At 33.8% G+C, this 72,089-nt stretch overlaps 1 protein-coding gene across 2 annotated transcripts; it reads right to left on the bottom strand.

The window, feature by feature from the left end:
- Positions 1–10,197: 10,197 nt before the first annotated feature.
- On the bottom strand, positions 10,198–24,603 carry LOC107946075 (ultraviolet-B receptor UVR8). Of its 2 annotated transcripts, none has more exons than XM_016880266.2 (15): positions 24,177–24,603; positions 24,009–24,085; positions 22,496–22,574; positions 21,995–22,054; positions 21,733–21,834; positions 21,515–21,608; positions 20,543–20,585; positions 20,381–20,426; positions 20,230–20,285; positions 20,037–20,139; positions 18,235–18,289; positions 18,045–18,111; positions 17,744–17,780; positions 17,120–17,199; positions 10,198–10,643 (listed from the first exon to the last, which is right to left on the bottom strand). In XM_016880266.2, exons 1-15 carry the CDS (start codon positions 24,436–24,438, stop codon positions 10,524–10,526), a joined length of 1,281 nt encoding a protein of 426 aa, XP_016735755.1. In that variant the 5' UTR covers positions 24,439–24,603; the 3' UTR covers positions 10,198–10,523. The 2 variants fall into 2 exon arrangements, with proteins under 2 accessions (XP_016735755.1, XP_016735762.1); XM_016880273.2 differs by having other exon boundaries at positions 20,230–20,276; positions 24,177–24,597.
- Between the last annotated feature and the right edge of the window lie 47,486 nt (positions 24,604–72,089).

Consider the following 72,089-nt stretch of genomic DNA (forward strand, 5'->3'; position numbering starts at 1 on the left):
GTGATCACATTAGATACGTAATCTCAGTGCTCACCGATCACAACCACTTTCTTATCATCCTCGGTCCTTAGAACAACCCTCTTAGTTGCGCAGTCTAAACTAACTTGGTGCTCAGCTAACCAGTCTATACCCAAAATTAAGTCGAACTCCCCAAATAGTAGCTCCATCAAATTTCCCTGAAACACAACCCTTGTACCTCTAATAGAACATTCCTATAAAGTCGACTAACCCGAACAGATTGCCCCAACAGACTTAGTACAGTAATCTCAACAAAAGTACACTCAACAGAAATCTCCAAGTTCTCAAAAACAGAACTAGCTACATAGGAGTGTGTAGAACCTATGTCTATCAAAGCAATATATGGAGCATCAAAAATAAAGAATGTACCCGTGATCACATCAGGGGCGTATCTATCCTCTCGGCGTCAAGCAGCATAAACCAATACAAGCTGTCTTACCTCAGTCTGATTAGCACTTCTGTCTGGTGCTCTCTGTCCTCGGCCCATACCATTACCACCTCTAGTCAGTCCACAGCCCCTAGGTGGCTGTTGTACCGCTCTTTAAGCCTGAACAAAACTTGATCTCGTAACTTGCATCTGATCAGCACGATGTGGACACTCTATAATTCGGTGCTCCAAATACCCACACCGCAGACAAGCCCCTAATCTCCTCCAACACTAGCCTAGATGGCGCCTACCACAGTCGCCATAAGGCTGAATCCAAGCAGAAGCAATAGAAACGCCCACTCTAACAGGCCCATACGGTCTAGCCCATTTCTTAGGCCTCTGAACAGAACTAGAGGGCTCTAAATCCCTCTTATTCTTGCCCTTCTCTCGACCTCTGTTCTAACGCTCCACGCGCTTAACCTCTTCGGCGATCTTCGCCTTATCCACAAGAACTGCAAACTCTCACTCCCTCTGTGGAGCAATCAGAACCCTCAAACTGTCCCTCAAAATGGACACATTTCTCATACTCAGATGTCACTATGCCTCGAGCGTAGCAGCTCAATCTCAGAAACTCGACCTCATACTCAGTCACAAACTTATCACATTACGTGAGATTCATGAACACATGCCTACGAGCATCAACATAGCTCGCTCCCACATTTTTCCCTGAAAGGCAGTCTTAAAGTAGTCCCAGTTCAGACGATCCAGCTGAGTACCCTCCTCCACTAACAACCACCACTAATATGTCTCATCGCGAAGCAAAGAAACTGCACCCTTCAATTTCTACTCAGGGGTGCAATTAATATCATTCATAATCCTCTCAGTGGCCTCCAACCAATATTCGGCCACAGTAGAGGTGACTCCAATGACGTTCCTAAACAACTTAGCTCTATTAGACCGGAGTCTTTTAGTTACCGACTCTCAGCCCCCAGATCCTGAATGGGGTTCAACGACCCTCTCCAACACTCTCAACATGGCTTGAGACAGTGCATCATCCCCAGCCGAACGGCTTTGAGACCCAATCTCAGTAGCAGGTAAAACTGATGTCTCACTTGTATCAAAATTTAGCATACTACCCAGAGAAGAAGACTCAGCTCGAGCCCCCTACGGCGCCCATGAATACCACGACTGTGAGTTCTATGAGCGCTAATCATATTTTCAGATTTATCTACATTATAAAATTTTATGTATCAGTTCTAGTGTTTATTAGTAGATATGTAATGCTCAAGTTATCAAAAGTTTAAAAGTATTTCAGAGGTTTTAGTCACTAACTAACTCATTACAGTTTTAGAAAGTACTAACTACAGTGTTTTCTAAATTCAGAGATACTTACAGGACCGGCACCGGAGATTCGGTATACCACATACTCATTCAGGATAAAACAAATTTTACTTGAAACTAGTCTTTTTCAAATGAAATTTTGGAACCCAAAATTCATAGCTCAAGTTTTGAACTAAGCTCTGATACCACTAAATATAACACCCTAAACCTGACCTAGAGGTTATGGTCGAATCTGAAAATGTAACGAAAAAGAGTTTTGAAACCGATGATACTTCGATAAAATGTCCAAGTTTAATAAAACATATTCATTTATATATTTATTACTGACCGTTACATGTTATCATTTATGGTTAACAAAATCATTTCACAACAGAAAGTTGAAAAACCGTTTAAATAAAAACCACACTCGTGTTTTCAAAAAATAACTTTTGTTCGTGTAAAATCGATAATTTCTCGAATCGTTGCAGTTTAGAAATTATAATGCAACCAAACTAAAAATTTAAACTAAACAGTCCAAAAAGTCCAGAGAGTCCAAAAATTACAAAACTCTCACAAAAGCTAGAATTCAATAAAAACCATTAAATTATAATAATAAAAATAGTTTCCCCTCAAGTGGTCACTGTTGAGCCTCCGCCGCATCGACCCATCTATGCATGTAGATTACCTGAACAAAATAGACAATCAGATGTGAGTTTTCGTAAACTCAGTGTGTAACCTAACAGAAATATTCATGCAACATACACAGTATCATATATAATCAAATACTGATTTGGACCTAAATCCAAAATAGATACGGATATCAGAGTCAAATTAACAGAGCAGATATACCCAATCCTACCTCCATCCTCTACACACCATCTCTAACCATCCCATCACATCATGTGGGGTTAAAAACACTCACCCATCTCTACACACCATATAGTGTCGATGCGACACATAACAAATAATATGCAGTCAAGTTGCCATATATACAAATCTCACCCCAAACATAGATACAGAATACAGATGCCAAAATAATAGAATAAACATGCTTAACATGCTCATATATAGATAAATACATACTTAACAGTACAGTTAGGCATACATATCAGTTTCCTACTCAAATCAGTTTATCAGAGTATCAAATCACATGAAATAGGATTTGGTTAGCCCTTACAGACCCTACAGTAGGCCCACAGTTGATCGGAATGACTCGTGCGACCCTAGAGAAAATTTCAAAATTATGGGCTCAGACCCCCAAAATGGCCTTGCCCGTATAACCTAAACGGCCTGAACCAAAACCCACACGCCCGTGTGGCCTATACGCCAACCTGGCCTAGCTTGTGTGGCCTACACGACCACACTCACACAGTCACACGATCGTGTCAAGTGTACAGCCACACCTTTGTCAGTCACACGGCTGTGTCTGGTATACGGCCAGCCACATGGCCGGCCACACGCCCGTGTGGCGTCGACAGACTCAATTTTTAGCTTTTTTCGAGCCTCATTTTCTCGCGTTAGGGGTACACACCTGGTTCAATTTTGATGCGTAAGTAAACCTGAGCCCACCAGAACCTACAAACAACACTACACGCTCCCAAAATCAGTTTTTAATCCACAAATAAATCAAACCAACAAAACCTTCAACAATGAAATTCAAACGCTCGCTACTTACCCAACTTCACGAACAAACCCGACTATGATTTTGCAGGAGAATAATTTTGTTCCACACGATTCGCTGCCAAACAACTCAGAATCACATTACCGAAAGGACCAGAATTGGTATAGAACAGTTAAAACAATTACCCCTAATTTAAACAAAACTCACTACCCTCACTTACCAGACACACGAAAAGTTCAAAAATCGTATCACCGCGATTTTGGAAGAACAATTTTGGTAGAACAAAGAAAAAGAACAGAAATTTTGGATGCAAAAAAATCACATCGAAAAAGAATGTCAGAAACTGGAGGAGGGAGAAATTTTTGAAAAAATAGAATAAAATGAAATAAAATAAAAATATTAAGTCAAATCTCACTACATCCACATCCCTTAACCACCCAACTAACTCAGAATCTCACTACCATCGAAAAATAACAGAATTTGTCAAAAGTAAGACTTGAACCTAAGATCTCACACGCACACCCAAAACACTTAACCATTAAAGTAGATACTTGTTTATGTTAAAATTTACAAAAATAGAAATAAATTATTTAGGGCGTTACAAAGATATTCATAACAATATATATATTTACACAAAATATAATTCAAAAATTAAAAGATAATAACTAAGAAGTAAAATATTAATAAAAACCATTAGTCGATTCTAATAGTTGAAAATTAAACCATTCATAAAGTGAAAAAGAAATTACAGTTTGATATTTTTTTCAATTTTAAATTAAAACTTCAAGTTGAATCTCTAATATTTTAATTATTTATAAGGTGATTTTAAATAATATACTAACTTTCCTATAATTTAAAATATTTAAATATCATAGTAAAACATATTAAAATAATATTATATATTATTTAAAAATTTAATATATAATTATAAAATTATTTAAAGTAATTATTTTCTCCACCAACATCAAAATAATATAACATTTTAAATATTATTAAAATCATTAATCTTAATCACGTGCATCAATTAACATGCATAATATGTATTAACTTTAAATATTTTACTGTGATATTTTTAATACGATTTAAATAATGTATTAAAAACAAGATAAATTGATTTAAATAATTTTAAAATTATTTAATTATATTATTGTGATATTTAATTGTTTAAAATATATCATTCAAAACTATTAAAGTAAATCTTAAAAAAATAATCAAAATTATTATTTTAAAAATATTTAAATAAATTAGATAAATCATAAAAGTTCAAAATATATTTAAAAATTCAAAATTTCTACTGATTTCTCATTGGATTATCATCTATATATATATATTTAAAATAAGTCAGATAAATCATAATCTACTAATTTCTCATTTAGAAGATAAAATCGAAATATATAAATTTTAAAAAAATATATTGATGAAAATGACTTCCAAATTTAATTACATAATTATTCATTATAGGTTTCCCGCCATATATTGCATTTTTCACGTAAAGTTTATATTCGTACAGAATGAAAATACAAATTTTATGATTTAAAGCCAAAATCTCTTCACTTTCTTAGATACAATATTCACCACTTTATTCAATACGCACAAAGTAAGCATTCCTTTAAAGTATTTCCAAAGCGTTTTTACCATTACCTATATAACTCAATTTCTTTCAAATTATTTACATGGATCCTTACTTCATATTTTATTTTAAAAAAATAAAATAAAACCGATTAATGTATTTTAATATTCCATAATTTAATAAAATTGTAACTTTTTTTTCCTCTATATACAATATTATTAACCTAATTTATACATTTTAGATTATAATGCATCAAAATAAAACAACAATATTCATCATTTCTAAACACTAACCAATACTCATCTATCACAATATTTTCAAAATATATTATTCCTATACAATTTGCAATTTTAACAAAATATTAATATTTTCAATCATTATATTTTATATATATGGGTGTGATTTGTATTTATTGGACGTTTTGCAGGCACTTATCGGAGATAGACACACAACGTCACAATGAAGAGATGTGTGGCGTTGTGACGACCAAGGGACGACATCACAATGAGGGACATCGGGACGAGGCGACGATCTCTTGAGGTAGGAGCAAGGGCGACGTCATGACGAAGAGAGTCGCGTCGCGACAATATCTCATCTAATGTAGCTGCATTTTAGACTTCAAGCAGGACTTCTGCTCCTGATTTAACTCTGATACTTTAGTGATACTTTAGTCGTTTTAGCTTTTCTATCTCAACTTATTTAAAGGGGTCATTGTATCCCTATTTTAATATGTCAACCAGCAAGAGCTTTTTTGAGTACGACAAGATGTAGTCGTATATGAGTTTTAGCGAAAGTTTTGATATAACTATGGAGAGAATTTTGTTCCTGAGTTGAGATTTTATTTTCGGGGTTTGGGTTTGTACGTTTAATACATTTAGGTTTATTTTTTTTCCATATTATACTCTCATTTGCTTAATTCATTTAGGGTTTGTTTGTTTCACTGAAAATGGTTTCGGAAAAATGATTTCTAGAAAATGACTTACGTTCTTGGAAAAGTTAATATTTTCTGATATTTGGATGAATCTGTGTAAAATATTTTCCGTTGTTTGACAGATTTCTTAAAAATATTTCATAAAAGTTATTTTCAATTGAACAAACATACATTTGAGATTTTATTATCTTTTCATTGTTTAATTGAGTTTATTTTATATCTACAAATTTACATTTTACATTGTTTTTGCATATATTAAAAATATTTTGCTAAATTAATCAGGTTCATTACAACGTCTTTTTTAGTTACATGACTACCAAGTGAGTATTTTTATTTAAAAATATGACATCAACAAAATTGAAAAAAAAATAACAATCTCAACAATTGGACTTGATTTTCAAATCTGAAAAGTAGAAAGACTAAATTCTTTAAAATAAAAGTATAGAGACTAAATTGCAAATTTATGAAGAGTACATAGGCTTATGGAATATTTTAACCTTTATACTACAAAACATTTATTATTAATATATTTATAATTGTAATAAATGTTTATTGTTAAAATATTAATATTGATTATTTTTAATAATATGTGAAGAATATTATTTAAAACTATTGTCTTTAAAATTTATTGTTGAAATAAAATTAAAATATTAAATAATTTATTAAAATAATAAATTATATTAACTATATTAATAATTTATTATATGATTAAACATAAATAATTAAATATGTATGTTTAATAATATTGAAAAATATAATAATTTATATTAATAATTTTAAATATTTTTAAAAATAAAATTTATTATTAATATAATAATATTAAGTTTGATTTAAATTATTTTTATATAAAAATAAGATTAGCTCTTTTCTGGAAATAACTTATACTTTTCAAAAGAGTAAGTCATTTTACAGGAAAAATAATTTATTTTACGTTAATTTGTAAGTCATTTACTGTTGACCAAACTATTTTCTATAAAACAGACATAGAAAAATATAGAAAATATTTTCCGTAAAATCTTTTACATGTAAATAAACAGACCTTTAGTCAAAAACCAATTTGAAGGTTATATATATTTAGAGTCATTACCGAATTCCAAAAATTTGTAACTTTGAAGGTACTACCTCTTAACTTACTATCTCATTGTTCTTTTGTCGAATAATTAATCTCTTTATAGTTTAGTATATATATTTTTTAATTACTAATTTGTATTATTTTTTTATTTACAATTATTTGTAATTAAATTGCACCAAATAATTGTGATATTTAACCTTTCATTTTTCAAAAAATTGTATATTTTAAAATATAGTAAACACATTAACAAGTCATTTTATAACTTCATTATATTGATTACAACTTCATTGAACATAATATTTTAATTATTTAAATCTCATCGATTAAAAGATACATGTCTTTCAATTAAATATTCATTGAAACATATTAAACATATTTTTTTCTAATCTTAATACTCAATTTTGTAACATTAAATGTTATGTTAATGTTAATAAGCCAACATAATATCAATCTTTACTCAATATATGCTTCAAAAAAGGGTGAAATTGTTAATATGAAATAGAAACATTCACACGTTGTATACAACACTATCTACCAAATATAAAATCGTTTGTTTTCACGTGAAATTCAATTCTACTATAAAAAAAAATTTAAAAAAATTTAAGTTTTGAATTATTCGAATCAAATTAATCGAATCAAATCAAATTTTATTTTTTAGTTTCAAGTTCGAATCAAGTTGAATTTTCATATTTGAATAAACCAACTATGAAACCCTTTCCCTTCCCTTCCCTTCCCCCCCATCCTCCCAAAAGTCAAACCCTTTTACTTTTTTCCCCAATTTTTTTTTCCAAACCCCAAAACATTTTTCCTTTTAACTTTCCCAAAATTTTTACCTTCCCTTCAAAATTTTTACTTCCAATACGAATTGTTTAAACCTTCTTTTAAGCAATCGTTTGGTTTCTTTATAGATGAGGATATCGAAAGCAACGATCCTCAGCGCAATAACTTGAGTAATCGTCGTTGATTTTGTTGGTAAGTCTGGAGTTGTTGAAGGTTTTGAGTCGAAACTTTCGACATAGTTTCTACGCGTAATTGGGTATTGTTGTCAATTAAATTGCTTAATTATGTACTTGGATGGTTGTGTTAGACTTCGGGAGTCTTCTACATTTCTCCTACATCAAAACTACTTCAGGTGCGTACCGGAAACCCAAGTTTTTTGTGAATTTCGGACATTGAAAAATATGACTGTCGACGCCACATGACCGTGTGATTGGCTGTGTGTTAGGTCGTGTAACACATTGCCTACCCAATACGAGCCACATGGGCAAGAGACACAGGCGTGTGTCCAAGCCGTGTGACTCACTGTTTACGATTTAGGACCACACGAGCGGACGACATGGGCGTGTGTCAGGCCGTGTGAGACACACGGGTGGACACACGAGCGTGTGGATAAGGTCTGAAATTTATCTCTAAGGCCGCAAGCGTCATCTAACGCGAATGTAGGAAATCCGCAGTGTAATTATAATCTGAATTAAATCGTATGAGAACTATCTGATGCTCTGAGATTAAGGTATTGATTGTATAACTATGTATTGATTGTGATGACGATGATATTGATTTGTATCACCTAACTATGAATTGAATCTGAATGACTGTGTATATACTCGTGGCATCTGTAATCTACATTTGCATTGGATGAGAATTATGTAAAGGAGGAAGTAATTTATTCTGATTCAGTGGCTAAGCCACGATTTATATGTGAATCTGGCGTTTTATTGTAATTTAATCTGGCAGCTAGTCTGCATCTCATTGAATGTGTTAGACCAACACTATATGGTGTGTAGGGCCGGATAGGTATTAAATGCCCTTAACAGTGTGTTGGGATAGTCGAAGATGATGTATAATGGATGAAGGGTAGGAATAACTACATATGTTTCTAATCTATTCTATATCTGAACTTGAATTGTTTTGCCATATAACTGATACATTAAATCTGTACTCGATATTTTCTGATTCTGATTGGAACTTGAGATTCAAGAATTCATTATTATAATTGTGCTTTTAATTGAATTTGTGTTGGCTATACATTGAGTTCTCTACTCACTGTGCTGTTGACTGAATTTCAGTTAACTCACAGACTTGATCGAGTCGGTGTAATGGAAGCTCAGTCAATCTGCCTTATCACCCTTTATCTATTATATTATGTAGTCTTAGTATTTCATAGTACTACGACTTTTCTAAGATTGTTGAACTATCGGTTGGATTCCATAGTTGTTATAATCTATCAAACGATTTTAATTGTACTTATAAAAGTTAGTTTTCCTAGTAACGTTAGTGTAACTCTTCGGACTTAGTCTAGACGCCTAGGCTAAGTTTGGGGTGTTGCAGATTACAATGTGATATTAAGATGAAATTATAATAAATAATAAATCTTCATAATATTAAGGATTAAATTGTAAAGTTTAAGAAATTTATATTGGAACAAGAATAGTAATATACATAAAATTTGTTATGTGAAAATTATTTGATTACCGTGCTTATATGGTGAAAAATAAATTACATGGTAATAAAGACTAAATTAAAAAATATACACAAATTTAAGTGTGAAACAATTTAATATATAAATAAAAAAATTATGATAAAAGTTTAATGAGAGTATTATGAGATGATGAAATATGTATAAAGTATTGTAAAAATGAAATTGTGAAAAAATATGAAATTTTATGATGACAATGACTAAATTGTTGAACTTGAAAAAATATGTGAATAAAATAATAGGAGTGAAATACATAAAAAATTGATATGCGAAACAATATATTAAGATAAATTATCTTATTAAAATGTAACAAGAAAAAAAATTGATTTAATGTGATTAATTAATGAATATTGTACTTTTTCAACAAAAAGAGACTAAACTGGAAAATTATGAAAGTTTATAAAAGAATATTTGATAAGTGAAGAATGTAATAGAGAATGTGATATCATGATGACCTAATGTTAGGGTTGGATATAAGGGTGTTACAGCAAATAAAACTTTATCAATTTGAAAAATGTCTTATAAAAAAAATTGATAAGACATTCTACAAAAATAAAAGAATAACTTTACATTAACTAGAAAACCTTTTACATTGACCATCCTATTTTACGTGAAACAAACATCGAAAAGAATTGAAAATATTTTGCATAAAAGCTTTTATGTTGAAACAAACAGAGCCTTAATTTAATTGGTTTTACGAAAAGGTTTATGTAGAACTTAAATATTTGCAGTAGGATCCAGTTACAAGACTATTTACCATAAGGACAATATTAACACAAATTGATTATCATAAAGTAAAAATAACATATTATGAGCTAAAACTCAAATGAAACTCGTGATTTATTGCTTTTGAGAGAGAGGAAATGGCATGCATCTTGTATGGTATTCCATACTTTCTATAACTTGACCCTTTGTTGAATATACATTATTTTACATACTCGTTAAATTACAAGAGAATGTTACAACCATCCACAGCTTTGAGACACTCCACAGTTGAAAATTGTGGTAGTATAAGACGTAATAAATGAACACGTTTATTGTTACAATGTCAAAGAATCAGCAGACAACAGAGACAACCAACGAACCTGCCTGCTTGCGCACCAAAAATATTGAAAACGTATCTCACCTGCTAAATTTAAAGACGAAGCTTACATATATCCAAATATGGCACCAGTATGATTGAATCCGCATGATATCTCCAACGCTTTAACATTTTCACCAACATGGACCATTGTAGGTTTTATGTAATCTACATCGCTTCCATGACCCTATTCAAAAAGAGGAAACAGCAGATAATAACATCCATGTACACATGATCCTGACAGCTCGTTATACAACATGACAAGGTAAAGCTTATCAGCACCAAAAAGTGTTGGGATACAGCGACATAAAAAGCATATAAAATGCTGCACAAACTTGTCATCAAGGTCTTCCTAGCTAAGTTCCATACTTTTCTGACAAAGGATATAACATAGCAAGAAATATTAAAGAATTGCAAACCCCAGCCGAGTAAGGTCATGCTTATCTAGAATAACAGATTTGAAGCCAGGTTTGGAGGAAGGAGTTGTTTTAAAGACAATTTGGCAAGGTTGAGAAGATGAAGGATGTAATTAATTGAGGAATTGCTTCAAAAATGAGCTTGCAAATGATTTAAGCATTATTTTAAGTTCTTTGGAACTCAGTTTGAGCTTGAGAGCTCTAGCTTGGAGCTAGCATTTTGATGAGCCTTCCCAAAGTAGGCAAATTGAACTTCTAGCTAGAGTCATACATGTATAAATCAAAATAGTGAACATTAGACTATAAAGTTCAAAGCTCAATAGATTTGTGTAAGGCTCTATTTTACGGTTATGACTGATGGATCTTGTCACTGGACGGTTCACAAGCAATCCATCTGTCTTGTCAAGGCTCTTTCCCTGATTTTTACCTCTTCCTTGCAAATGACCTATGCTGAACAAGTGGAACACAAGTGGAACTCGTCGAAGGGAATTCCATACCTTAAGACTCGTTAGAGAGAATCTTAAATCTCGTAAAAATTGGTTTAATCTGACTTCCCTTTTTATTGCTACCAATTGACCTATTAAATAGAGGTTACATAGGTCTACTGAATAAAAGACTTATAAGCCAAAAGGAAACCAAAATAAGACTCTAAATAAAGATTCCTAATATCTCTCAAAGATACTTTTAATTAAAAAGATCTCTTAAAGATATAAAATACTCATAAATAAAATCTCCTAATAAAATAATAATAAACTAATCTAATAATAATGAATTAACATGTAACATTACTCCTAAGGGTGAGCAAAATCTAATTCGATTCGAAAAATCAGATAAAATTTTCAAATTTTAAATTAAATAATTTGAGTTATTTGAGTTAATCAAGTTATTTGAATCAACTCGAATAAAAAATCAAGTTTTTCGATTTAACTCGGATACGAATTACACAATTTGAGTTATCTGAAAATCCGAATAAGAAAAGGTAAAACTACGCCATTTTGATAAATGTTTACCTTTTCTAAAGTTAAAAGGCAAAACTATATTGTTTTGATAACTGTTTACTCATTAAGTTAAAAGGCAAAACCATTATATTGTTTATGTAGTTAATCGGTTCATGTAAACGCAACATTGAGTATAAATAATAGGATTCGTTAGCTCCACTCGAAATTTTGACTTGATTCGATCCGATTCGAAAAAAATTCAAATAGAGTTCGGTTGCTAAACTAGGATTCGTCAACTCGACTAACTCGAAATTTTTTGACTCAATTCGACTCGATCGAATACTCACCCCTAATTACTCCCCTCCTGGAAAAAGAGATTGTCTGCAAGCTTAAGATTGAAACTCCTTTTGATTTTGTGCATCTTTTAACTCCAACCAAAATAATTTTTTACATTGGTGTTTAAATGAGTATGGTTCGTCACAATTGTAATGAAGATCTTTGTCTTTTCGCTCTACCATCTCTAGACGAGTCAACTTTTAAGTAAAAGGAGGATCTTTCTTGATAGCACCAATCTTTTGTCGATTCCCAATTATGCAGGTCAACAGCTCAAGTTAGTTGATATTTTGACTCAAAAGTTCGTGCCAGATTCATAGCCTGAACCAAGTTTTTAGGTTTCTTCATCTCCACATCTATTCGGATTGAATCTGATAACCCTGCAGTAAATAAATTAATTTGTTGATCCAGTCTCATGGAATCTATACGGGCTAACAGTTCTTGAAATTGGCAAAGATAGTCTTCCACTGATTCTGTTTGATTCAACTTCGCTAATTCCCCCAAAGGATTCATAGTCTTCCACTGATCCTGTTTGATTCAACTTCGCTAATTCCCCCAAAGGATTCTTGCACAACAATGGTCCAAATCGTATAGTATTCTTTGAATGCTTTCCACAAAAGATTAAGCTCTCCCTACTCAATTTGATAAGACCACAACATGCTTTTCCTGTCAACTGAAAAGTGACTAGACTCACTTTGTCTATTTCGACTGTCTTCTGATTCCCAAAGAACTTCTCTCATCATTGCAACCAAATTAGAGGGTCTTCTGTCCCATTAAAAGTCGGAAAACCCAACTTCATGTATCGAGGAACCACACTGAATCTTGTCGCCGTCTCTAATTGATTTTCCTATTTCTCTAGTCGACTCTCATTTTTGTCAACACTGCTGTTACCGCTGTCAACCCCTTTTCCCTTATCAAAGTTTCGATTGGAAATCATCAATTCCCTTATCTGCAGCATGAATTGATCGATTCTCGACTCTATTCCTGCTTTAAACGACTCCAACTCTTCTCTCATAACGGATCGCCCATTGTTTCTAGCTTTGAAGCCAAGTTTTTACGGTTCCGACTGATGAATCTTGTCACTGGACGATTGACAGGCAATCCGTCTGTCTAGTCAGGGCTCTTTCCTTCATTTTAACCTCTTCCTCATGAATCACCTATGTTGAAGAACTGGAACTTGTCGAAGGGAATTCTAGACCTTAAGACTCGTAAGAGATAATCTTAAATATAGTAAAATTTGGTTTAATCTGACTTCCCTTTTTATTGCTACCAAATAGGTTTATTGAATAAAAGACTTATAAGCTAAGGAAACCAAAGTAAAGGACTCTAAATAAAGAAAGATTCCTAATATCTCTCAAAGATACTTTTAATTAAAAAGATCTCTTGAAGATATAAAATACTCATAAATAAAATCTCCTAATAAAATAATAATAAACTAATCTAATAATAATTAATTAACATGTAACACTCTACCTTATGATGAAGATGATTTTCTTATAGAAACAAAGGGATTTGCATGAAGCAACTGTATGCCTGGGCACACAGTTGTGCATGAGCATTTGCAACGATGGGTGACAAGAATTCTACTTTTAGTGAATGGTGATTGAATTTAATATGGAAAAGAGCAAAAAAATCTAGATTCAACTTTGGGATTGTTTTAGATTCAGGTTTCAACTTGTTGATTTCACGCTTGAATAAATTTGGCTTAGGTCACTTCCAATCGAAATCCATCCATTCATTCCATTTGGATCAGTTTCGAAGTCTCTAAGCTCATATAAAGCATAGTTGATCATATACAAATCTGCATAAGAGCTTGCAATGGAATCCTAAACTAACCTGAAATATACTTGAATATTGAATGCATTCAATTGTCAGTAACAGAACAACGAGGTTCTCTTAATAAAATCTAAGTGAGGATGAGGCAAACTGGGTTTTCAAATAAAGGTTTATTTTTAGGGTTAACGAATCGATGTTTTTCTCTAGGAACCCAGAAGGGTCATGCATCGAGGAAAGCAAGCATCTATCTACCTCTGTGCACGTTTTATGCCCACTCATCGTACATGGCTTTTAAGTAGCAAAGGGGTCCTAGGCCTACTGCAAGCATGCTTGAATAGCTTCCATCAAATGTAAGCTTCAAAATTCAATAATAATAAAAAATAAAAAATCTAAATTACTAAGATTTTTCTCGGGCAGAAACCAAGGAAGAGTTGGTTTTGATAACTGGAATCACCAGTTAATACTACCGGTGCAAGACCAATTGATTTGATAAGGGCCTCTTTTGGAGAAAGGAAGGCTTTGCTTTTAGATTGGTACTTCTTGTATTCATCCCTTAAGACTTCCGGGTTTATTGCAAGGGCTTACATGTGGTTGGACTTGAGGTTTCAGATTCTTGGAAATTGAGTCTAATTCCATAAATACAGTTAATATGATCAAGAAAGGAAGAAGTCAACGAAAATTACCCTCGTATTAACCTTGTTTTCCTATCAAAGGTTTTCTACAAAGAGAATCTCACTAGAACCTCTCACATATTCTTAAGAGAAAAAAACGAGGTATGGGAAGATAGAAAATTAAACTATCTCATTGTGACTCGTCTGAACATTGCTTTTGCAGTAATTAGATCCCAAGGTTTATATTAAGGTTTAACATTAAACAACGGTTGGACGTGCTAGAGCTTGAGGAAGAGGCAATCAATGTCAAGAAATAGAAATGGTTGCCCTACGACGTACTTGAAGAATTGTTGTGTGAAATTTATGCTAGGTTGCAATATGAACAAACTAGAATCGAGATGGATATTCAGAAAGGCACCCATAACCAGTTTGACACATGAGAAGGTAGCCTCATCGAGAAATATGATTTTGGTGAGGAAGAAAACCTCATTCATGATGCTGGACGTACAAACCCTATGGTACAAGATGAATTGGAGGTGGTGCATGCCCTCAAATTAAACAAGGGTGGAATTAGTGTTGAAGTTGTTGATTTTCATACTTTCCATGAGAACAAGAATATGATCTGATAAATCCTACTTATAATGAGTATCTTGAGATCAAATTGGATATAGAAATAGATGCTCCTTCGAGAGATGAGTAGGATCCCTACCAACACCTCAAAAATAAGTGTTATTATTGCCATACCCAGCACCAAATTTGAAGAGTGCCCTCAACTAGATGATAAAGCCTTGTGTGATGGCTACAGATAATATTCTTGTGGGGATATCTTGGTGGAATGGTATTCTTGATCACTTGGCTGGTTCTATGGAGTTTTCAACAGGTTGAGAAGTGTTGAATGGAAGACTTTTAAGCCTCTAGAAAAGCTTAATGAGTGGTTAGAAACCCTAAGCACCTTTATCTGGATCATTACTGTGGTGCGTTGTGTCAACTAAGACTTTGCAAAACAGCATGTAGTTGCTGTAACAACTACTTTAAATGCTTGCCTATGCTGAATGGCCAACTATTTCTTTCTCTGGATGTTCACCTTCATGCTTGTGAGCTTTACAAACTTGTCTCTCCAAGAAAGAGACCTACTAATGACAGCTTCTGAATTTAATTCCTCATTGAGTAGAATGATGAGTGTATATAGAGAATATTTGGTCTATAAAGCTATTGTGAAGAGAAATCAAGATTTTGGCCCCTCATAAACTGGCCAATGTCACCCACTAACATACATAAGTTCGTTCCCCTTGTGTTCCAATAGGTCATAATTCAAACAGAAAAGTAACTAGTATAATTCCAGCATTTAGTCAAATATAAACTGCCAATGCCAGTTATGTTTCCCAACAAATGAAGGTAAGATGAAGGTCATTTCTTTGAAACCTGGTCGTCAAAAACTAAAGTTGGCAAATCTACTAGGAGTGAGATCAGGAATACTCCTATTACTCGTATAGCAAACAACACATTGCATGAGGTAGACACAAAAAATTAGATGGTAAATCAGTTGGCAGAGCACCAACTCTTAAAAAAGCTGCCCCAACTGTGATATTCCAAAAGAAGAAAGTAAAAGACTATCTTTCACTGAAGCTGACACAAAGGAACTGGAAAACAAAGGATTTCATGCGGTTAAAGATTCCCAGTAATAGCGTTGAGGTTCACAATATGGAAGTAGGTATCTCAGGGACTGAGGTGCTGTCTCTGAAAGATTTAACTGCTGAATCAGCCAAAGTGGTTCTTGATCTAGGAATTTTTGTCGAAGTGGTGAAAGTTTTATTGTCGGACTTATTTTTCCAAGCTAGGGAGAATGACACATGAGTTTTTGATTATTTTGTATTCTTTATTTTCAGTAATATATATTAGTTTTTACACATTATGTCAACTAAACCACAGATGGAGGGGCAAATGACCTGTGTCCATGTTCTCAGTAGACACTAGTCTCGGGTTCAATCCCAGGACAACCCCTACCCCTTATAAAAACAATTAGATATATCATGGACTCTAGGATTACAAGATATCTTTAGGAATTAAAAATAGGGCTAGGATTTTGGTTATCTTTAGGGTTTAAATCTCAGGCTAGGACTAGAAATTTATTTCCAACCCTAGTACAAAGAAGCTGTAAAATATTTACAACTGCAACATTCTTATCATTTTCTTGAATTAATAGAAAAGACCTAAAGGTTTTCTATAATCCTATGATTTCTAGTGTTCCAAGTTCTCACTCGTTTATTCAGGTCTAATTCTAGAGATTTACTGCTGTTTTCCCCTAAGCCACACCACCCATGCCAGGTCTAGTTGTGCTGACATGGGCATGTATGCAGGAAAGAAAGTTTAACAAAATCAGGAACATCCCTTTTTTTCTTATTCTTTTAGTATATTGTGTTACAAAATCGATGTGATAAAAAAAAGCACTAAAAAAATGAAGTTTTCATTTTCCTAATGCTTCATGGAAAACCACAATAGAAGAATTACATTGATAAATGGTTCAACTATTATTCCTCAGAAAAATACAAAATGAGAAATAATAAGATGTTAATAGGAATAGAAGCAAACCAGTTGTCCACCAGAAGAATGACCATCTACAGAAAATGTTCCATGAGAACCTCCCCAACCCCATGTGAAGACCTTGCCATCTGGACAATAATTGTAAATACACATTTCTCACTCTAGCAATGTCAAAGAATATCTAATCACTTAATCATTCATACTGTACAGAATAATGTCTACACTTAGCTTATGTATCTATTATTAATTGCTTTGGGTCTTAATTTTATGATTGTTTGAGCCGAAGTTGCAGCTTTTATTTGATTTTTGCTTTCTTAAGATTTTATCTCAATAGCATTTAGTAAGTTCTTAGCAGTTAAGAGGGCATGCAGATGCTGAGTCCTGGAGTAATATATTTGTAGTAAGTCTACCTATCATGGTTTAGGAGCTTTCTTTTTCTTCAACTTGTTATTTTTCCATTCAAGGCCAAGACTTTGTTAAAGTCTTTATGTGATTAAAAACTAATAGTGAGCATCTTCTCATAATCCTTCATCTTTAAGTGTCCAGTAAATACCAAATATATAATGAATAAAAATTGAAAAGTAGGAGTTACAGTTTCTATTTAATAATTCTTACGAGTGATAGAAAGGAAAGTATCATTTATGAAGTTTTTGATCCCACGTAAGTTCTTACCTGAAATTGCTGCTGTATGCTTCCAACCACAAGAAACCTGTCAATGCACATGTTTCAGAAAAAAAGGTAGAAATTTGAAGTATATGCAAGAAGTTAACAAAAGATCCAGGCATCAACATAGGCAGCTTTGAGGGTGCTTGCTTTTTAGACTCTTTAATCTGCTGTTGTCACTTTGAGGGTGAAGAGCAACAGCATCAACCAATGCAAACAACATTGCTCCCGGTTCTATTACAATTGACTAAAAATCTAACTGATATAGTAATAAGATGTGTTCAACTTTCAACCAAACAGAACCACAAACCTTGCTAACAGGAGATTTCAGAAAAGGATCTTGAATTCTTTCCGGAGCATGAAAAACATCAGTAGAACTGCAAAACCAAAGATGACCAATTTTAAAGATATCAGAATTCTATGATTCAAAATGTAAATAAAAAACAGTAACAAATGAATTTATCAAGCTGGGGTTTCAAAATGAAGACCCAATTGAATACCCGATACCAAGGCAACCATTCTCATTTGAACCCCAAGTATAAAGCTCCCCACCTCCTATGAAAAAATAGATGAAAAAGAAACAAAAGTAGGATTACATTCAGATGCACGCATCAAAGAACCTTTAGCTCACTAAACAATGGAGAGAAAGGGATGATGAAGGAACAAACTAAAATAGAGCATTAGGATTTAGGCTCATTTCACTTCCCAAAAAGGAAATATTAGATATATCAACTTTAAGGATGCAAATGCAGGGCATTTATCAATCATTCATAATAAAATAAGGACATGGCACACTGATGTCAAATAATGAAAAAATTGAAACCCTTTCTTTTTGTACATGACACTTGAACAAGCTACTAACAATAGACATGGCTAGCATAACATACAATTCTAATTCTTGTCATTGTAAGGGAAGGCAGCACCAGTTTTGTCATCAACAATTTAATGATTTCAAGAACCCCTCCTAGTTATGCCAATGCTCCCATAAAAAGGATAAAAAAAAGAAAAAGAGAAAAAAAACAATCTAAGGCAACTTGCTCTCAAATCCATAGCTGATCGATTGAGGTCCATGATTGCAGTTTGTTGGTTTTACCTTCAGTGCAGCACAAGAGTGAGAAACAGAGTAGAGATAGAGGGAAAAGAGTATAGAGGGTAGAAAGGAAAGAGATAATAGGGTCTAGGAAGAACCAACAGGAAAGAAAAATAAAGAAAACAAAAAAAAAAGAGAAAGAAATGAGAGGGGGGAGGGGGGACACGTTCTAATTTACAATCTGAAAGTTAACTAAATAGTACTTAAGAACTCCTTCTTAGCCTCATATTAAGTAATTGAGTAAAACAAAATGACATCAGAAATTATAAATCATCTAAAAAATAACCAGATATGAAATGGTAATTGAGACTTGAAAATATACAAAAACTGATAAAATAGATCCCTAATTAGTGTATATCCCCTGCATATATTTCTACCCTTGATGGAGAAAATCAACCTCAAATTAAGTGTTTGAAACTATTTTATTTGCTGATCATTAAGTACTTTAAACCTTGATGCATCTTCTCCTCGAAACCGCAAGGTTGAGAATAAGTAAAATCGTTCTCATCTTCCACGTCATCAAAAAAATTATGAATAATTAAATCAATAATTGGGACATCTAACAATGTAGAAAGTTAATTACAACCATCCAAGATATCCTACTTCAATTAATTCTGATAAGAACAACTTAATCCACCTTTAAACTACCCGAGTGAGTTTCAAACCATCACTAGATTTGACACATTTTTACCCTTAAAATCCAACTCTTCCTTCTCCTTATCATCCTTTAAACTTCCATGTTTTAATTATTATCTTCCCATATGATCTCCAGGACATTGTCATTCACATCAACTTGCACTTAATTTTCAAGCACTGGAACACAATTCAGACATAAGGCCATAAATGAAACCATATTTTCCTGCAATTCCTGTCATTGATTATAGACATATCATTTTCTATTCTTCTAGGCCTTCACTCATTCTAACCTATATAATCATTGAGAATATTCATAATTTATTGAAGCATGAAATTTTTAAAAGATACATTGATTTAAGATTTTCAAACAACAAAAATGTTTGCTTTGTATTTCTAGTCTGGCTTCCTTTTGGTTCTGTAGAGGATTTATCCTGAGAAGGAAATAATAAGAGCATGGTAAGGTAGTCTAGGTTCTATCTATCTAACATGACAATTGCAACAAATGATGGCTCCAAATCGTGACTCGTATAAATAAAAACATGCAAAAACATTTAATAATGAAGATAAGAGAATTACTTGTTACAACACAAGTGTGGTAGCCACCACATGCAACTTCTTCTGAATATGGCAATGTGTTGATCATGGATGGCATGGTTGCTTTCTTGGCCTCCCCAAATCCCTAAATATTTTCATTAAGATAACATTACTCAAAAATGCCATATGATTAGAAACATTAGGTGATGCTAAAACTGACAGGTTTAGACCTTACAAGATTAGCTACCACTTTATCCCCAAACACAAACAAAGACCCAGTTTCTGCAATACCTAGACAAATTAAGATCTGAAAACAAAAGTTTGGAATATGTCTAGTAATAAGGTCATAAAAATTGATTGACCATAAGAGAAACATTTCAAATTACCATCAATGCATGCTGAATGCAACAACCCAGCTGCAACTCTTTTGACCTAATGCAGGGATAAATAATGAAGCCAAAGGTCCATAGTTAGCAGAAAGAAATTTACACATCCACCTCAATTTTAGTTACACCAGTAAAAAGTTCCAAGTTACAGGTAGAGATTACCCTGATACCCTCTAATTTCTTTATAAGCCTTGGTGTATATTCACTGCAAAAATTATAAATATATAAACTTAAAAATCTTTACTGTGAGAAAGCAGAAAGCTCAAGATGAAATGAAAATAGAAACTTATAATAAAAAATAAACAAAGAACAGAAAAAATAATCTGATTTCTAAAAGAAAGAGTAAAATGAACAAATATGAAAGTGAAAGAAGGGAAACGCTACACCATCTGTAGGCAGAAGGAAAAAAAAATATAGCTTTGTCCATGTCAAACACTAATAAAAGCTGGCATTCCTAGGAGACATCTCATTTTCAGTTTCCACACATTGGTTAGAGAGGGAACACCTTAAAATGTTGCAAATGCCAATGTATTTTCATTATTATATTTCACTATATAATCTCAAATTTTACGTCTAGACCCACAAACATATTCTTCCTTTATCTATATAAAAGAAAAGAGCAGCAGTACTCAAATATTCAATTAATCAAATAGGTGATTACCTATCTAAAATGTCTAAGTAGGCCTTGGCAATAACAACCATTTCCAGTCTATTTTTATGCTTTTGTCTTTGACATGCCTACTTAATCAGATCCTTTCCTTCCCGTTCTAAAATAGCTGACTGGTCAACAATGACTCATCAGGCCACAGGATTAATGGATGGAAGTTCTAGGAACAACCAAAGAAGAATGCACCTGGACCACTCAGGAGTATCCAGCCTGGGAAGAAATACTAGATGTATTTTGCTCTAATTCTCCCCCTCCCCCCTGCTGAGCTATGACACACCGATGTACTTTCACACTGGATTTTGGGGCACACAGCACAGTGCTTGTGTGTAATCCAATAGGTATTAATATTTATTTCTCTTATGAAATAATAATCCTGCCTCAAGCACTACCCAAAAGAAAAGAGAAGGAAAGGATAAGCTGAAGGCTCTCTTATATCAGCCAATAATCAAGTAAACATAAAATGTAACCTGCTGCTTGTTAAAAAACCAAAAATGCTCGACTCAAGGCCATGACCAAGTCTTCCAGATGCAACTGCTCCCCAACTTAAAGCCTCACCTCCATCTGGTGAAGTACATAGAAAAGAAAATACAGACATTACATCCAAGCATACATATCAAAAGCATCTCCAAAATGGTACTGCTAGAAAATAGAATCTATATCTTGTGAAGCATTTCCAGTTTCATACCAGTAACAGCAACTGTGTGCTCTGAACCCAAAGCAGCCAATTTAATTGTAAGCCCGCTCAAGCATTCCACTTTGGTTGGCCTATGAACTGCTTTCGCAGCCTCTGTATTTACAATATGCCATCCATCCCAAACAAGTGAGAATATGCTGATTACACAATAAAGCTAATAATAAGAAAACAAAGCATTGACAAGTAGGCAACTTAATAATTTAACTTAAATATTATAAGCATTCAAATAAAAAGGAGCTCATTAAGCTATTACTTTTTCCAAGGCCAAGTTGCCCGCTTGAGTTCTTCCCCCACATGTAAAGTTCTCCATCCACTACAGGTCAAAACCACATTTTACAGAAAATATACAAAAGATGGAATCAGAAGCAAGGACATAACACAGTGAATCTTGAGTTCATTGGGGGGGGGGTCGCAGAAGAGGGAACAAATGAAACAGTAATATTATGTTCGTGTCTATTCCTGGAAGAAAAATGTGAATGCATCTCATCGTATTATTTCAGAAATTCTAATACAAAGAGACTTGTCACTTTTATAAAAATATAGCCTTTATTTTAAATACCAATGGTTTGAAATTATTTTCCAAGCTACATTTTTATGAAAAGACCATGAGACATTTCCTAGAAGAGTGATAAGGCACAAAAGCCCTATCTTCAAGGAAACAGTAGGTAAGTAGTGTAAATGCAATATGCCCATCTATCCAGTTATAAGTGTGCACATCAGCAAATCCACTTCCATAATCTGCACATCATAATACCTGTAATAGCACATGAATGATGATAACCAGCTGCAATGTGCACAATTCCTTTTGCAAGACCCAAAACTTCAATCGGCTCCTAAAAGAATATATAAATAGGGTTACTTCCTAAAAATGTACAAGGAATGCTCTGGCACACATTAACAAAATGCTGACCAAGACTAAATCTCATGACTCGACAAGAAAGAAAGCCGCCTATGTTGAAGGTAAGCCATTTGCTGGTAAAGGGTTCTTAAGGGATAGCAAAAATAGGTTAGCCATTTGGAATATGTAACTGAAAAGGATGAAGGGATCACCAATAATGTTGAGCCTGAACCAAAGGACCACACTAAGGATGTTATCCATATTTCTCCAAGAGAATCAAGGCAGAAACTGCTGAGGCTGCTGATTTGATGAGGAACCTAAAGAACAAAAACAAAGCTCCTTTTGACCATAAAAAGAAAGTAAAGGCAGGTCAGCTACCTTGGAAGGTCAAACATCAAGACCTTCACATTCAGAACATCCTCACATGAAATATAAGAGGATTCAACTGTCCTCTTAAGCAAAAACAAGTAGCCAGTAGATTGCCATAGCTTGCATCATAGAGAATCAGAATTAGGCTTCCATAGATGCAGCTAATTGTTGAAAAACATTTTGGCGGCCAGAAGTAGTTACACAACTACTCAGAGGCAGAAATGCAGAATTTGGCTACTTTATGAAGATTTCTAGACTGTAGACCTGCAAGAGCTAACTGATCAATCCATTACCTGTCAGGTTACCTAAGGCTCTCAGAAGTTTTGACTACAATTTACAGGATGAACGATGATAAAGGAAAAAAGAAAATTATGGTTCCATTTAAGCATTCTTAGTGGACTGGTTATATGAAGGCTAGGATACTAGCAGGTGACTGCTAGTCCTTCTAAGAGTTCAAACCCCTTAGAAACTTGATACAATTCACTTCGTCCCTGTTATACGCCAAATATAAGAGATTATAGCACGAAAACTGCTAGCTAATTTAAGAACTGTATCTTTGTAGCTGCTACGTGCTATGTTGCTTCTTGGATGATAGAAACTTAAACCCCTTATCCCAAATAAATTGATTAATTAATTAAAACAGAAAAAAAAACTTCAAAAAAGGTATGTTGTTATATCTATATTGAATGGCACAATTGAAACATCGGAATTTCCAATTCATCACTCCTTCTGTACATGCTTTAATGCTTTTCAAACTGATTCTTATGCAACAAAAAGCTTATAGACAGCCAAAATTCAGATTGAATTCTCCCTTCTTCGTGGAGTTCAGTCTCGCATCTTGCATATTACATATGACCAGGATTAGAAGTTCAATTTGCCATGTACAAAAACAACTACAAAAGTATAATTGTCCTATTTTTTGACTGAGTATCATTTGTCAAGCAATTTATTACATGATTATACTATCCAGATAGCAAAATGCCCAATTCATACGGTAAAATTTATCATTCCTATCATTAAACAAACAAAAACAGTAGAATAGAAGGTGGAGAAATCTTACTCTAGAGTACTTTATAGGGTTTGATGACCCTAGCTGCCCAAAATCATTGAGACCAGTGGCATAAACCCTCCCAGTTTCTGTCAAAGCAGAGAAGGATAATAATCGGCGGCCAGGTCCAAAAACAATAAATAATAAATTCATGAAACTAACTTTTGTTTTACAAAGGACCTGTTAAGAAGAGAGTATGGGCACCACCACAGGCAATGGACTTGAGGCTTTGGTGATGAAAGGAAGAGCAGTTGATAGGCTTCGGCGACCATTGAGAGTCCAGAGTCCCAACACCCAAGCGCCCGAAATCTCCATTACCCCACACCGCAGCGAATCTCCTTGCAGGATGGCCTGAGGTTAACGAACTGTAACCCCTTCTCCAAGTCAAGAATTCCAGTTCTCCAGAAGAGAGCGTAGTTTTTCTTAGGACGTTTCTCCACATCTTGTTGAGTCTAGATTTCGGTTTTTGCGTCCTCTGAGTTATATGAGTCAATCAAATGAGTTGATGGCTTGCGGGGTTGCAACGTCCCCCATTTTACGTTTATCTTTCTAGACTCAGCTACACTATTCAGGTAACTTTTGTTTTAAGCATATATCATCGCCGCTCAAGAGAGAAAAAAATGTTCGGATTTTTATTTTTAAATTTACTTAATTATTTAAAATGATTTTATAATTTTTTATTTTTAAATTTACACTTTAAATAAAATTAATAAAAAGTTACAAATTTTAAAATTTGAACTCATATAATCAATATGCATAAAATCAGCCCATCAAATGCTTCATTTTATTTTATTTTTACATTTTAATATTATCTATAATCGATATTTTATAATCTATAAAATCTATCTATAATTCTATGAACCCACAATTGAAAAAAATATTGAATCAACTAAAATATCATTTATTATTTATTATATTACTAAATTGCATCAAATATAATTTATTAGTAAATTATTAACTATTATTAGATAATAACAAAAATAATATTATTAAATAATTGTTCAATATGAATATTTGAATATAAAATTTGAATAAATAATATTGAATTGTACTTTTTATTTTTATTAAATTATATTTATAATTTTAAATTAATCACCACTTAATTAGTGGTACAGTCGTAAATTATAATTAAGATTTAACACTATAAATAGATACAACTGGTATTTTTGTTCAAATAACATGAGTATGTTTCATGTCGAATCCATTTTTTTGTGAAAAGGTCGACTTTTTATTTAAAAACGAAAAAGAGAGTCGCCACCGATCATTTTTATAAAGTGTGATTGGGTCACCTCGTAAGGATTTAATTTATTAAAATAACAATTTTGGTCAATGAAATTAAAAAAAACGAGTTCGAGAGTCGGTTACGTACGAAGAAGGATTAGCATTTTCGTAACGCCCAAAATTGGTACCTAATTGATTAATTAATGTCTTAATGTCGAAAATTAAAAATTCGAAATGAATTTAAAATACGACCCCTCTTTATTAATGTTATTTTTAGTTAAAATCGCTTGGATAAATCAAAACGTGCGTTTAAGACTTTCTCGTCCCGAAGTAGCAAAATATCATGTCTCGTAAGTTAGAACACAACACCTTGAACCTTTGAGAATGAGCTTGCCTTTATTTTTTTATTGTTATTTTAAATCTTGTTATTTTGATTTTAAAAGGCTATTCGATTATTTGAGTTCAACGAGAGAATCGAAACCCCGTGAGTTAGGGTACAATTTCTTGAAGCTCAAAACACAAAATATTGTCTTTATTTCCAAAAGTTTTTGAATAAATACACATGTAATATTTAAAACTATACATATTTATTTTATTTGGATTATATTTTAAAGAATGAATATTTAAACACGACTCACGACATGATTGTAACAATAATAAAATGAATATTTAAACGAAGCGATGATATATCCAAGAACAATAAATAAGCAATGGCATCAACTAATAAAATCTAATATTAATTAAGTAAAAGAAATTAATAAATAAATAAAAGGTGGAATATATGATAAAGAAAACATGAAAGTATAAAATAATAATAATAATAACAAATAAAAGTAACAAGACAAAAAATAAAAATAACAATAAAAGAGTAATATAATGATGATGATGATAAATTCTGTGTGGTTAACAAATTATAAACAAATGAATTTTTAAGGATAAGAAATGAATAATAAACTGATAGATAAATACATAAATAAATACGTGAATGAATAAATAAATATATAATACTACATTTAATATTTTAAAGGTAAAAGAATATAAATAATATTGAACCTAGGCATAATAATAAATAAATACATATAAATAGTGAAATTAATCAAAAGAATGATTGAATTGAAATTTAAACAGAGTTTTAGGTACAAATTTTAATAAATTAATGAATAAAACTGAATAAGGGCTAAAATTAAATGCGCACAAAAGAAGGGGACCAATTTGGAAATTATCCCAGGCCTTATAAACACACCGTTCTGCAGAGGACCAAAATAAAATAAAAATAAAATTACAGGGGCAAAACTAAAAAAAGAAAAAAAAAGGAAATGGGACTAAATTGCAACAGGTCATAAAAGAGGAAGGGGCCAGTGCGCAAATAACCCATTTCGCAAAAAAAAAGCGGATCCTCTAGATCGGGTTGGCGCGCGGGTCAAGGGTGAAACGGCGTCGTTTTGGCGCCTGTGAACCCTAGCTTAAAATGGCACAGTTTTGCACCTTTATTTAAGTTAATTTTTTTTTTAAAAAAAATTCATTTTCTCTCTTCTCCCTCAAAAAACAAAAAACAAAAACTCTCTCAACTCTCTTCCTCCCTTCTGATTTTCGGCCAGGGGTCCGACCATCGGGCCATCGTGGCGGCACCATCACCGACCGAAAAACCCAAAAAATCCCCTTTTACTTTTTTTTTAACGCGGAACCCCGATTTTGGAGTAAAAATGCCAAAATCAAAACCCAACCTTCTAGAAATAAAGAAAACCTTTCAGTTTTCTTCCTCTTTTGGTGACAGAAGCTTCACCGCCCGCCACTGTGGAAGGCTGAGAGCCAGGTCAGTTTTTTTCTTTTCTCCTTTTGTTCTTTTATATGTAAAAAAAAGCAGATTAAAAGAAAAAAATAAAAATAAAAACCAGAAAATAATCACCTTTCGATTACTCAATCTCTGTTTTTTATTTCAATTTTCGTGTTTTTTGTATTTGATTCTATCCGAAAAAAAAGAAGAAGAAATACAAACTGACTGCCATGGCTTTTATAGCCAGATTACAAAATTCGTTTTTGTTCTTTTGTTTTTCGTCTTCTACTATTGTTTGTTTTTTCTTTGTTGTCCCTTTTTGCTTGCGTGTTCTTCTTGCTTTGCAGGTGATAGAGAAACGTTAGATGCGCGTGGAGGAGGTGGCTGACATGCGGCGGCGCGACTAGGGTGGGGTTAGGGTTTCTAGTTTGCTGAAAATAGGTTTAGGTTTTGGGCCATTTGGGCTTTAGGGTTTTTTGATTTGGGCTTATATTTGGGTCTGCTGGATTTAATGTAATTTAGGCTTGTAACTATTGTAAATGGACTTTTGATATTTGGAATTTATTTATTTATTTTTTGGTTTTATTTATTATTTGTATTTGGTCTTGGGCCCGGGCGAAATTGGGCCATTACATTTCACATTTCGATCAAATTAAGACACAAACAGAAAGTGATGTCGCAACGAGGAGCCATGCGACGTCACAAAGACGTGATGATGAAATAGAGGAGAACCAGAAACAACATCGTGACGACACGATAGGGGATGTCAAGAATGGCAACGTCATGTAATTTTCTCAGTTTTATTCTTTCAGTCAAATTCTGATTATTTGTCCTAGTCGAATTCTGGTTAGTGTAGATTATTTTAAGATTATTTGACCTACGAATTTAGCCTATAAATAGACCATTTTCTACTCTAGAAAGATTAACCCATAACACATTTAAGTATTAGCTTTTACAAGCTTTCAGAGAATTTCGTATTTAAGTTTTAAGGGTTTTTATTTTTGAGTTTTGGGGGTTATTTTTCATCTTTATCTTTTTACTATTCGTTTTTGCCAATTTAGTGAAATCATCTTTGCCCGTGGTTTTTATCCTCTTTGGAGATATTTTTTAAATTTTTTTAATTTTTCTTGTTCATTGCTTACACGAGTTTATCTCCAACAAATTGGTATCTGAGTTTAGTTCAATTTTTGCATTTAACCACTTTAGAGATGGTAGCGACAAGGTTTGATGTTGAAAAGTTCGACGAAATTGCAAATTTCAGTCTGTGGCATGTTCGGATGATGACAATATTGGTTTAGAACGGTCTGAAAAAGGTCATTACATGGAAGGAACCCACGGATATGGATCAGTCAGAATGGAAAGAGCTTGATAAGAAAGCTTTATCTACAATTCAGTTGTGCCTCATGAATAGTGTATTGTAGGAGGTGTTGATGGAGAAAATGACATCCACATTGTGGAAAAGGTTAAAAACCCTTTACACGACAAAAGCTCTAGCTAACTAATTGGTGTTGAAACAACGACTATACATGTTCTATATGGACGAAGGTGAGCACTTTAGAGGTCACATTAGTCAATGTATTACTCTTTTGGATTATTTAAAGAACGTTGAGGTTCATATTGATGATGAAGATCAGGCTATGCTATTATTGTGCTCTTTACCCCTTTCATATAAGTCTTTCAAAGAGGCTCTAATTTATGGTAGAGATAAAATCTAGTTCGAGGTACTGAAGGGTCACTTGTTGAGCAAAGATAAACTCAACAATGAGTTTGGTTTGAATAGTAAGTCAGATAGACAAGCCTCGATTTTTGTGGCATTAAGGAATCATGACAAGAGATGTCGTTATTGTAAGAAGTTAGGTCATGTTAAGGAATATTGTTACAAGCTACGGAATAAGAGGGTTGCTGAAAGCAACGAAGAAGAATTAGCTAATGTTAATTTGGCCAACAACAAAGGTGATGATTGGTTGGTGTCTACAACCGAAAGGTCTAAGTTTACGTCTAAATGGATCTTGGATTTAGGGTGTTCTTTCCACAAGTGTCCCAACAAGGACTAGTTCTCCATATACAGTTCAATTGAAGGTGGAGTTGTGCATATAGAGAACGGTTCATCTAGTAAGACTATTAGTGTAGGTACCATTTAGATCAGGATGCATGACAGGACAATCAGGACACTTTCAAATGTCAAGCATGTACCTAATTTAAGGAAGAATCTCATGTCCATGAGTATGTTAGACTCGAAGGGTTGTAGAATTAACATCGAGTCAAGTAGCATTAAAGTGTCTCGTGGGGGTTTCATTCTGATGAAAGGTTGAAAGACTGACAGTCTTTATGTTCTGTAAGGTTCAACGGTGATTAGTAAAATAGCAAGTCCATCATCTATTAAGGAGTCGAAGTCAACTCATTTGAAGTAGAGGCAATTTAGTCATAGAAGGAAAAAAGGTATGACCATTTTGAATAATAGAAGTTCTCTTTTAGGTGTAGGATTTGGAAAGACAGAGCATTGCATTCATGGAAAGTAGACTCGAGTTAGTTTTGATTTGGAAATGCACAAGCCGAAAGCTAAAAGTCTTCCAAGTTCAAAGTTCAAGCACGACTTGGACTCAATTAATATCCTAAAAAGTTTAAAATAGGCCCGTGGTGGGCTTGACAAAGAAGGCATTGTGAAAATACGAGTAAAGGTAGAGATTTGTGGAGTATGCCTCGTACTTCAATCAAATTAAGACATAAACAAAAAACGATGTCGCGACAAGGAGCCATACACTGTAACACCCCGTACCCGAGACCGTTGCCGGAGTCGGACACGAGGGGTTCATAGACTAAATTCGCTTACTATTGCAGTCCATTTTAAATTTTTCCAGACAGCTGGCTAACTGTGTCGCTGTCACCTTAAAAATCATATCTTGAGTTTCACAACTCGAAAATCAGTTTCGTGATTTTTACCTGAAACTAGACTCCCATGTCCATCTACATATTTTTTTCTAGAATTTTTGGTCAGGCCAATTAGTACAGTTTATTAGTTAAAGTCTCCCCTGTTACAGGGTACGACTACACTGACCTCCATGCATTGCAATTTGGATATCTCCCTGTACAGGGCTTCAATACTGATGCCGTTTGTTTCTATAGAAACTAGACTCAGAGAGGAATCTATACATATATGGCATGACTCCTAATTATCTCTGGTTAATTTATAATGAATTTCCAAAGTCGGAACAGGGAATCCAAAAACCGTTCTGGCCCTGTCTCATGAAAACCTAATTATCTCTTAACATACCACTCATATGACCGTTTCGTTTCTTCCATATGAAAGTGGATTCATCAAGGTTCATTTAAATAATTTATTCACTATTTAATTCTATTCCTACTATTTTTAGTGATTTTCCAAATCTACATCACTGCTGCTGTCAGCATCTGCCTTTAAGGTAGACTTTACCTATTTCATAGTTTCCATGATTCAACTAGCCCTTTTAGCATAAATAGCACAAATTATGATAGTGATTAACCATTCCCATGGCCAATCCTTGTTAAGCATATCCACACCTCTCAATAACCATATCCATACCAAATGATTATAACATTATGCTCAAACATATATAAGCCATTTTCGCATGGCTATCCAAAATTATACAAATCCAAAGGGTCCATGACCCACTACAAAAAGGGTAGTCCTATACATGCCATTTTCAGAGTTCAACCAAAAGTGTACCAAAAGGGCTTTGATAGTGTGGGCGACTTCGACTTCAATAATCCCGAGTCCGATAGCTGACGAACCAAAATCTATAAAACAGAGATTCAAAGAACGGAGTAAGCATTTAATGCTTAGTAAGTTTTAAGCAAGACAAAGTGTTCTCAATCACTATTATTGGTCATTCATTTCAACTGTTCGATGAAGTTAATCTAGAGCTTCATCTCGATCTATAATATCATTAAACGCCACACTTGGCTGCCACATATATACTTTCGAATAATAATGACCTAGATGGTCAAATATTTCCAAAGCACATTCTCACATTTGGAGTTATAATATTAATCACATTTACCTACCTCTTTGATACTGATAATTCACCTCGAAATCACTCCACCGATGAGTAAGTAATACGTACCTGAACATCTTGAATACATAATACTTATTTGATGGTAACTTAATGCAGATACTCAATATCAAAGTCTTACTTGAATCCTAGCATTTAGCCGTCGGGTCTTTAAAGCTCGGATATAGTACGAGCACGAAGCCTACGGACATTAATCAGGATAATACTATCGCATAAAGCCTGCGGGGTTTTAACCCGGATATAGTACTGACACAATTGCCCTTCGGGACTTATCACATTTATACACTTTCACATCCATCACGTTGGCCACTCGGCCCTGTCACATATATACACTTTCACATTCATCACATGGGCCATTAGGCCTCATCACATATATACACTTTCACATTCATCACATCGGCTATTAGGCCTTATCACATATATACACTTTCACATTCATCACATCGGCCATTAGGCCTTATCACATATATATACACTTTCACATTCATCACATTGGCCATTCAGCCTTATCACATATATACACTTTCACATTCATCACATCGGCTATTAGGCCTTATCACATATATACACTTTCACATTCATCACATCGGCCATTAGGCCTTATCACATATATATACACTTTCACATTCATCACATCGGCCATTAGGCCTTATCACATATATATACACTTTCACATTCATCACATCGACCATTAGGCCTTATCACATATATGTACATTCACATCACAATTATCCAAATATACTTCACATATCACATATACTATCATGTATACACTTTGTCTTGGCCGAATCTACATTAATCATTTCCCAATGAATAATTCAATTTCACGCCATACTATCATTTCATATTCGAATACTCATAAACTTACAATTTCACAAATTTTAATATCAAAGATCCATCTAACACTCATGTATCGTTTTACAATATCACGATTTAGAATTCACGTATGGGTTTAATCAATAGCTTATGAGCAACTAAAACAAGTTTTATCCATGTTTACAACAAAATCACATATTCACTACGAGCTGTTTTCCTGAGCAGTAGTCACTAAATTATTTATAACTGGAGCTACAAAACTCCAAATCACTTGCCGTTAATTTTCCCTGAATATAAACTCGTATATCTTCCATCCATAAAATTTTCAGAATTTTAGGTTTGGCCAATCAATACCAGATTTTTCTTAAAGTTTCCCCTGTTTCACTGTTTGACTAATCTGACCGCTCTTCACTACGAATCAAATTTCTCATTTTACAGAATTCAAAATGTGTTGTATTTGATTTAATTTGAAACTAGACTCATTAAGGAGTCTAAGCATATAAATTTTATCTTATAACCATTTTTTTACAATTTATAATGATTTTCTAAAAACAGAACAGGGGATTTCGGAGTCATTCTGACACTGTCCCACACAACTTTAAATATCTCTTTATAGGAAATTTCTTTGCTTCCACGGTCTCTTTTATAAGAAACTAGACTAAATAAGCTTTGATTACATATTTTATTCAGCCTATAATTCCACACCAACAATTTATAGTGATTTTCTAAAATCACGTTAATGCTGCTGTCCAAAGCAAATTATTACAATTTGCTCTTAAATTTCCAAGTCCAAACACTTATGAACTTACCATTTGAGTTTAAGACATATCATGACCACATCATATCTTATTAAATCAACTCATTATGTCCTATTATGACTGAATTTACTCAACGTTTAATCACTTAAAACTTACCTCGGATGTGGTCGAACGATTTCGGCGGCTATTCGATCACTTTTTTCCTTCCCTTTATCGGATTTAGTTCCCCTTTGCTCTTGAGCTTAATCTAGTGAGCCTTCATAGCCGATTTTTCTCCAAGCTCATTCCCTTCCTTTCTTCTATTCGGCCAAAGATGTTCAAGGATGAACACTTTTTTTTTCTTTGTTTCCTTTCTTCCATTCACGGCAAAGGGGGGGGGGCACGGATGAGACCATTTTTTTTTTGTCATCATTTACCTTCCCATTATTATTTTATCCTTTCTCCCATAAACCATTAGCACAACATGTTTTATGACATGTTTTGCCCATCACCCTTTGTCATGGCTGGCCACTAGTAATTAAATGGGGGAAATTGACATGCAAGTCCACCCTTTTGATTACATGCACTAATAGATCCTTATGGATTAACCTATCACATTTCAAAAGTGTCACACATAAGTCCTATTACTAAATTCACATGCAATCGACTAAATCGAAGCTCAAAACTTTCACACATTCATATTCACATATTTTAGACAATAAATATCATATTCAAATAATTTGGTGACTCAGTTTAGCGGTCCCGAAACCGCTTTCCGACTAGGGTCATTTTAGGGCTGTCACATACACATCACAACAATGTGACGATGAAATAAGGGAAAAGTAGAAACGACATCACGACGACACGATAGGAGATGTTGCGATGTGGCAACGTGTCATGCAATTTTCTCGATTTTCTTCTTCCAGTCAAATTCTGATTATTTGTCCCAGACGAACTCTGATTATTTTAAATTATTTTAAAATTATTTGAACTATGAATTTAGCCTACAAATAGGCCCTTTTCTACGTTAGAAAGATTAACCCATAACACATTTAAGTATTAGTTTTTACAAGCTTTCAGGGAATTTTGTGTTTAAGTTTTGAGGGTTCTTATTTTCGAGTTTTAGGATTTAGTTTTAATCTCCATCTTTGTACTCTTTGTTTTTTCTGATTTATTGAAATCATTTTTGCCTATGGTTTTTTATCCTATTCAAAGGGGTTTTCCATATAATATTTGTTTGTTTGATCTTTTCAATTTATTCTTTATTTTTCTTGTTTGTTGCTTACTCGGGTTTATCCCCAACATATCATCTAAATAAAATTACGAGAAGAATATAAGCTGTAAGTATTATTTGATAGGTTTCGCTTTCGTCACAATATATTTTATTTTCATTATTGTTTGACATGTTTATTTTTTGTTATTATTTGTTGTTTCATATTATTACTTGATACTTACTAATGCTTATCTCCAAAATTGCCAAATAGATGAGACAAAAGGGAGTATGGCACGAATCATTAGAGAGCTGTTAGCAAGGGATTGACGTGTGAAGGTGATGTTTACTCTACATACAGCAAATATGGCTGTCGATTCCATGGCAGCATTAGGAAGAAATGTTCTTCTTGGTTTGAAAATTTAGGATGTTCCCCCAAAATGATTGAGATGGAAATTCTACAAGATAGTATTGGTGTTAGATATAGTTCCTGTTATAGCTAAATGTATTTGGCTTCTTTATCTACCAAAAAAAATTATGTCTTAACACTTTTATTTATACTAATGTAGGTTAAATAAACTGTGTTGACATGTTTCTTTGAAAAGGAAATGTTTAATCCAATTCGAAAGACATTGAAATTGAAATTAAGATAACATTGTGATATTTCATAATTTACATTTAATTTTATTCAAATTAATTTTTAATGTTTTAATTTAAAATCACTTCATGTAATTGAATTTTAAATATCAAACTATGATGGAAAAAAATATTAATTATAGTAACCGAATTTTCTTTGAACAAGTTGAAAGGTTTTTTTTACTAAATTTATATTATCCTTATTCTAGATGGTTTGAGCATTGAACTTGGACAATGTGTACCATGGAGATATATGATTTACTCCAAAGACAATAAAAATCATTGTTTCAAAGTCAAGACGTAAACAAGTAGTACACAAAGCTACATTTACACCCACATAAGTTGATAGCGGCATCATGGCAATGGTCAACTCTAATGGCTTAGCTCCCTCCAGCATGCAACAACCTCTCTTATCAATAGTATTATTGAAACATCAATAAACATTTTAATTGATAATATTTAGTCGCTCTCATAATTTATTTTAGCAAAGAGAAGGAAATATTTTTTTCTAAAAGTTTTTACTCATTTTTTAACTTCAAGTCTAAAATTGTATAAACTATTCTTTATTTTATGCTTAATTATTATAATACATATATAATAAATAAAATTTTCGCATATTATTATTGTAACCAAACTATACATATTTCGGGGTAATATTTTATTTTGAGAAACAAACAACATTCTTTTTAACTTCTAGTGTTTCGAAAATTATACCATTGTTTGTAATTTGGCATATACATTGCATGAGCAAGAAAAATATGTTTTGTTTTTATTTTTGTTGATGATTATATGCATGCTGAAATCGGGACGTATTTTTACACTACTGTTAACCAAAAAGTGTAGATATTAAAGGAAATTAGATTAATATTTTAAATTTAATTTAAATGGTATATAGTATATGCATAAGATTTTGTTTGATGTATTTCAATCCTCTCTCTCGCACGTATATAAAACTCTTTCAAACTTTGTTACTCTTTCAATTTTTAAAGTTAAACTTATATGTCACTTTTAAATCATACTTTCACTACCGTTTAAATTGAAATTGTATAAATTAAAGTAAACCTCATCTTAAACACTGTTATAGTTATATAAACTTTAAAATTAAAGATTATAAAATATTATTAGTATTGGTAAGTTTGAAGTGTATAAAAAATAATGGAGTATCAAAATATTTGTTTTTTAATAAAGAAATTTCAAGTAATATTCAAATGATAATCTCACCACAGAAAGTTGAAAGGTCGTTTCAATTGATGATGAGGTAAATTCATGATATTCTTTCGTCACACATTTATTTAGTTTATTACACATATTATACTAAATTTATTTTAAACTCACACTTATTCACTTTCCTTTGTAATTCTATAGTTTAATGTGAAAGCTTCACTTTATAACTTTACGGTCTTATTAATTTTAATTTTAATTTTATATTAATTTTCTAATTACTCTTATAATTATAATTCTTGTAACACCTTACACCCAACCCGGTCGTCGGATCTGAGTGCGTGACACTGTATTTACTGTCGAAGCAACTCGAACTAATTTCCATTTTCAATTGACATTATAAACATCAAGCAGTAACAATTGATGAAGGAGAATTGATAAGTTCATCATAATTCAAGTATACCAAACATCCACAATAACATTTGATCAAAAGACTAAACCTAGGTACATGCCATTAACTAACTTTATAGACAAGTAACACAATATTTAACCAAGTAAAGTTGAGTTCTCGAGCTTTGGATACTTGATGGTCCTAAAGTCTACCAGCAAGTCTAATTTGTAACTGCGGATGAAAAAAAACAAATATGTATGCTGCGTATTGAATACTGTACAGTGGTAATATAATTCGAAATTAATACAATTATATATAAATGAATCAAACATAAAGCATGTTTTACATATATATCATGATTGTTACAACATTTTACAAGATTTTACAAGTATGTTTTAGCGTCAATTTTTGTCTCATTTCTTGATATTTGATTATTTGAGTTCATAGTCCATTATTAAGTATCAATCCTGTTCAAAAATATAACATTTCAATCAATATCACTTTTCATTTCTTATTTAGTTTAGCCCCTATTAACCACATGTAGACATTAGAACAGATACTTAGATCTGTATGTCAAAGTAAGTCTATGACCTTTTGGGAATTGGGACTACTCAATCTATATGTCACACTCGGTTTCTTTTAAGTCCTAAAATTAAGAAATAATTTAAGGGTTAAATTGAAAAAAGTCATAAGCTAGCGGCCTCTATTGAAAATTAGGAAAACTTAGAGACGAATTAGACATGATTGAGAACCAGTTTTGGTTCAGTTGGATTGGAACTAATTTGTTCCTTAGTGGGAGACAAAATGATTATTAATGGATGGTTTCTATGGGGTTGAGAACCAAGCGAGAAGGACTATATATAGCTGGAAAATGACTTCTTGGTGAGAATTCTTTTCACTTATGTTTCATTTTCCTCTCTTCTTCATATTTTTCCTGGGTTGTTTCAATGAAGAGATAGTTATAGGGGGCTCAACATAGAGCACTAATCATGAGGTTTAAGTCGGAAAAGTGGAGAATCCACTAAGCTGGTAAGGTTCTCAGTCCTTATGTACACACAACGTTAAGTAAATGAAGTTAAGAGTTTTCAAAACCATTTTAGGGGTTTTACATGTTTCTGGAAAACTGAGTTTTAAGCTGAGAATACTGAGTGTAACTCATGATTTTGGGTTTACATGCTTAGTTACCATTAGAATGGGAACTCTGGCATTTGGAAAAGCTAAGCGGAATAGGCAAAGAAGTGTCAAGTGAGTTTCTATACTCCATCCCTGGAATGCTGTGTGGTTGGATGCCAAGCATGCATAAGACTATTTGATATATGGTATTCGTTACGTAGTTCCGTATGCCTGAAATAATTAGGATTTCATGCTTAAAAGGACAACATACTCCATACTAGTATGTAAGTGAAACACGTGTATTGCATGATCATAACAGTGGGAAAATAATTGACGGGATAGATGAAGTTAGGACCTGGGAATGGGAATTTCTATTAGATACCGCCATACGGTGTTGCTAAGTGCAAGCCATGATGTGTGAAGTTCCGAGCCTTACAGAGGGGACACTGAGGTGTTTAAGCATCAATATCAAGAACAGCGAAATGGGGGAATAGGAATAGGGAAAATGGAATTCCTATTATATACCGCCATACGGACTATTGAGTACAAATTATGATGTAAGAAGCTCTGAGCCTTTTGGGGGGACACTTTGGTGTTTGAACATCAAGCTGAATATGGGATGGGTCGATATTGATGATTATAAGGTTCCATAGAGAAACAACGCGATAGCGGTCAGTAGGTTCTATAGGGCGACACCGCGATGGCGATAAGGTCCTACGGGGCGACACCTTCAAAGAGGTCTTATGTCTAAGACCATAGCTCATCTATGACAACCAATATAGTCTGCCAAGACAGTAAACACAGGGTAGTCTATCGGGACAGTAAACACATGGTAGTCTGCCGAGACATTAAACATAGTGATATGAGTCACAAAGGCCCAAACCAAGCCCAAGAACGTGATGGACTCAAATTACCACAAGGCCAAATAACGAGATCAAAGGCTCGACAAATACGTTCCAAACTAAACGAGACCATTCAGGAGTTTGTTAGCATGGCCTTAGATGCGTACATGAAAGAAAGAGAAAATCAAGATTCACTTTCTTGTTTTCAAGAAAATCAAGAAACCGAATCTTGGCCCAATCTTGCTGTTTGGAGCTATTTCAAGAATCAAGAAAATCAAGATTTCAAATCTTGGAAATCTTGGTCCAAGAAACCAAATCTTGCAGCCAAAGCGCATTGGATCTCCGTTATGAGCATCAACGAACCAATTTCGGTAGGAGATGGAATACAAGCCCAAGTTCTTGAAGGCAAGGCCCAATAAGATGATTCCAAGCCCAACCAAGAAGACAAACCATACTTACTTGAAAATCAGGCCAAATTGTCAAAGTGGCCCAATTTGTAAAGTTTATTTTTTAAAATACTTAGTTTAAATTTTTATGTAAATATTCAGTCCAAGAAGCCCAATTAAGAGGCCTTGGTCGAATTTCCATTTAAAATTAAAACAATTAGGAGTTTTTTTTAGTTTTAGTTTTCTAATCAGATTAGGAAAACATTTGAAAGGCCTATTTAAAGGCTTGGCCGGCCACCTTGTTAGATACTTCTCAATTATATTGAAAATTTCAGATTTGTTTGAGTGCAGAATTCTCCTTGAGTTTCCTCCAAGAATTCTCTCTTGAGTTTTCTTTAGAAGTAGTTTTAACAATCTTTTTGATTGTGGAAGCCATCTTCAGCCTTCTTCTTGCCATTGATTTTCATTGGAGGCGAGATTAGAGCCGTTTGAAAGGAGTTGTGAAATCTTTCGGGATTTCAAGGCTTCTTAGGACTTATCTTTATTTTTATTGCTGTTCGTTCTTTTAATTTTCTTTGCTGTTTGCGTTGCATTCCTTGACTAATCTTTTAATTTCTTTGTTGCGTTCTAGCCATCAAAACCTTCAAGGATCTGTTCGGCGTTCTTCTTGGCTGCAAAGATCGATTATCAAACCCTCTTTTTCATCATTCTTGCCGATTCTTCCTTGTTATTTTAGTCTAAGTCAGTTTGCTGGAATTGGAAGTTTGAGTCGCTGTTTTGGGGAAATTGACTTGCTGTTCGTTTTTGGGAAGAATCGCACTCTTCTTGGATCTCAAGAATTGTGTTCGATTTTCTTTCAATCTTACCTTTCTTTTTTTTTTGCCGCCCCAAACCCTAGAATTCTTTTGAATCTGATTATTCTTTGTGATCTGATTTTTTTTAATCTGTTTTGGTATTTGACAGATTCAGCTATTGAGTTTTCTCTCTAAAACTCAAATTTGGGTTCTTAACTTCCGAGAATTGTCATCTCTAAGAGAGCTTTGAGTCTTGCTGATTCTTGATTGATTTGGGGATTTAAATTCAGATCTAATTCGACTCTAATTCTAATTCTCTGCCTTGTTTTTCAAATCTGATCGTTTAAAGCGTCATAGGAGTTTTCCTCGTGACTTGACAACTCGATCTTGGTCCGCACGCAACCCTCTATCATTTGGTATCAGATTTTGGGCATTTTGGGTGTTCTTGGTTGATTTCTAAGCTGATCTCTATTTTTTAAAACACAAACAACAGTTTTACCTAGAAAAATTTTTGAAAAAAAATTCATTTGAGTGGGTAAATGTTTCCCAATTGATCTAAAATTTTACATACATATTTGTGGCACTGTGATTCAATATAAAAAAATTAATCCCGCAAAAAAATCAAGCGAAAAGGTCAAAAAAATAAAAAAGATGAAATCCAATAAAAATTTTAAAAAATATTCAGCGGGTTGAATTTGGTGTCCAAACTTTCCAGATCAAAAATTCAATATTTAAGGATATTACAGATTTAATTTTGTGATTTTCAAAGATCAGGAACACCTCGAACTAAGTTGTCAAGTTACTCCGCAGTTTTTCGGGTTTTTCGATTTCAGCAAATTTTATTAATTCTTAGCTGTAGGTTTTCATTTGTTTGCCTTTATTATCTCTTTACACTATCTAACACCTTCTTGTTTCTTGTGTTAGTAGGATTTTAAGGTGTGCACAATTCTTCCTCGGTGCAACACAAATCAATTGGTATCTCGTCAGTTTTTTGGCATCCTAGTGCAAATTAGGATTCTTTGGTAGTTTCTGTTCATACACTTTCTAATTGGTTGATATAGACTCTACTAAAGAACTCACAAGACTGAATTCTACCTCATTGAGAATTTAAAATTTTTTTTAGAGTGATTAACGATGAGGTTTGCTAACTTTTCTTTTTGAGTGTTGAGTGTTTATTTTGCAGGTTTTTGAAAATGTCCAAGGTTGGTCAAGATGATAATGACCATAATGATGTCTATGACACATTTCAAAAATTCCAACAACAGTTAGACGAACAGGCTGCCGTACTTCGAAATTTGATTGCTACTATCAATGAGGTACGATTGAATCAAGAGCATCAATATCGAGATCCAATTAAAGGCGATGTGGATAACCAGCTTCCTGCTCATAGGTGCGCTCCTCGACGTGTCCCTAGAACTGATTATGATTTTCATGATCGTGGGTAACCTTCTTTGGCAAAACCGAAGTTCACAATTCCCCAATTTTGTGGTAAGAATGATGCAGAAGCTTATTGTGAATCGGAATCTAAGATTGAACTTATGTTTCGATATTATAAATGTTTGGATGATGAAAAGGTAGCGTTAGCAATGCTGGAATTTTTAGATTATGCATTAAGTTGGTGAACTCAACTTGGAGTGAATCGTCATCGGAACTATGAAGGTGAGATTTCGACATGTGTGGAGTTGAAACAGATTATGCGTAAAAGGTTTATCCCACCTCACTACTATAGAGAGATTAAAACAAAGCTTAGAAGACTTATTCAAGGTAGTAGAACGGTGGATGAATATTTTAAGGAGATGGAAATGCTCATTCAGAGAGATAATGTGGAGGAGGATGAGGAAACAACTATGGTTCGATTTATTGATGGTTTGAACAAACCGATAGCTAATACATTAAGGCTACAAACTTATATTGATTTGGAAGAAACAGTTCATAAAGCCATTGAAATCGAGCAACAATTAAAGGAACAAAGGGTTGGTTCTTTCTCTACTTCGTAATATTACCGAGGTAACAATTCCAATTCTGATTTTAAAAGTTCAAAATCCCCTGATGTTACTAATAAGTCTTCTTTGAGTAACAAGCAATCAAATTGGAAAAAAGGGGCTCCTGTTAAAGTGCAAACACCTTTTAAGCAGCCCAATTTAGGTGATTCAAATATGAAGAGGACTCATGAGATTGAATGTTTTAAGTGCAAAGGGCATGGTCATTATAGTAGGGAATGCCCTAACACGAGATTACTTCTTCTGAATGATAACGGTGAGTACACTTCCGACTCTGATAAAACAGATCCAGATATGCCAGAACTTGTGGATAACAGTGATAATGGCGAAGAGTTGGTCGAACCACCAAAAGAAGGGGACTTTGCTGATTTTCAATGCCTTGTAGTTCACCAAACCCTTAACATCCAGATGAAAGATGATGACAACCAAAGGACCAATATTTTCCATTCTCGGTGTTTTATTAAAGGTAACTTATGTTCACTCATTATTGATAGTGGGAGTTGCTCGAATGTAGTGAGTAGCTATTTGGTGGATTCTTGAAAGTTGCCTTGTACCAAACACCCTAAGCCATATCACCTTCAGTGGCTTAACGAATGTTCCGAAGTTAAAGTTACGAAACAGTCCTTGGTCACTTTTAAGCTCAGGAATTATGAGGATGAAGTATGGTGTGATGTGGCCCCAATGCATGCGGCACACTTGCTCCTTGGACGGCCTTGGCAATTTGATCGTGATGTTACACACCAAGGTAAGCTTAATCGATACTCCCTTGTGTTTAAAGGTAGAAAATTCACTTTTGCTCCTTTAAATCCAACTGATGTATATAAAGATCAATTGAAGATGATGAAATTTTGTAAGGGGGTAAGGGAGAAATGACAAGTACAAAAGACAGAGAGGAAAGAGGCTAGTAGTGGAAAAAGTCAAAATTTAAAAAGCCTAAAGGTGAGTGAATCCACAAGTGGTAAAATGAGCGGAAAAATTTTTTTGGCAACAAAAAAAGATGTGAGGAGAGCCCTACTCAATAAATAGCCTTGTATCCTTGTGAGGTTTAGGCAAAATTATTTATCTTTATCTAACATTAACGAAAATTTGCCTAGTGTGTTTCAGTCTCTTTTGTAGGATTATGAGGATGTTTTTAGTGAGGCCCCTAAAGGTTTACCACCTTTACGAGGGATAGAGCATAAAATTGACTTAGTACCCAGAGTTTCAATACCAAATCGACCAGCCTATAGATGCAATCCCGAGGAGACAAAGGAATTGCAAAGGCAAGTTGAGGAATTACTAGACAAAGGGCACATTCGTGAGAGCCTAAGTCCTTGTGCCGTTCCTGTCTTATTGGTACCAAAGAAAGATGGTACGTATCGAATATGTGTTGATTTCCGTCCAATCAACAAAATAACGGTAAAGTATCGACACCCAATTCCTAGACTTGATGATATGCTTGACGAATTACATGGTTCAGTCATATTTGCTAAAATTGATTTGAAAAGCGGTTATCATCAAATTCAAATGAGGGAAGGGGATGAATGGAAAATAACCTTTAAAACAAAATTTGGATTGTATGAATGGTTAGTTATGCCTTTCGGCCTTACTAATGCACCTAGTACATTTATGAGATTAATGAATCATGTTTTAAGGCTTCACTTGGGTAAATTCGTAGTAGTTTACTTTGATGATATTTTAATTTACTCCAAGACATTAGATGATCATGTTTTCCATGTTAGAATCGTTTTGGATTTTCTGCGAGCTGAAAAATTATTTGCCAACCTTGATAAATGCACATTCTGTTGTGATAAACTAATATTCTTAGGTTTCATAGTTAGTGCACAAGGTATTCATGTCGATGAGGACAAAGTCAAGGCAATCAAGGAGTGGCTGACTCCTAAATCGGTAACTGAGGTGAGATCTTTCCATGGTTTAGCTAGCTTTTATAGACAATTTGTGAAAGATTTCTCTGCTATTGCTTCCCCATTAACAGAGGTTATAAAGAAATCAATGGGTTTCAAATGGGGTGAAACCCAAGAAAAGGCTTTTCAGACCCTAAAAGCTAAGTTATGTTCTGCTCCTCTTCTTAAATTACCTGATTTTTCTAATACTTTTGAACTTGAGTGTGATGCTTCAGGAATTGGAATCGGTGCCATTTTAATGTAAGATAAGCAACCTATTGCTTATTTTAGTGAGAAATTGAATGGTGCACAATTAAACTACTCGACTTATGACAAAGAACTATTGGCATTGGTTCGTGCACTTCAAGTATGGCAACATTACTTGCTGCCTAATGAATTTGTCATACATGCAGATCATGCATCCCTTAAATGGTTAAAGGGACAAGGTAAGTTGAGTAAACGGCATGCCCGATGGGTAGAATTCATTGAAACATTCCTTTACGTGATAAAATATAAAACATGTAAAGATAATGTAGTTGCAGATGCTTTGTCTAGACGATATGATTTAATAACTACATTGAGTGCTAAAGTCTTAGGGTTTGAACACATCAAGGAGTTATATGATGATGATGCTGATTTCGGTTTTATCTATAAGAATTGTAGACATACTACTTTTGAAAAGTTTTATCTTGTACATGGCTTTCTTTTTCGTATAAACAGGTTGTGCATACCAAAGTTTTCCATGAGAGACTTATTGATTCATGAGGCCCATAGTGGGGGTTTAATGGGACATTTTGGAGTGGCCAAAACACTAGACATTTTGCAAGAACACTTCCATAGGCCACATATGAAGAAGGATGTCGAAAAGGTATGTTCCAAGTGCTTTACATGTAAACAAGCAAAATCTAAGGTAATGCTTCATGGCCTTTACACTCCTTTACCGATTCCTACTTCACCTTGGGTAGATTTATCCATGTATTTTATTCTAGGTTTGCCTCGAACTAAGAAAGGAAGAGATAGTATATTTGTTGTTGTTGACAGGTTTTCAAAGATGGCACATTTTATTCATTGTCACAAAACAGATGATGCCACAAATGTGGCAGACTTATTCTTTAAAGAGGTGGTAAGACTTCATGGCATCCCTAAAACTATTGTTTCTAATAGTGATGTCAAATTCCTTAGCCACTTTTGAAAGGTCTTGTGAGGTAAGCTTGGTACTAAATTACTTTATTCCACTACATGTCACCCCCAAACTGATGGCCAAACTGAAGTAGTTAATCGTATCTTAGAGACATTATTACGATTTGTTGTGGGAAAGAACATTAAATATTGGGAAGAATGCCTACCATTTGTTGAATTTGCATATAATAGATCTATTCATTCTACAACTGGTTATTCTCCATTTGAACTTTTTATGGCTTTAACCCACTAACAGTACTTGATCTTGCGCCATTACCACTTGAACACATTGTTAATTTAGATGGTGAACAGAAAGATGAGTTGGTGAAATCCTTACATGAGAAGGCTAGGCAACGAATAGCCAAAACAAATGGTGCCAACACCAACAAAGCAAACAAGGGGCGCAAAAGGGTTATCCTAGAACCCGGAGATTGGGTTTGGGTCCATTTGAGGAAAGAACGATTTCCTACAAAAAGAAAGACCAAGTTGGACCCAAGGGGCGATGGGCCTTTCGAAGTACTCGAGCGGATCAACAACAATGCCTATAAAATTGATCTACCTGGGGAGTACAATGTAAGTTCTACTTTTAATGTGGCTGACTTGTCCCCATTTGATTTTTCAGATTCAAGGACGAATCTTTTTGAGGAAAGGGGAATGATATAAGTCACAAAGGCCCAACCCAAGCCCAAGAACGTGATGGGCTCAAATTACCACAAGGCCCAATAACGAGATCAAAGGCCTGACAAATGCGTTCCAAACTAAACGGGACCATTCAAGAGTTTGTTAGCAAGGCCTTAGATGCATACATGAAAGAAAGAGAAAATCAAGATTCACTTTCTTGTTTTCAAGAAAATCAAGAAACCGAATCTTGGCCCCATCTTACTGTTTGGAGCGATTTCAAGAATCAAGAAAATCAAGATTTCAAATCTTGGAAATCTTGGTCCAAGAAACCAAATCTTGCAGCCAAAGCGCATTGGATCTCTGTTACGAGCATCAACGAACCAATTTCGGTAGGAGATGGAATACAAGCCCAAGTTCTTGAAGGCAAGGCCCAATAAGATGATTCCAAGCCCAACCAAGAAGACAAACCATACTTACTTGAAAATCAGGCCAAATTGTCAAAGTGGCCCAATTTGTAAAGTTTTATTTTTTAAAAATACTTAGTTTAAATTTTTATGTAAATATTCAGTCCAAGAGGCCCAATTAAGAGGCCTTGGTCGAATTTCCATTTAAAATTAAAACAATTAGGATTTTTTTTAGTTTTAGTTTTCTAATCAGATTAGGAAAACATTTGAAAGGCCTATATAAAGGCTTGGCCGGCCACCTTGTTAGATACTTCTCAATTATATTGAAAATTTCAGATTTGTTTAAGTGCATAATTCTCCTTGAGTTTCCTCCAAGAATTCTCTCTTGAGTTTTCTTTAGAAGTAGTTTTAACAATCTTTTTGATTGTAGGAGCCATCTTCAACTTTCTTCTTGCCATTGATTTTCATTGGAGGCGAGATTAGAGCCGTTTGGAGGGAGTTGTGAAATCTTTAGGGAGTTGTGAAATCTTTCGGGATTTCAAGGCTTCTTAGGACTTATCTTTATTTTTATTGCTATTCGTTCTTTTAATTTTCTTTGCTATTTGCGTTGAATTCATCGACTAATCTTTTAATTTCCTTGTTGCGTTCCAGGCATCAAAACTGAGATAGAGGGTTGCGCGTGGACCAGGATCGAGTTGCCAAGTCACGAGGAAACTCCTATGAGGCTCTATCGAACAGATATGAAATCAAAACGACAAATAAGATTAAAAGTAATTCAGAACGAAATTAAATCCCCAAAAATAACTAAGAACAGCCAAGAATCAAAGAACTTATGAATAGATGTTATTTCAGAATGCAAGAACACAAAATCGATCTCCAAGATTGATTTCCCAACCAGTCGAATCTGTTAAAGAACACCAAAACAGAAAACAAATCAAAATGATTAGATTGCTAAAGAAATATAAAGGTTGGTGCGGCAAGAAGGAAAGAAAGAAATCGATGGAATAAAACGATTCGGGATGTGAACAAAGGTTACGATTCGGCCCAATTGAACACCCAAGTTGATTTCCTCAAATTCCAGCAACCGAATGGCCCCCAATCAGAATATGTAAGGAATGACAAGAACCCTAGAAATTGGGGATTTAAGGCCGATTCCTTGTTGCCAACAAGAGAAAGATTTATCAATTCTTTAAGATGGAAGGGGCTGAAAACAAAACAAGAAGAGCAAATAGATCAATAAAGAATCGACACAAAATAGAAATAAAGAAAAGAAATTAAACAGCAAGTAATTTAAAAAGATAGGTCTTAAGAAGCCTTGAAAACCCGAAAGAATTCACAACTCCCTTCAAATGGCTCTAATCTCCCCTCCAAAGAGTATCTATGGCAAGAAGAAGGCTGAAGATGGCTCCCACAACCAAAAGATTGCTAAAACAACTTCTAAAGAAAACTCAAGAGAGAATTCTTGGAGAAAACCTCAAAGAAAATTCTGCATTCAACAAATTTGAAACTTTGATAAAATTCTAAGTAGTGTATACAAGGGGTGGCTGACCATCACTTATATAGGCCTCAAACTAATCCTAATCTCATTAGGAAACTTAAAAATTAACCCTAAATAATAAAAATAATAAAAGAATTTCAGCCTAACACTTAAATGGGCTATTTTGGGCCGAATTTAACATGTAATATCTCTAGAGCCTAAAAAATTAAATTAACAAATAAAATGTTTAAAAATTGGGCCATTTGATATTTTGGCCTAATTTTCAACTAATTATGTATGGATTTCTTGATTGGGCTGGGAATTTGCTTATTGGGCCTCGCCTTCAAGAATTTGGGCTTGTGATCCATCTCCTACCAAAATTGGATCGTTGATGCTCGTAACGGATATCCAATGCGTTTTGGCTGTAAGATTTGGTTTCTTGGACCAAGATTTCCAAGATTTGAAATCTTGATTTTCTTGATTCTTGAAATCGCTCCTAACAACAAAATTAGGTCAAGATTCGGTTTCTTGATTTTCTTGAAAACAAGAAAGTGAATCTTGATTTTCTTTTAAGGCCTTGCTAACAAACTTTTGAATGGTCCCATTTAGTTTGGAACGCATTTGTCAGGCCTTTGATCTTGTTATTGGGCCTTGTGGTAATTTGAGCCCATCACGTTCTTGAACTTGGATTGGGCCTTTGTGACTCGTATCAAAAAGCTTCAAGGATCTGTTCGGCGTTCTTCTTGGCTGCAAAGATCAATTATCAAACCCTCTTCTTCATCATTCTTGCCGATTCTTCCTTGTTATTTTAGTCTAAGTCAGTTTGCTAGAATTGGAAGTTTGAGTAGCTGTTTTGGGGAAATTGACTTGCTATTCGTTTTTGGGCAGAATCACACTCTTCTTGGATCTCAAGAATTGTGTTCGATTTTCTTTCAATCTTACCTTTCTTTCTTTTTTAGCCGCCCCAAACCCTAGAATTCTTTTGAATCTGATTATTCTCTGTGATCTGATTTTTTTTAATCTGTTTTGGTAGTTGACAGATTCAGCTATTGGGTTTTCTCTCTAAAACTCAAATTCGGGTTCTTGACTTCCAAGGATTGTCATCTCTAAGAGAGTTTTGAGTCTTGCTGATTCTTGATTGATTTAGGGATTTAAATTCAGATCTAATTCGACTCTAATTCTAATTCTCTGCCTTGTTTTTCAGTTCTGATCATTTAGAGCGTTATAGGAGTTTTCCTCGTGACTTGACAACTCGATCTTGGTCTGCGCGCAACCCTCTATCACATAAGGTAGTCCGCCAGGACATTAAACATGGGATCATGTTGCGTAAGACCATAGATTGGCCATGGCAACATAAGAGAGAGTTCGTCAGGACAATAAACACGAGTGGATAACCAGGACAGTAATTGTAAGAAATCCTGCAAAGAAAGAAAAAAGGGTTAGAAGGAAAATGAAAAGTGTGGGCAATCAATAGTTAGACAGTAGGTCAGAGCAATTCTTTGATAAATGAAAAATGTAATAGAAGTGTGAAATGATTGCTAAAACAGTAGGTGTGAAATTAGAAAAGGCATATGTGTTGTAATGAACCGAAAGTCAATGGTGTCGAAAAGTGTAGTTTCAAGACCCCGTTTTCCTAAATATTTACATGGGTATTTTATAAGTGAATTGAATTTCAATCAGGTAATTTTGTCGAATTAATGCTTAAATAGGGTACATGGATTAAATCATAAAAGTGTCAAAAGTTTAATATCTTAAGGACCTTTCAATTGGAAAATGATTTAGGGATTAAATAGAAATTTTACCATTTGAAGCTTAATATGGGATGGTGGTTTAATGTATATTATTCATAGTGTTGTATAAACTTAGTTAAAATTAATTTTATATCATATAAAATAAGAAAGGTGTAACATCCAAAAAATCAAAGGTTAGTAGAATCGGGTTTGTGAATTAAGAGAGAGTGGTCATGTCTTAATTTTTGAGATTATCTATGTATTTTTAAGAAATAAATGAGGTATTGGTTTGTTGGTTAAGTGTTAGTGAAATTTTCTATGAAAGCCAATTTCAAATCCCTTCTTTCTCACTATTTTTATTATTTTGCAAATTTGGCCTGAAAACCTAGTTTGTGACACGTTTTATTTTTTAAAAATAAATATTGCAAAATGATATCAAGAATGAGTTATTGGTTTGATGGTTAAACATTAGTGAATTTATCCTTGAGGTCTTAACTTCAATTCTATTCCCATGCTAATAATTTAATTTTTTTTGACAAATACCCCTTGTTTTAATGTGTGGGCCATCCAAACCTAATTAACCTAGGTATAAATATTAATTTTTCACTAATAAATAGACTTTAATTTTCCTTCTCATTGCCCTAGCCGTTCCTCTCCCCCTCCCCCTCTCTTTGATTTTAATTTTTTTTCCTTTCCTCCATTGTCGCCGTCGCCTACACCTAGTTTTACCACCTCTTTCTTTTTTTCTTTTTGCCACAAGATTTGTTAAAATATTCTTCACCATATTTCTATCATTTTTACTCATTAAAATCAGGCCCAAATATGAAATTTTGAACTCCAAGGTTGATCCCCAACATGGCCAAGAAAGTGTCATTGCCGTTTCTCTTGACTAGGTAAGGTCTCTTTTCTCTTCAATTTTTTTGATTAATTTTTTCAATTAAAAACTAAAATTTATAGATCTAGAATTTGGGGGGTTTTAAATGATTTCAAAGGTATTTTTCCAGATTTTAATAAGATCTCAAACCGTTTTAAAATTCAGCCCCAATTTTGGCCACCATGAGTGGTGGTGCGTGCTCCTATGTGCAAGAAAGGGGACTGTTTTGTTTCTTGGTTCTTTCTTATATTTTTCCAGCCTTAATTTGAGTTCTTTAACCCTTCTAATAAGCTTTTAAACTCATTTCAATTAGGGAAAAATGTTCTTCATCGATTGGCCATTAGAAACCCACAAATCATGAAGCGTAAGTGCAATTAAGGGCAACTAGTTTGTTATTTCGACATAGTTGTTGGGTAAAGGTTATGAATTTATTAAATGAAGAAATTAACTCATTAATTAGCTACTGATTTTCCAGTATATTATTGAATTAGGTGCTGACCCAAATGCCCCAAGTCATCTGTAAAGGCGAAGAACGGTTGTATGTACGGTTTTCATTGATACAGTGTAAAGAATCTAACTAGTTTGGATTCATAAAATAGTTATAATTTCAACGATTGGTTTGAACTCTTAAGTGGGTGTTTGGGGGCTGGTTGAATGGCTAATTGATTAAATTTACCCTAAATTTTGGTCTTGGTTCGTTTAAGGAATTATTAAGGAAAATTGGAAGATTCGCTAGTGTGCTGTGAGGAAACGAAAAATAAGGTAGGGGTCCTAAACTCATAAAATAGTTTAAAAATGTTAAATATCATGTTATATTTGATAAATTAGCTGGCTGATTGGATTGGATTAATAGCCAAATTATTGATTTTGTGAGTGGCCAAACCAGGTATGTTTCGAGCTTTAAAAGACTGACATGTTTGCAAAATTGCTAGTTTGATAGTATGAATGTTTGATTGAGTTTGTAATTGCATATTTGAGTTATGAGATATGAGAATATTTGAATGAATGATACAATTTGTTGAGATATTAAGCTTATGTATGATTTAAATGCATGAGATATTTGTTATATTGTGTACTGAAAAGGGTGTTATATATGGACAATGAAAATCTGTAAAGTATGTGAAATTGAACGATATTGATTGCTACCAGCACAATGGTAATTTGAAAGATTGGAACACTGTTTCCATTTACTGAAAATATGTTATTAATGAAGACATGCCGAGCATGTCAAATGAATGTGAAATTTATTGAGATGTGATTATGTATGAGATTGTGTGACATATTGCATATGCATTGGGTTGGGATTTTGTGGTTGACGAAGGAGTTCCGTGGAGCACCGGTAACATATTAAGTCCACATTATTCGTAGTCAGTGCACTGCCCCTAGAGTGCCGAGGGGAATGGCAATTTATCACATTTTTACTGGCAGCTTGTCTGCAGTTTTACTGGCAGAATTTTTTGCATATTGTTATTGGTGGTTTTAACCACAACAGTAAGCCCATGATGTTTTGGAGTTCGGATGACGGGTTTAGTGGGACTCGTGGTGTGTAGCGGATGACATATTTGAATGTTATTTATTTATGCTATCTATTGTATTCTATTGTATTGAATGGTATCAAAATTAATGATTGTTACTCGAATGAATGATGACTCATGCTCATACATCGTTTGGCATCAATTTGATAATGACTATGTAATGCCATGAAATTCCTATGATGGTTATGTTTTTTTCTATTAAAACTAATCTGTTTCACTGCATTCGATATTTATGTTTGTTTAAATAATTGTTCGACTCACACTGAGCTTTTATTAAGCTCACCCCTAGTAGTGTTTAACTTTTTAAGTAAACCTCAAAATTAGGACTGGACTCGGCATTCAGAGAATCACCTTGGACCTCGGACTATTTTTAATAAGTATTAATAAATTTCTATTAGTTTTGGTTTGTATTTTTTTAATTATTTTTGGTCTGTGGCTTGGTAACTTTTCTTTTGGGATTTTTTTGCATGCATGAATTATTCAAGCATAATAACCAAATAATGCATGATATCGGGCTTAAGTAAAATTTGATATTTTTCCCTAGTTTTCGCTGTATTGCAAAGGAACTATTTTTGAACAAACAAATCGGCAAGGCAACTAAGTTTCCAAAATGACTTGAAAAATGGTTTTTCCGCTGCATTAGTTTAACATCGAGTTTTTTTAAAAAGAATAGTGACAAGCAAACGGTTTTTCTAAAAAAAATACTATCAACAATAAAATGAATCCTAAGTATACATGACCTAATGAATGAATTCTTTTAAGCTAACTCAAAGTACGGCTACAATTTTCTCTAAAATGAGTTTATTTAAGGTTTTCAAAAGTAACGTAAGTTAGCTTAGCCATTTTGGTGGCTAATGTAGCCTTCTCAATCTAGCCATAATGTTTAGGCCGGGTTTGCAATGTTACAAAAGGTAAATAAAATGAAAAGAAAACACTTAGTGGAAGAGAAAACCAAAGTTCTTTTCATCTTTCAACACCGAAATAGCAAAGGAGAAAGAAGAACGCACAGCCTAAGGGTTTTATTTTCAAATCTTCAATTGCTTAGTTCAATTTAGTCATTTTCTTAAAATTTTTATGTTTTCAAAATATCGAGAGCTTAAGCTAGTTGACACATATAGTATTTTTCGATACTATTAAAGATAAAGAATGTTGCAATTGATGGATAGTTGAAGTTCTATGGATTTTTTTGGATAGATTTTGAGTTGAGAGTTGAAAAAGGGTTGAATTGTAAAGTCAATTGATGGTTTTGTTCAATAGGGACTAAAGTGCATAAATTTTGAAATTTCTAGTAGAAATGAAATATAGGAAGTTCAATTAGGACTAGAGTGAAATCAATATAAAAATTAGAGGCTAAATTTGAAAGTTATGCCAGTCCCAATTTTAAGGACTAAATTAAATAAAATGCAAAAGTTATATAAATTAGAAATTGAATTTGAAAATGGTTGTATATTGATAATTGTGTATGTTTGTTTTAATCTTTATCTAATGTCGACTTAGATCCCTCGAAAAAGAAAAAAAAATAAAGTTGTCGATGAATAGCTTGTAGTTTACGATTTGTGTTTCTATAATCTGAACCATCTCAATTGTTGCATTTTTACATTGCATTGTATGGTAAGTTCATAAGGTGAGTTAAAATTGATTTAGTGAGTTGAAATGATATGATTGAATTGGTTATTTATATTAAGGACTAAATTAAATAAATTCAGGAATTTTAGATATTATTTGAAATGTGAAATTGTGCTAATGTTGTGATGAAACATACTGCTATAAATGGAAATTATGGATTGAATGATTGTGATTATGATACTGAAATTAAAAATTGATTATAAACATATGTGAGAAATTGTTACCCTATTAACTGTTCGGGTAGGGTCGGGTATAATTGGCATGCCATAAGAGAGGAAGAGTGCAGGGTTATACGACTATGTGTCGGGATGTAATATCCTATTTTTTAATGGTGTCGAAAATAGTAGTTTCGTGACCGTAATTCTGATATGTGAGGTTGTGTTTTATTATTTTATTAATGTTTATGGAGTTGCATTAGAGTCGTATTAAATTTTGGTAGCGAAACTTTAATGTTTACTTAGTTAATTTAAGAAAAAAGGACTAAATTGTAACAGATGTAAAACCCTAGCTATAGTTAAATTATAGTGATTGAATGGGTAATTCCTATAAGTGGGATAGTTTAATCGACAATTATACCATTCATGTTTTATATGGACGGTTAGGGATATAATTTAGCTAAAAATATAAGTTTAATAAAAGGGTAAATGTGTAAATTAGTAAATTAACCAAAGAAACAAATAAAAATAAAAAAAGCATAATCTTCTTTAGAGGAGAGTTCCATCAAAATTTTGAAGGCAAAACACCATTGAAGGGCTTAGGGAGGTTCGGCCATAGTCTTCCTTTCATGTGAGTTCTTTTTTAGCTTAATTTTTGTAATTTTTGTATTTTTGGGATCGTTGCAACTAGGTCCAACTATCTCGTGTCTTTGTTTTTGAAACTGTAAAAAATGTTAGATGTTACCATTGATAAATCCTTATTATTTTGGATGTTAAATGATGAAATAGAAGTTTTAGTTGCTGGTTATGATTAATTTATAAAGTGGTTTTGTTAGTTTTTGATTAAAGGATTGAATTGATTAAAATGTTAGAATTGATAGGGAAATTTTGAGAATTTAGAATAAATGTGGGCTGTAAGTGGAAGGGTAAAAATTCAGTTGGCTTGGTAAGATATAAAATTTTGTTAAATGTGGAAATTTGAGTTTAGGGACTAAATTGAGAGAAACATAAAAATTTAGGGAAAATGTGTAAATAGTGAAAAAGGGTCGTATGCCTTGAATTGAAGTGGAATGTGTGTGAATTTAATAGATTTTATTTAATTATGATATAGATCAAGAATCGAGTCAAAAAGACAATAACCGAGGAAAGGGGAAAATTACGGAGTAGTCCCTACGAGTTAACCGAAATTGAATCATAGGTAAGTTCATAGTGTTTGATATGTAAATTGTAAGTTTCTTGAGATTATATTATTTTTTCTAGTTAATTGTATAAATGTATGTGAATTTTCATAGGTTACTTATATAGTATTGAATATTGAAATCAAATTCATATGAAAATGAATAATGGATGGTGACAATCCTTGTGATTGCACATTTTCGGCATGAATATATTGAATTTATATTATGTGTATGGAAAGGATGAAGTGCCTCTGGTTGCTAAATATGTATAAAGCTAATGAATATACATATGCTCTGTTGAATGTAGTAAGTGCTAGGATACGATTGGCATGCCAATAGGGTTAGTATGCGCGCTTGTATGGGTTTGCACTTTGGTGTTCCTGTTTGCACTACAGTGCCTCTAATTGCACAATCGTGCCTCTGTTTCCACTTTAGTGCCTTTGTTACGCATCTACGATGCTTCTGGTGTGGTGTAGTTACCCGAGTATCCGAGTCAAGTTACTAGTTCATCCGGCCATGTAATAAACAAATTACAATCTAATTATGTGTTTATATGTTATGGCATATTCATAGACTTGGTAAGTGAAAATGTTACAATGTGATTCTTAGTTACATGAATTGATTGTTACTTTGAGTAAATATGATTTGTGGTATGAAAAAGTCCTTTAAAATGGAGGTTAATTTTGATGTATATGGATGTGTGAACAATTACTAATGTGATTGGTGAAACTGTATTAGGTGATCAGGAACTATAAATTGTCTCTTTAAATGTTTATTTGGATTAAGGCAAGTTAATTTGATGTTTATACTATGAACTTACTAAGCTACTTTAGCTTACTTGTTTCATTTATGTTCTTTTGTAGTTGTCAAGGTTGTGGACTGACCGGATGGGTCGACTGAAGGCTCACACTATCCAACCATTTTGGTAGCTTTTGTATTAAGTTTTCGATGTGGAATATATATAGGTGTTTTGTTGTAAATACGTAAATGTTATGCTATTATGGTGTTCTTAGTGAAATGCTTGATTTTGGATGTTCATGTTTGAAGTGTTTTCGGCTTGATAATCCTTAATGCTATTATTTAGGTGATGAAGTTTGGTATTGTGAAATTTGAGTATGATTATACTTTAGCCAATTTGATGGATGAATTGATCATGAATAGACAATTAATACTATGTGATTTCTTAGCTAAGTTAGTTGATGGAATGATCTTGGATTGTGGTGCCTTTGAATGGCATATTGGTTTGGTATAGGATGAATGAATTTTTGGCATATATTGGTGATTGGAATGTGTTTTTGAACTATAGAATTGAACTAGGTATGAAATGTCTTGTGGTGCAAGGAATGGTGTTTGGATTTACTTATTTCAGAGGTTAAAAATGATGTAGATAGCCTAGAACACGGGCTGTCACACGACTGTGTGCCACATACGATCACCCCACATAGCCATGTGTATTTATTGCTTTTAGGTGCAATATCCACATGGTCTAGCACACGGTTTGCGAAACGACCTTGTGATCCAAAATAGTTTGTCACACAGTTCAGCACATGCCTTGTGACAAGACCGTGTGACCCTATTTAGAATATTCACATGGGTGGACACACGGGCTGTGGCACAATCGTGTGTCTTGACTTTAAATGTTCACACAGTCTGGGCTAAGTCACACGGCCTAGTCACACAACTATATGACCACTATTTTGCAAATTTTTAATTTTTTTCTAAATTTTTCTGATTTGTTTTGATTTGATCCCAGATTATTCCCAAATTATTTCTAGGGCTCCATAAGCCCAATTCAAGACTCATATGTGTAATTACATCATGTATTGATTTATTTGTTATATTATTGTGATTTATTTGGTTATCTATTTTGAATTGAAGTTAAATGTTCTGTTTGGCTCGGTAACACTCTGTAATCTTAATTCGACAACGAAAATGAGGTAAGGGTGTTACATTTAGTGGTGTTAAAGTTATGGTTTAGTTGATACTAGGACTAACGTAGCGTGTAATGAGTCTAAAATATACATGCCACATATACCTTGTGATAGTGTGATGCTTTTGATTTGTTCTAACATTATATTTTCTTATAGATACAAGATGTTGACTGAAACAAATTGGGTCGTAGTTAATGAAGCTGAAAGTAATGTAAAAGCTTTTAACCCAGAAGCAAGTCAAAGTGCGTCAGTCCTACAATCATTTGGTGAAGAAATGAAAAGTGTATTTCTTGATATGATGAACCAATGGTTTAGTGAGTTTAAACGAGCGAACCCTGTTCCTTTGCAACCTCCACCCCTACTGTGCCTCTTCTAGCAGTTTTTTGTCCTCAAAATCCTTTACCTACGACAATTATTAGCCCTTCAGTAGATAAAATTCAAAAATGTGGAGGTGAAGAATTTAGAGGTAAGGTTTATGATGATCTTGCAAAAGCCAAGTACTGGTTAATGAATACGAAAAGTGTCTTTGCGGAATTGATGTGTACACCTAAAGATTGTCTAAGATGTGTAGTTTCATTGCTGAAAGATGAAGCATATTCTTGGTGAGATACTTTAACTACAATGAATCTAGTGATCGTATTAAGTAGGACTCCTTTCAGACAGAATTCAGGAAGACATATGTTAGTCAATTGTATCTTAACAAGAAAAAGAAAGAGTTTCTTAAGTTGAAATAGGGGAACCGATTAGTAGCTGTGTATGAATGGGAGTTCATAAAATTAAGGAAGTATGCCCGTAATATTGTATCAAATGAAGAAGAGATGTGCATTAGATTCAAATATATCTTGAATGATAAAATTCGGATGTCTGTTGCAACATTGATAGTATGCAAATCTGTGGAACTCTTAGGAAGAGTTCAAAAAGTTGAAGAAATTTGCAAAAGTAAATGGCAGTCTGATTTGATATCTCGAGATTTCAACAAAAGAGGATCGTCTAAATCAGCTCAGAGTTTTCCATTGAAGAATTTCAGAAATGATGCAAATCGATTGATTGCTCCTTCAGAGTTGACTGGCAGAGATAGACCTAGGCCATGTAACATGAAGTCTATTAATTCTCCGACGGCTAGTGTTGGTAGTGTGAGAAATGCTGAGAAGACTGTTTGTGAAGAATGTGGCAAAAGACATTTCAGCGAATGTTGATTTAAGTTAGAAACTTGTTTTCGATGTGGATCTCCTGATCATTTCCTCTGAGATTGTCCAAAATGGCATGATGATTCAGGAAATCAAATTAGCAAGCTTGTAGCTACTTCACAGAGAGGCAAGAGACCGAGAAATGGTAGAAATGCTATAGCTAGTTGAGGAGAGACTGAAGATACAACTGAACGATTTGAAGTTAGAGCACAGGCCAAAGCTTATGCAATTAGAGCTCGAGAAGAAGCTTTTGCTTCAAATGTTATTGTTGGTACATTTTCCCTTTTTGATAGTGATGTATATGAATTGATTGACCTTGGGTCAACACACTCTTATATATGCACTGCATTAGTAGACAAAAACAATTTTCTTGTTCTGTCAACTGATAACACAGTTAAGGTAACAAATCCACTTAGTCAGTGTGTTCTAGTTAATCAGATTTGTAGGTCTTGTCCATTGAAAGTTCGGGGTTACGACTTTCCTGCTAGTTTGATGTTATTTCCATTTGATGATTTTGATCTTATTTTTGGAATGAATTGGTTTTCTAAGTATGATGCTATCATAAGTTGTCAAAGAAAGTAAATTAGTTTGAAACGTCCAAATCGTGAATTTGTTTGTATTAAGGCAAATGGAACCAAATGTGCTACAAATGTGATTTCGACAATTTCAGCTCATAAGTTAATAAGAAAAGGGTGTGAAGCTTATTTAGCTTATTCTCTTGATTCGTAAGTGGCAGAATAAAAAATTTATCAAGTACCAATAGTTAGAGATTATACGGATGTTTTCCTTGAAGAATTGCCAGGGTTACCACTAACTAGAGAGGTGGAATTTGTAATTGAACTTGTACCGGGAAAGACTCCAATTTCAATAGCTTCGTACAGAATGGCTTCTACGAAGTTGAAAGAGTTGAAAGCATAGTTGCAAGAAATATTAGGTAGTAGATTTATTCAACAGACTGTGTCACATTGGGGTGCTTCGGTTCTGTTTGTGGAAAAGAAAGTTGGGTTGATGAGATTATGCATAGATTATTGACAGCTAAATCGAGTCACCATCAAGAATAAATATCTGTTACCTTGTATTGATGATTTGTTCGATTAGTTCAAGGGAGATACAATATTTAAAAAAATTATTTACGATACGGATATTACCAGTTGTGAGTTAAAGAGCCTGATGTACCAAAGACTGCATTCAAAACTCAATATGGTCATTATGAATTCCTAGCGATGCCATTTGGTTTGACTAACGTTCCTGCAACATTCATGGATTTGATGAATTAGGTGTTTAAACCATATTTGGATCATTTCATTGTGCTTTTTATTGATGATATTCTGATATATTTGTTAAACGAGTCATATCACATCGAGCATTTGAGAATCCAGATGAATACATACTGATTGGTCCTTAGCACATCCAGAAGGAAAAATCTAGGACGTATTGGTACGTGTAAACAAATTTATCTTTCCAGTTGACTTTGTGATTCTAGACTTTGAAGCAGACAAAGAGGTGCCAATCATCCTAGGAAGACCATTCTTAGCAACGGAAGGACCCTTATTGATGTGCAGAAGGGCGAGCTTACTATGTGTGTTCAGGATGATCAGGTAACAATTAATGTTTTTAAGTCCATGCGATTTTCTGACACAATTGATGATTATTTTGCAGTGTTCGATTTAGAATATTTAATCATGGAGAAGGAACTCAATTATGTTGAGGACCCATTGGAACAAATTTTGACATTAGATCCTCCAAATGATGAAGAGGAGGATGAATACTTAGCTTTGTTAGAAGCTAATCAAAGGGGATTTAATCTGCAATCTTGCTTTGAATCTTTGGAGTTAGAGAAAAGGGATTATGACCAACCAAAAGCGTCAATCGAGGAGCCACCTAAATTAGAACTGAAGGTACTTCCCTCACATTTGAAATATGTTTATTTAGGTAACTCTTCTACTCTACCTGTGATTGTTTTAGCAGAATTAACTATTGAGCAAGAAGAGAAACTCATCTTGGTGTTGAAACAATTCAAGAAGGCTATCGGATGGACCATAGCCGATATTCGTAGAATTAGTCCATCTGTATGCATGCACAAGATTATCTTAGAAGATGGCGAAAAAGGGACGATTGATAGACAACGAAGACTGAACCCCATCATGAAGGACATAGTCAAGAAAGAAATCATCAAGTGGTTAGATGCGGGTATAATTTACCCCATCTAAGATAGTTCATGGGTAAGTCTGGTCCAGTGCGTGCCAAAGAAAGGAGGTATCACGGTCAATGAAATCGAGAATAACGAGTTGATACCGACTAGAACGGTTACGGGATGAAGAATTTGCATCGATTACCAAAAGCTGAACAAGGCAACTAGGAAAGATCACTTTCCTTTGCCGTTTTTAGACCAGATGCTGGATAGACTCGTAGGCCGAGACTAATACTGTTTTCTTGATGCATACTCGGGGTATAATCAGATTACAGTAGCATCGGAAGATCAGCACAAGACAACATTCACCTGTCCATACGGTACATTTGCATTTAGGCGCATGCCATTTGGTTTATGTAATGCACCTGCTATATTTCAAAGATGTATGATGTCTATTTTTTACTGACATGGTTGAGAAATATTTGGAAATTTTTATGGATGATTTTTCAGTATTTGGAGATACATATGATGATTGCCTAGCCAATCTAGCCAAGGTTGTAACACTCCTTACCCGTGTTCCTTGCAGGAACAGAGTATGAGGTATTACTAGAACTCAAACACTTATAAATTTTTTTATAAAAATTTCGGCAGCATTTCTACTTATTTTTACATAAAACCCCCTGTAAATTTTCAAAGACAATTTCAAATAACTTCAATATTTCCAACCAATTACAGTTATATGTTCAGACATAATTTATCCATTAATAAACACCGACATATTAAACCGAACAATACTGAATATATACATATTTATACCACATTACATAAAATCATCTATACATGCCATGTTTCCAAAGTATTAATTGCAAAATACCCAAAAAGTTGATGATAGTGTGGATGATTATCTGACGTCGTCCAAGTTCCGAGCTGATTGATGCCACTATAATCAAGGGAAAATAAAAACGAGTAAGCATATAACTTAGTAAGTAAACATATGACCAATAAATAAATTCCTCACGTGATTACATAGTAACATAATTTTAATCACACATAAATTTCATTGTTTGGTCAATTTCCAGCAAGCTGTTTTTCTGCGTCATGGTCACTAATTTATTTTTATCTAAAGCTACAGGGCTCCAAATTAAGTTCTGTAATTTTTTCCCGAAACTATATTCATATACCTTTCCACCATAAAATTTTTAGAATTTTTGGTTTGGCCAATTAGTACAGTTTATTCTTTAAATATTCTCCTGTTTCACTGCTCGACAGTTCTGATCTCTCCTTACTAAAATTTACTTAACTCCCTGTAAAGAATTCAAACAATGTTCTTGTTTGTTTATATTAAAAATAGACTCATTAAGAAATCCAAAAATATAAATTTTAGGCCATAATTATTTTTTAAAAATTTATGGTGATTTTTCAAAGTTGGAACAGGGGATTTCGAAATCAATTCAAACCTGTCTCAATAAAATTCAAATATCCCCAAATATACAACTCTTTTGCTTGCTCTATTTCTTTCATATGAAAATAAACTCATCCAGCTTAAATTTAATATATTATTCAATCTCTAATTCATTTTCCTCCATTTATGGTGATTTTTCAAAGTTGCCCAACTGTTATTATTCAAAACAGTTTTGTATTTTAATTGTTCTTTTGTATTTTTGATATTTCCTCCCATCTTACATATGGGTTGATTAAGTATCAAACCCAATATTCCTCCCATAAACTTGTCCACCATATATAAATATTCACCTTTCCAATTTCCTCGTTGAACACTCGAAATGTTATCTGTTATCGATGGATTCAGCACTTAGCAACCACCAATGAGTCGGGGAATCAGCACTTAGCAACCCCTTTCACATTTAAGTTACCGTGGGATCAGCACTTAGCAACCACCAATGATTCAGGGAATCAGCACTTACAACCCCTCTCACATTTAAGATATGGTGGAATCAGCACTTAGTAACCACCAATGAGTCGGGGAATCAGCCCTTAGCAACCCCTTTCACATTTAAGATACGGTGGAATTAGCACTTAGCAACCACCAATGAGTCGGGGAATCAGCACTTAGCAACCCCTTTCACATTTAAGATACGGTGGAATCAGCACTTAGCAACCACCAATGAATCGAGGAATCATCACTTAGCAACCCCTTGGGGGAACCAGCACTTAACAACCCCCTTTATATTCAATGTAATCTGGCCTATTCCGAGTGTTCAACCGGAAACCGTGTTTTTCAACACTTTACCACATTTCCCAACTTAACCACACTTTTAGAATCTTTGCCAAATATTTATTCTATGTTCAAATAAATCTCAACATATATCAAATAATATAAAAAATATGCATTATTTCACATGTTTACTTACCTCGGTCACAATATCGTAATTTTGCAATTTACTCCAGTATCTTCTCTTTTCCCCATTTGAGGTAGTCTTCTCGTCTTTCTTGATTATTGAGCTTGGAAGCTTAAAAACCCTAACTATGGCTTCCCCCTTGCTGATTTCGTTCACCATGGAGAAGATGAGCACATTTTGCCATCTTTTTCCCTTTTTAATTCTTTTTATTACTAAATGACTAAAATGCCCCCATTTAAAAAAATCTATTTCACCCATTTCTTATGTCTATTTTTGTCCATCAATTAACTAATGATCTAATTACCATATAAGGACCACCAATTTATAATTTCATAACAATTAGACACTTCTAACATGTAGAACTCAACTTTTGTACTTTTTACAATTTAGTCCTTTTGACTAAATTGAGTGCCCAAACGTCAAAATTTTCGAACGAAATTTTTACGAAATTTTTTCATGAAATTGTAGATCATAAAAATATAATAATAATATTTTCCCTCGTTGGATTTGTGGTTCCAAAACCACTATTCCGACTAGGCCTAGAATCGGGCTGTTACAAAGGTACTAAGGCGATGCGAAGAAATAAACCTTGTACTTAATTGGGAAAAGTGCCATTTCATGGCACGAGATGGTATTGTACTAGGACATCGGATAACAAGACATGGAATCGAGGAAGATAAAGCAAATGTAGATGTTATTGAGAAACTCCCACTTCTAATATTTGTAAAGGGTGTTAGGAACTTTTTCGGCCATGCCGGTTTCTATCAAAGATTCATCAAGGACTTCTCCAAAGTTGCTAAACGCTTATGCAAATTATTGGAGAAGGACACGACGTTTAAATTTGATGAGGAGTGCTTAAGAGCTTTCAACGATTTGAAGAGTCGGTTAGTCTTGGCACCCAAATAGTCACACCAGACTGGGATTCGCCATTTGAATTGATGTGTGACGCAAGTGACTTTGCAATTGGAGCTGTCATGGGTCAACGAAGGAACAAAGTTTTTCATCTCATCTACTATGCGAGTTGGACTTTGACAGGAGCTCAACTGAATTACACTGTAACAGAAAAAGAGTTACTTGCTATTGTGTTTGCTTTTGACAAGTTTCAATCTTATCTTGTAGGTACCAAAGTGCCTGTTTATACGGACCACTCGGTAATTAAATATTTACTTGCCAAGAAAGACGCTAAGTTGAGACTGATCCGATGGGTACTTCTACTTCAAGAGTTCGATCTAGAAATTCAAGATCGAAAGGGAGTGGGAAACCAAGTAGCAGACCACTTGTCCAGATTGGAGCTGCAAGAAGGGAACTCTCCTCTTATACCAATTCGAGAGACATTTCCAAATGAACACATACTAAAGGTAAATCATGTCCATAATACCCCTTAGTTTGCTGATATTGCTAACTTTTTAACTGGTGGTTTGATGCCGATTGATAAGACGTATCATCAAAAGAAAAGTTTCTTCATGATGTGAAGTACTATTTCTGGGAAGAACCGTATTTGTTTGAAAAGTGTGCAAATAAAATGTCAAGAGATGCGTGGCAGAAGATGAAGTACATAAGATTTTATACCACTGTCACTCAGCTCCGAGTGGGGGACACTTCAGAGGTACACGTACTACAGCCAAGGTATTGCAATCCGGATTCTTTTGGCCAACACTATTCAAAGATGCATATGCTTACATAAAGAGTTATGATCGATGTCAAAGGGTTGGAAATGTCACCAACAAAAATGAGATGCCTCGAACAAACATCATTGAGGTAGAATTATTTGATATTTAGGGTATTAACTTTGTCGGTCTTTTCCCTCCGTCTTTTGGTCACAAGTATATATTAGTAGCAGTAGACTAAGTGGGTTGAGGCAGAGGCATATCCGACAAACAATGCTAAGGTTGTAATAAAGTTTTTGCAGAAACATGTGTTCACAAGGTTTGGAACCCCAAGAGCCATCATCAATGATGAAGGGTCCCATTTTGTGAACAAGTGGTTGAAATGGTTATTAGATAAACATGGAGTGAAACACAAGGTTGCTATAGCTTACCATCCGCAGACGAATGGGCAAGCTGAACTAGCAAACAAGGAGATCAAAGGCATAACCGACGAGATTGGTCCAAAAGACTGGGTCATGCTTTATGGGCTTACAGGACAACATACAAGACACCTTTAGGGATGTTACCCTATAGGTTAGTCTTTGGGAAAGCCAACCATCTACCTTTGGAGTTAGAACACAAAGCTTACTGGGCTCTCCAACGACTCAACTTGGATCTTAAAAATGCCAAAGAGAAATGGATGCTTCAACTTAACGAGTTAGAAAAATTCCGAATGTCTTCATACGAGAATGCCAAATTACTTAAGGAGAGACTCAAGAAATGGCATGACAAGCATATTCAAGTTCGAGAATTTGAAGCAGGTCAGCAAGTCTTGTTATTGAATTCTAGATCAAGGTTCTTTCCAGGTAAGTTAAAATCAAGTTGGTCCGGTCCATTTATGATTCATCGAGTCTATCCATACGGAGTTGTTGAACTTCAAGGTAAGAGAGGTAATTTTCGAGTTAATGCTCAACGTTTGAAACATTACTGGAGAGATAAAATTGAATGGAATCAAATCTCGTTCATTTTATCAGATATTTAATTTTTCTTGTTCTTCTATTTGAATAAATGATTTAGGATATATTTTCGGGATTAGTATGTTTAAATAAATTCTGTCTAGGAGATTGGAACTTAAGCGGGACCGCTTGTGACCTCTCCAATCTTTCCTGGGAATTGATTTTAACATAATTTCCCAAGAAATTATTCCCTAAATGACAAAATAAATTTTTAGTTTTTCAAATAAAAGGGTCAATTTTGATCCAAGTTTTATGTTGCAACTCAATTTTGAATTTTCATTAAGTCTAGGAACTTAATTGAATTATTTTTAAAAATTTTGTTGCTCTTTTTGTAAATATTAAAAATTAGATGCATCTTTTTGTAAATATTTTAAAAAAATCTAGAATAAATGTTTTTAGTTTAATAAAATGAAAAGAAAAGATGATAATTATTAATATATAATTATATCCATTATAATATATATTAATTATTATTAGCTTTATTTAAAGTTAGGATTAGTTTTAATTTAATCATATTTTATTCGATAAGTTTTTATCTTAATAAATTAATAGCAAATAATAATTTAATATGCATTATATTAATTATCAATTGTTAATTGTTATTTACTTTGAGTAGAATTAAAACTTAGAATTTTTAAGAATTCTACTCTAGCTCCTACTCCTTTTACTATAAAATCCACCCATCTATTCTTATATTTTTCATTCATACACCATTCTCTCCAAAAACACCAAAACCCTTAAGTGTCGAAACCTCCTAACAATTCCCTAACCACAGCATCGCCCAGCTGATCGGTCAGCAGCACCCCCCGCGCACCCACACCAGGCCTGCTCAATGATTCGCACGCTGCTCACATCCATCCATTACTGTGTGCTGCTACCTTGCATACCCGAGCGACACTCCACCCTTTCACCCATCCTTAGCCAAAAACCCCTCAACCTATTTTAATTTTCCATCTTTTGATTCAAAATTATTTTTCTTAAGAGCTCTTAATTTTTACAAAAAAAGTGGTAAAACCAATTTTTCTCCTAAATTTTAATTTAATTATCTAATTTTTCAATTTATTGAATTATTACTATTTTATATTAATTAAATTTTTTAGAAAATAATTGTTACCATCTTATGATCAGGTTACTCATGCCTAACAAGAGAACTCGTGCATCTGTACAAATTGACAAATCACAAAACAAGTTCCATTGTGAATAAGCCAAAGCAAGATACGAGAGTATCTTCAAGAATCAACAGATGCATCCAGAGAAAGGTTTCACATTGAAACAAAACAACTATATTGGTTTATGGTGCGTATTCGTCAGGTTGCTGAAATTCTCAATTGGGAGTTGTTTTGTGAGAAGAGACCTAGTGTGGGTGAGGAGTTAGTGCGCGAATTCTATGCGAATTTAACCTCAAGCGAGTTGACAGAAGTTCCAGTTTGCGGAATCAAGGTACCAATAACTTCAAACGCTATTAATGAGTTCTTTGAATTGCTTGATTTTAAAAACGACGAATATTCCTCTTTGATGAGCAATATAGAGTCTGAAAATTTGCAAGAAATTCTCGAAGAACTTATAGTTCTAGATTCTAAGTGGACTGTGTCAAAGTAAGGAATCTACACTTGTTGAAGAGAATATTTGACACCACTTGCAAAGGTATGGTTCTACTTCATCCGATTCAGCCTTATCTCTAGCTCACATGGGACTACAATCTCATTAGAGCAAATGGTCTTATTATACTCAATTTTAACTTGAAAGACCATTGATGTGGGAAAAATCATCCTGAGGGAAATGTGGAATTGTGCCGTTAGACGTTCACGTTTTGGCCCAGCTTACTTTCCCTTTTATGATAACAATTTTCTGCTTGAAAGCTAAAATTCTTGCAAATGTAAAGAAGTCATGCTATAGCCAGGGCACAATCACAGATTGGGACCTCTATCGAATAGCTCGAGACTCTGTTCTACAGCAACGAGTTGAAGAAAGTGAGGATCCCGAAAAAGAAGAAGAAGAAGATCCTACAGAGATCGAGCCAGTGCAATCAACAGAAGTCCCTGATAAGGTGGAGCCAAGGGAACCAGAAGCTAAACTAGATATCGAGACTTCAATGTTTAGAGCTCAACCGCCTCGCCCAAATCTTCGAGATGAGTCGTCAAAGTTGATGGGCATAATCCAACATATGCAGTGGCAGCAACAAGCTTACTGGAAATACTCAAAAATAAGGGATGACTCGATGAGAAGTGCTCTTACGAAAATTTACAATGACCCATTTATTTTTGTTCTTGAATTTCCAGATTACATATTTGAACCATGGAGCCCATTATCGAAAAAGGAGTGAAGCGATTCATGCAAAGACAATAATGATGGAGCAAAAGATGAGTCGAATTCGGAAGGATCTGCAAATAAATAAAGGGGGATCTCGACTTTATTTTATTTATGTTCTTAGGTTATTTTAGGATAAAGTTAATTAGGAATTTTTGCATAATAAAACAAGAGATGAAAATCCTTAATAAAATTGAACAAGTCGCGAAGTATAAAGTGTGGAAATAGATATATACATGTCTAGGATTGGATTTAGAAAGAGCTTGGTACGTAAGCAGTCAAATTGACTCACCTCCTCTTTTCTAGAATCCTACCTGGTGTATAGTATCTATTCACTTTAAACAATGAGGACATTGTTCATTTTAAGTAGGGGGACAGAAAAATTGAAAATTTTTAAGTATGCTAAACTTCAGTACAAATAAGGTTCTATTATTTTAATAAATTGTTATGTTAGCTGAATATTGATATAAATGTAATTTTAATAAAGCATGCAAATCGTACCATAAAATTTTTAGTTCGTTAAGAAAGGTAGGCATGCATGAAAGTTTAAGTCTCTAGAATTTGACTTAGTAGTTTCTTGAGACGAAATCCTAGGAAGCATAGAATGTTGAAAATGATTCAGGCAACTCTTGTTTGGACTGTTTGAGCCTTTCAAGCCAACCTTGATGAAATTTTATCCTTTGAAACCCAACTTTGAGACTATATGACCTAATTTTATTTGAACCCTTGTAATATTTAGCCATCACTTCTCTCTTAATTATCTTTAAATTTTCCCAAACACTATACTCAGTACTATTTAAAATATTCTTTGAAAATAATTTTGGGGGAGTTGAAAGAAGTATCAAGTGCTCTAAAAATTGTAGTACATATAGTAAAATTCTCAAAAAAAAAAAGAGAAAAGAGAGCACATGTACTTGAAAGAAAATAAATGTACAAAGGAGCATGTGAAAGCAAAGTAAGTTGGTGTATTGAGGGAAATTATTCCAAAGGTTAGATTGAAGCTAAGTCTAGGGTTTAAAAGCCTAAATTTATCTATCTTTTACCTACCTCTAGCCTAGCTACGTTACAACCTTTTTAAAAACCTATTGATTCAAGTTTTCTATGCTACCTACACTAGTGGAGAGAAATTGCTATGTTCAACAAATGAAGGCATAAGTTAAACTTAATGATTGCAGCTTAATCTTGAATAAGGAAATAAAATCAAATTGGTAAGGGTTAACATATTTTTGTTAAGGAAGCATTTAGTCTAATTTTGCTATCATAATAGTTGTTGAGATTAATTTGAATGATATGTATACTTAAGTAGCATAACTATCAAATTTCTTGTTTTTGAGCATAAGTATATTAAATTCATAATTTTGGGAAGAATGTTATTCTGAAGGAATTTTTCAAAGGTGTTCTCCGAGTAATTCTTTCTAATTTTTGCATTAGTCGGGAGGAGCAATGAATTAAGTTTGGGGGTGTGGAAACACGAAAATTTACACATTTTTGCATACCCGTTTTAACTTAAAATCATACAGTTTCGATAAAATTCTTGTCAAAAAATAATTAATTTTTAAAAAATAATTAAAGTGCACTTAAAATATGAACATATTGAATTTTAGTTAATTTTATAATTAATTTTGATGAATTTTTGTTATTTTTGACAAATTTGCACAAAGAGCGAAAAATGGCTCGGCAACCACTGCTAGAAGCACAAAACTGAGAAGTAATTTGAAGTATCGAGGCAAACTAAATTTCAGCCTAAGATAGTCCAAAATTATATGTATTAATTCATATTATAATTAATTTTAATTTATATCCAATTTAATTTGGGTTAATAAATTATTATTAATTAATTATGAAAAAGTGGTCTAGTTGAACTGAACCGAGTGAACCGAACCGACCAAGAAATGAATGGCCCAAAAATCATCCCAAGAGATGACCCAAATCAGCTTATTAGATGATTACTTAAGCTTGCAAAGAGACCCTTGAAGACTTGTTCAAGTTGCATTCAAACCCCTCCACAAGTGGTGGCTTTATAGATTTACCCCAAGCCTAAATTAGTAAAGTTGAAACTATCAACCTTGCCACATGTGTGTCCAGTCAAGGGAGGGCTCTTTGGCTGATAATTTTAGCTATTTTTAGTAGCCCTCCTCAGCTATAAAAACCCCCTTAGGCTGGTCATTTTAGAAACACACCTCAAGCATTCACATCTTTCCTCTCTTCTCTCCACTTTCTCTCTTCTTTCTATTCCAAAATTCCCTTGCTCTTTTGCCGATTTCTACTCTTGGGAAAGGGGCATTCATCAGTTATTTGGAGCATCAATTAAGTGTTCATAGTAGCCTTGGTCGACAAGGACAACGGAGAAGGAAGAATGGAGCAACTAGTCAAGCCACGAAAAAACACCGGATTTGATTCTTATTCCATATCTCTTTAATTTTTGTTGTTATGCTGAACATATCTATGAATATTTATGTTGTTGGAATGGTTAATTTAATCAATTTAGCTTGAATTTAATTCGTGTTAGGTTGATTACATTTCGTTTGTTAAAAGTATTAAAATTGTGTTTATGTTGTTATAGGCCTCGGTAAGATGCTTAATTAAGTAAAATCATGACTAAGTTATTCTTGCATTATAATTGTTAGGTAACTAATGAATTAATTATTTAAACGGATTGAAATTGTAATTAATGGACACAGTACTTAATCAGTGCATGTTTAATCATCTAAGGTAGCTGAGGGTTAGATTAGCAATGGTATCTGATGATACATTTGCCTTGCATAACTTGCAAGATTATTGTGATTAAACTGTTTCAAGGTAAGGATACTTTGTTACCTGACATAGTCTTTTATGTGCTTATTAAATCGAGTTAATTGTTTGAATTGACATAGGGATATGTACAAGAGATTATTTCGATTTAATAAGTATGCATGTGTAATAACATATTTGCCTATTAAGATTTGTTTAATCAGTTGAATTGACATAGGGATATAGTCAAGAGATAAATGGATTTTGGTAAGTGAGTATGTTCATAAGTTAGCAAATTATCGAGTTGCCGTGAACTTATTCGTAATAATATAAACATGAGTTTAATAATTCTAAGTTAAGAAATGTAATTAATCTAACACAATTATGTCATCTTGATTAAAATCGTATTTTGAAATCGTGCATTTGAGATTTATTTATTTAGTTTACTTAGTTTAAAATCTTAGTTTTTAATCACCCTCTTCAAACAAAATATTTTTCTTCAGCAATGTGTTTTAAATAGCATTCATAAATAATTCTTTTCACAGTCCCTGTGGGTACGATAACTTGACATTTACTTGTCACTTTATTACTTGTTGCGATTGTGTAGACTTGCACATTTCCATCGTTCCTCATATACATATGTATGTTTAGGTAGGGTTTAATGCCTTGAAAATGTGCACAAAAGACCTAAATGTTCATGCATGAAATGGTATAGGAAATGACTTGATTTTAGGCAAATTTAAGTCCACACGGCCTCAGACACGGGCGTGTGACTTAGCCGTGTTCGACACACGATCGTGTGTCATCTGGGAATTCCTTTGTATTCAAGTCAGTGAGTTACATGGCCTAACACATGGGCTAGCACACGGGTGTGTGGGGTAACTTAGAGAGTTACACACGGATGTGTGACACGACCGTATGACCTTACTCAGAGAGTTACACAGGTGATGACACAGGCTAGGCCACGGCCGTCTGTCCCTAGTTTGAAGGTTACACGACCTGAGACACGGGCATGTGTCTCAGCGGTGTGAGGCACACATCCGTGTGACCCTTGTTTCCAAATTTTTGTAACTTTTTCTTATACTTTCAAAATGATTTCAATTTAGTCCTGACTCGTTTCTAAGGTATTTCTAGGGCCTCGAGGGCTTGATTTAGGGACGGTATGTGTATGTACGATTGGTTTTTATTATGTTTATGTTATTAAATGATATTAAGTTTAAATGTTCCATTTGTACGGTAATGCTCCGTAACCTTGATCCAGCGACAACTATGGGTTAGGGGTGTTACATCATCCTTCAATAAAAATCCCTATTCGAAACAAAATGGCCGCTTTAGAATATTAGTTGGATACCTTGTGGCTACAGCAACATTGAATAATATCTTTGGTTGCAGGGTGTGAAACACTCTATACCTAGCCTGGTCGCCAATCCCGAATACGGGATACCATATCACCGTCTCATGTTATATACAACAAGTAAATGTTCATTTTAATCAAAACGTCTTCTATTTTAATATTCATATAGGTTTAAGTCAATTATACTTGTTTATCAATGTTATGTTGAAATCATATAAAACATAATCCCATAAATGAGTGTTAACACGCATAAAGTCCATTTAGAAAAATTCTCAAAATGTGTCCATAGGTATCGACACTGACACTAGGGTATCGACATTTTCCGTGTGGTATCGATACAACTTGGAAAAACGATACCAAACTTGCATTTTGTTTCTCGACTAAATCCCAAAGCCTAAAAAATTACCGGTACCTTTCATGAAATACCGATACTTTGACCTCGAGTATTAATACTCGAGCAAAGGTATTGATACCAAATCTTTATTCAGACTCCCTGCACGTTTTAAAACATAGAGGTATCGATTTTAAATCCCAAATATCGATACCTTCACCCGTGGACATAAAAATGCAGCATACATATGCAATTAACTTATTCCAAAACAGATTCTAAGCATTATGCATCACTTACTTCGATAAATAATCATCCAACGGCTAAATTTAACAGTTCAAATCGTCAAAACATGTCCAAGCAAGATACATCAAGCCATCATTAAAGTGCATGAACATAAGCAAACATATAAACTCACAAACTTCCAAAACCGAAATAAACAATGTCAGTAAATAATCCAAACATATCATGGCACTAAACAAGTCTACCACATTGCCGTATTTCCCTATAAAAAATAACTGAAAGAAAACCTACAAGAATAAACAAGTTTCCTTAGGACAACCACACCACCCAGACCGAACCGTTACTAATTTGCAAATGTTGAAAAGAGTGGGTGAGCTTAAACAAGCTCAATGAATGAGTGAAATAACCACAACGCAAACATTTCGTCATGCATCCACAAAAACCGCATACATATACAATACTAGAGTCTCATGTTTAGTAGCGTATAACACTTTTACATGCATCGTCTAATAGTTCATTTGCATAACATTTAGAAGGATAGTTTTCATAGCAACAACATATATGTTAAGGCATTCATCACACAACACACATATATAGATATAATACAAGATAATTTGGCACTTGAGTTATGAAACTTATAGTGAGTGCTATCATTACTCATCGGATACACGGATCTCGATCACAACAAACATAGACTCATAGAGTCAAACATGTCTCAAAAGTGAAGCGTATAGCTAACACTCTTCTTATTTCCCTTCACATGTCCTGTTGAATGGAACTTAGCTCACATTCCCTTATCCCTCCAAACATGTCCTAGGGCCTCAACGCCCGAAATCACTATACATATAGGTGAGTATTCACAATCCTATGACATGCCAACTATATTCAACGGATTCAAGATCACAAGACCAAAATATCTGAAATCAAACCCATAACACTTACCGATTATCCATGCACTATCATTGTATGTTAGTATCTTTTGCAAAACATTATCACTGTCATTTAACATATATATCATGTATACATTTTCACTTTTCATAACGATTACTAGATCAACATATCACATATATGAGCTTCTCATCACTATGCACAACTTTATAATCATATAAACATAAAAGCACAAGATAAATA

This window comes from Gossypium hirsutum, chromosome D11 (genome assembly GCF_007990345.1).
Source record: "Gossypium hirsutum isolate 1008001.06 chromosome D11, Gossypium_hirsutum_v2.1, whole genome shotgun sequence".
NCBI classification, from domain to species: Eukaryota; Viridiplantae; Streptophyta; class Magnoliopsida; order Malvales; family Malvaceae; genus Gossypium; species Gossypium hirsutum.

Coding starts and splice junctions, on each gene's coding strand:
- LOC107946075 (XM_016880266.2), bottom strand. CDS start 24,438: ATGTGGAGAAACGTCCTAAGAAAAACTACGCTCTCTTCTGGAGAACTG. Junction 24,086..24,176: donor CCATACTCTCTTCTTAACAG/GTCCTTTGTAAA, acceptor CTGCTTTGACAG/AAACTGGGAGGGTTTATGCC. Junction 20,427..20,542: donor AGAAATTAGAGGGTATCAGG/GTAATCTCTACC, acceptor TCCCTGCATTAG/GTCAAAAGAGTTGCAGCTGG.